General features: G+C 46.8%; 1 protein-coding gene across 1 annotated transcript; it reads left to right on the top strand.

Annotated features, from left to right (window-relative positions):
• Positions 1–13581: 13581 nt before the first annotated feature.
• LOC120038132 (1,4-alpha-glucan-branching enzyme-like) lies at positions 13582–70369 on the top strand. Its single transcript, XM_038984027.1, has 5 exons — positions 13582–13937; positions 18126–18253; positions 26131–26229; positions 65641–65751; positions 70064–70369. Exons 1-5 carry the CDS (start codon positions 13865–13867, stop codon positions 70367–70369), a joined length of 717 nt encoding a protein of 238 aa, XP_038839955.1. The 5' UTR covers positions 13582–13864.
• Positions 70370–72089: the final 1720 nt, after the last annotated feature.

Raw genomic sequence — 72089 nt, 5'->3', positions numbered from 1 at the left:
TATCTGCTTCCTGTATTAGGCCCTATCTGCTTCCTGTATTAGGCCCTATCTGCTTCCTGTATTAGGCCCTATCTGCTTCCTGTATTAGGCCCTCTCTGCTTCCCACTGCTGCTTTAATGGACCTTCTTCAAACAGGACCAAGGACACCTTGGCCGTGTGTCCAAAATGACACTCTATTCCCTATATAGTGCAATACTCTTGGCCAGGAACAATGCATTGTATAGGGAACAGGGTGCCATTTCAGACGCAGCCATTGTGACAAATAGAGAATAAATGAACCAGGACTGTAAGTTACATGGCTCAGGGCGTGGCAAGACTTCCTGTCAGGCAGTTATTGAAGCTACCTATTACCTGGAACAGCTCAGGGCGTGGCAAGACTTCCTGTCAGGCAGTTGCTGTAGCTACCTATTACCTGGAACAGCTCAGGGCGGGGCTGACTTCCTGTCAGGCAGTTATTGAAGCTACCTATTACCTGGAACAGCTCAGGGCGTGGCAAGACTTCCTGTCAGGCAGTTGCTGTAGCTACCTATTACCTGGAACAGCTCAGGGCGTGGCAAGACTTCCTGTCAGGCAGTTGCTGAAGCTACCTATTACCTGGAACAGCTCAGGGTGGGGCTGACTTCCTGTCAGGCAGTTGCTGTAGCTACTTATTACCTGGAACAGCTCAGGGTGGGGCTGACTTCCTGTCAGACAGTTGCTGTAGCTACCTATTACCTGGAACAGCTCAGGGTGGGGCTGACTTCCTGTCAGACAGTTGCTGTAGCTACCTATTACCTGGAACAGCTCAGGGTGGGGCTAACTTCCTGTCAGGCAGTTGCTGTAGCTACTTATTACCTGGAACAGCTCAGGGTGGGGCTGACTTCCTGTCAGGCAGTTGCTGTAGCTACTTATTACCTGGAACAGCTCAGGGTGGGGCTGACTTCCTGTCAGGCAGTTGCTGTAGCTACTTATTACCTGGAAAAGCTCAGGGTGGGGCTGACTTCCTGTCAGGCAGTTGCTGTAGCTACTTATTACCTGGAACAGCTCAGGGCAGGGCTGACTTCCTGTCAGACAGTTGCTGAAGCTACATAATACCTGGAACAGCTCAGGGCAGGGCTGACTTCCTATCAGGCAGTTGCTGTAGCTACCTATTACCTGGAACAGCTCATGGCGTGGCTGACTTCCTGTCAGGCAGTTACTGAAGCTACCTATTACCTGGAACAGCTCAGGGCGGGGCTGACTTCCTGTCAGGCAGTTGCTGTAGCTACCTATTACCTGGAACAGGGGTCTTCAGATGTGATACTTCTATTAGGTTTGATCCAGGCGTCCCTCAGTAATTCTCTCTCTCGCTCTCTCTCTGTCCCCCCTCCCTTTCTCTCCCCCTTGTCTCTCCCTTTCTCTGTTTCTCTCCTCCCTCTCTCTCTCTTACATTCAGCCTATATTGTGGATAATTTGCATCCATCTGTGTATGAAGTCTGTACATGTGAAAAGAGAGAGGCCCGAGGCCAGGGCTTTGTGGTCTGAATTATAATTGGTCTCTTCCATGCTGTTATGGTCTGTCCAAAAGGATCATCAGTCTCTTCCATGCTGTTCTGGTCTGTCCAGAAGGATCATCGGTCTCTTCCATGCTGTTCTGGTCTGTCCAGAAGGATCATCGGTCTCTTCCATGCTGTTCTGGTCTGTCCAGAAGGATCGTCGGTCTCTTCCATGCTGTTCTGGTCTGTCCAGAAGGATCGTCGGTCTCTTCCATGCTGTTCTGGTCTGTCCAGAAGGATCGTCGGTCTCTTCCATGCTGTTCTGGTCTGTCCAGAAGGATCATCGGTCTCTTCCATGCTGTTATGGTCTGTCCAGAAGGATCATCGGTCTCTTCCATGCTGTTATGGTCTGTCCAGAAGGATCATCGGTCTCTTCCATGCTGTTATGGTCTGTCCAGAAGGATCATCGGTCTCTTCCATGCTGTTATGGTCTGTCCAGAAGGATCATCTCTCTTCCATGCTGTTCTGGTCTGTCCAGAAGGATCATCGGTCTCTTCCATGCTGTTCTGGTCTGTCCAGAAGGATCATCTCTCTTCCATACTGTTCTGGTCTGTCCAGAAGGATCGTCGCTCTCTTCCATGCTGTTCTGGTCTGTCCAGAAGGATCGTCAGTCTCTTCCATGCTGTTCTGGTCTGTCCAGAAGGATCGTTAATCTCTTCCATGCTGTTCTGGTCTGTCCAGAAGGATCGTCGGTCTCTTCCATGCTGTTCTGGTCTGTCCAGAAGGATCATCGGTCTCTTCCATGCTGTTCTGGTCTGTCTAGAAGGATCGTCGGTCTCTTCCATGCTGTTCTGGTCTGTCCAGAAGGATCATGATTGCTTCGAACCATTGACACAATGTGGTCCTTGACATGATTACTGTACACACGTGTAGCTGGCTTGTAGCTTCAGCTAGTGTATATAAATGGGTTCATATGACGTGTGTGTGTGTGCGGTGTGTGTGTGTGTGTGTGTGCTGGAGTGACACGGCAGTGCTGTGCATCATGACGTAGCGTTGTGTTCATAGTCCCTATGTTCTAATGAACTGCTTCCTGTCAGACACCTTTACATCCACGTCTCCAAAACGGTTCCAAGAAAAGGCTTGAGATGTAGCTTCTTGGTATAACAAAAATCGCAGTTATTTACTCACGAAATGTCCATGTTTGTCACACAGTTCCTTTGAGGGTGACTGACCCAGTCAGCTGGTTTCCAGGTAAGTGTAGACAGATTCCGATTTTAAAACGAATTCAAAAAGGGGGAAAAAATGATGCGAGGGGAAACGGGGAAATACATAGTAAATCTAAACGGTATAAACAATAGGATACGATTTAACACTACATTTAGACTTGTTTCCCCAAGCAGGCTTCTACCACCTGTCCTTTCTAACCAGGCTTCTACCACCTGTCCTTTCTAACCAGGCTTCTACCACCTGTCCTTTCTAACCAGGCTTCTACCACCTGTCCTTTCTAACCAGGCTTCTACCACCTGTCCTTTCTAACCAGGCTTCTACCACCTGTCCTTTCTAACCAGGCTTCTACCACCTGTCCTTTCTAACCAGGCTTCTACCGCCTGTCCTTTCTAACCAGGCTTCTACCGCCTGTCCTTTCTAACCAGGCTTCTACCGCCTGTCCTTTCTAACCAGGCTTCTACCACCTGTCCTTTCTAACCAGGCTTCTACCACCTGTCCTTTCTAGCCAGGCTCCTATCGCCTGTCCTTTCTAACCAGGCTTTTCTATCACCTGTCCTTTCTAACCAGGCTTCTACCGCCTGTCCTTTCTAACCAGGCTTTTCTATCACCTGTCCTTTCTAACCAGGCTTCTATCACCTGTCCTTTCTAACCAGGCTTCTACCACCTGTCCTTTCTAACCAGGCTTCTATCACCTGTCCTTTCTAACCAGGCTTCTACCACCTGTCCTTTCTAACCAGGCTCCTATAACCTGTCCTTTCTAACCAGGCTCCTATAACCTGTCCTTTCTAACCAGGTCTCTATCACCTGTCCTTTCTAACCAGGCTTCTATCACCTGTCCTTTCTAACCAGGCTTCTACCACCTGTCCTTTCTAACCAGGCTCCTATAACCTGTCCTTTCTAACCAGGCTCCTATAACCTGTCCTTTCTAACCAGGTCTCTATCACCTGTCCTTTCTAACCAGGCTTCTATCACCTGTCCTTTCTAACCAGGCTTCTACCACCTGTCCTTTCTAACCAGGCTCCTATAACCTGTCCTTTCTAACCAGGCTTCTATCGCCTGTCCTTTCTAACCAGGCTTCTACCACCTGTCCTTTCTAACCAGGCTCCTATCACTTGTCCTTTCTAACCAGGCTCCTACAACCTGTCCTTTCTAACCAGGCTCCTATCGCCTGTCCTTTCTAACCAGGCTCCTATTGCCTGTCCTTTCTTACCAGGCTTCTATCGCTTGTCCTTTCTAACCAGGCTCCTACAGCCTGTCCTTTCTAACCAGGTTCCTACAGCCTGTCCTTTCTAACCAGGCTCCTATCACCTGTCCTTTCTAACCAGGCTTCTATCACCTGTCCTTTCTAACCAGGCTTCTACCACCTGTCCTTTCTAACCAGGCTTCTACCACCTGTCCTTTCTAACCAGGCTCCTATAACCTGTCCTTTCTAACCAGGCTCCTATCGCCTGTCCTTTCTAACCAGGCTCCTATCACTTGTCCTTTCTAACCAGGCTCCTACAACCTGTCCTTTCTAACCAGGCTCCTATCGCCTGTCCTTTCTAACCAGGCTCCTATTGCCTGTCCTTTCTTACCAGGCTTCTATCGCTTGTCCTTTCTAACCAGGCTCCTACAGCCTGTCCTTTCTAACCAGGTTCCTACAGCCTGTCCTTTCTAACCAGACTCCTATCGCTTGTCCTTTCTAACCAGGCTCCTATCGCCTGTCCTTTCTAACCAGGCTCCTATCGCCTGTCCTTTCTAACCAGGCTCCTATCGCCTGTCCTTTCTAACCAGGCTCCTATCGCCTGTCCTTTCTAACCAGGCTCCTACAGCCTGTCCTTTCTAACCAGGCTCCTACAGCCTGTCCTTTCTAACCAGGCTCCTACAGCCTGTCCTTTCTAACCAGGTTCCTACAGCCTGTCCTTTCTAACCAGGTTCCTACAGCCTGTCCTTTCTAACCAGGCTCCTACAGCCTGTCCTTTCTAACCAGGTTCCTACAGCCTGTCCTTTCTAACCAGGCTCCTACAGCCTGTCCTTTCTAACCAGGTTCCTACAGCCTGTCCTTTCTAACCAGGCTCCTACAGCCTGTCCTTTCTAACCAGGTTCCTACAGCCTGTCCTTTCTAACCAGGTTCCTACAGCCTGTCCTTTCTAACCAGGTTCCTACCGCCTGTCCTTTCTAACCAGGTTCCTACAGCCTGTCCTTTCTAACCAGGTTCCTACAGCCTGTCCTTTCTAACCAGGTTCCTACCACCTGTCCTTTCTAACCAGGTTCCTACAGCCTGTCCTTTCTAACCAGGTTCCTACAGCCTGTCCTTTCTAACCAGGTTCCTACAGCCTGTCCTTTCTAACCAGGTTCCTACAGCCTGTCCTTTCTAACCAGGCTCCTATTGCCTGTCCTTTCTAACCAGGCTCCTACCACCTGTCCTTTCTAACCAGGCTCCTACCACCTGTCCTCAGAGCATTACGACCAGGAATACGACTTTCCCGAATTGGATCCTTTGTTCGCACCTCCCAGGATTATTGACTTATCCCAGAGGGTGCTCCAAGACGCCGGCGGAGAAGAGGTATTCGGAGTGGACTTCTCTTCGGATTCAGGAGGCAGGCACACTATCCACCGCTTCCAAGTATATTACTCTCTAATGTTCGGTCCCTGGATAATAAAGTAGACAAGCTCAGGTCGAGGATCTCCTTCCAGAGAGACATCAGGGACCGCATCTTACTCTGTTTCACGGAATCATGGCTCTCTGCAGATATACTGTCCCTGTCCATACAGCCAGCTGGGTTCACAATCAAATGCCGACTGTATTACCTCCCAAGAGAATTCTCTTCGGTTATAGTCACAGCCATGTATATTCTCCCTCAAGCCAATACCACGACGTGCCCCCATGGAAGTACACTGGACTTTATGCAAACAGGGAATCACATCCTGAGGATGCATTTATTGTAGCTGGGGATTTTAACAAAAGCTAATTTGAGTTAAAATGCTACCGAAGTTCTACCAACCCATTGACTGTAGTACTAGCGCTTGGAAAACACTCGACCACTGATATTCTCTCTTCCGGGATGCCTACAAGGCCCTCCGTTCGGCAAATCAGATCATGACTCCATCTTGCTCCTCCCTTCCTATAGGAAAAAACTCAGCACGGGTACTTCCTGTTTAAGGTCTATACAATGCTGGTCTTACCAATCGGATATCCATGCGTCAAGATTGTTTTGACCACGCGGACTGGGATATGTTCCGGGTAGCCTTTGAGAATAACATTGATGTTTACACGGACACGGTGACTGAGTTCATCAGGAAGTGTATAGGAGATGTTGTTCCCACTGTAACTATTAAAACCTTCCCTAACCAGAAACCGTGGATAGATGGCAGCATTCGCGCTAAACTGAAAGCGCGAACCACCGCATTTAACGATGGCATGGTGACCGGGAATATGGCAGAATACAAACAGTGTAGTTATTCCCTCCGTAAGGCAATCAAACAGGCAATTATTGGTAGCTTGACTATAGGGGGGGGGGGGGGGGTGCATTAAATGAAGCACCTTATTTGTCCTTTTTGGGCCCAACAACCGTGCCCCATCCATCAGGCCTGTCCCATCCTGCTGTTGGTTGTTTCAGCATCACGCCTCCCGTGGAATGACCTGTCAGCTTTTTACGTTTATATACTGTTATTGGTAGCTTGACTATAGTGTTGTGAATGAGACTGATCCATTCTGCTATCATCAGTCTGACCAAGATGTGAACCCCACTTCCCCAATCAGGGCTGACACATACACATACACTTACACAAATACACACAATGCAGGGAGAAAGCTAATGCAGTTTCTCAGGAAATATGAATAGGAAGTAGAGGAGGGGATGGAGGAGGTGGTGGAGGAGGGGATGGAGGAGGTAGAGGAGGGGATGGTGGAGGAGGGGATGGAGGAGGTAGAGGAGGGGATGGTGGAGGGGATGGAGGGGATGGAGGAGGTAGAGGAAGTAGAGGAGGGGATGGAGGAAGTAGAGGAGGGGATGGAGGAAGTAGAGGAGGGGATGGAGGAGGTGGTGGAGGAGGGGATGGAGGAGGTAGGAGGGGATGGTGGTGTGGATGGAGGAGGTAGGAGGGGATGGTGGAGGGAGGGGATGGAGGAGGTGGAGGGAGGGGATGGAGGAGGTGGAGGGAGGGGATGGAGGGGATGGAGGAGGGGATGGAGGAGGTGGAGGGATGGGATGGAGGAGGTGGAGGAGGGAGGGGATGGAGGAGGAGGGAGGGGATGGAGGAGGTGGCGGAGGGGATGGAGGAGGTGGCGGAGGGGATGGAGGAGGTAGAGGAGGGGATGGAGGAGGTAGAGGAGGGGATGGAGGTAGAGGAGGAAGTAGAGGGGATGGAGGAGGTGGAGGAGGGGATGGAGGTAGAGGAGGAGGGGATGGAGGTAGAGGAGGAAGTAGAGGAGGGGATGGAGGAAGTAGAGGAGGGGATGGAGGAAGTAGAGGAGGGGATGGAGGAAGTAGAGGAGGGGATGGAGGAAGTAGAGGAGGGAATGGAGGAGGTGGTGGAGGAGGGGATGGAGGAGGTAGAGGAGGGGATGGTGGAGGAGGGGATGGAGGAGGTAGAGGAGGGGATGGTGGAGGGGATGGAGGGGATGGAGGAGGTAGAGGAGGGGATGGTGGAGGGGATGGAGGAGGTGGAGGAGGAGGTGGAGGAGGGGATGGAGGAGGTGGAGGGACGGGATGGAGGAGGTGGAGGAGGGAGGGGATGGAGGAGGTGGAGGAGGGGATGGAGGTAGAGGAGGAAGTAGAGGAGGGGATGGAGGAAGTAGAGGAGGGGATGGAGGAAGTAGAGGAGGGGATGGAGGAGGGGATGGAGGAGGTGGTGGAGGAGGGGATGGAGGAGGGGATGGAGGAGGTAGAGGGGATGGAGGAGGTGGGGGGGTAGAGGGGGAGGTAGAGGAGGAGGTGGGGGATGGAGGAGGTAGAGGGGATGGAGGACGTGGAGGAGGGAGGGGATGGAGGAGGTAGAGGAGGGAGGGGAGTGAAGATATGGAGGATGTAGAGGGGATGGAGGTAGAGGGATGAATGAGGTGGAGGATGTAGAGGAGGAGGTAGAGGAGGAGGTAGAGGAGGGGATGGAGGAGGTAGAGGAGGGGATGGAGGAGGTAGAGGAGGGGATGGAGGAGGTAGAGGAGGGCATGGAGGAGGTAGAGGAGGGGATGGAGGAAGTAGAGGAGGGGATGGAGGAGGGAGGGGATGGAGGAGGTGGAGGAGGGGATGGAGGTAGAGGAGGAAGTAGAGGAGGGGATGGAGGAAGTAGAGGAGGGGATGGAGGAAGTAGAGGAGGGGATGGAGGAGGGGATGGAGGAGGGGATGGAGGAGGTGGTGGAGGAGGGGATGGAGGAGGTAGAGGGGATGGAGGAGGTGGGGGGGTAGAGGGGGAGGTAGAGGAGGAGGTGGGGGATGGAGGAGGTAGAGGGGATGGAGGACGTGGAGGAGGGAGGGGATGGAGGAGGTAGAGGAGGGAGGGGAGTGAAGATATGGAGGATGTAGAGGGGATGGAGGTAGAGGGATGAATGAGGTGGAGGATGTAGAGGAGGAGGTAGAGGAGGAGGTAGAGGAGGGGATGGAGGAAGTAGAGGAGGGGATGGAGGAGGTAGAGGAGGGGATGGAGGAGGTAGAGGAGGGGATGGAGGAGGTAGAGGAGGGGATGGAGGAGGTGGAGGAGGGGATGGAGGAGGTAGAGGAGGGGATGGAGGTAGAGGAGGTGGAGGAGGGGATGGAGGTAGAGGAGGAGGGGATGGAGGTAGAGGAGGAAGTAGAGGAGGGGATGGAGGACGTGGAGGAGGGAGGGGATGGAGGAGGTAGAGGAGGGAGGGGAGTGAAGATATGGAGGATGTAGAGGGGATGGAGGTAGAGGGATGAATGAGGTGGAGGATGTAGAGGAGGAGGTAGAGGAGGAGGTAGAGGAGGGGATGGAGGAGGTAGAGGAGGGGATGGAGGAGGTAGAGGAGGAGGTAGAGGGGATGGAGGAGGTGGAGGAGGGGATGGAGGAGGTGGAGGAGGGGATGGAGGAGGTGGAGGAGGGGATGGAGGAGGTAGAGGAGGGGATGGAGGTAGAGGAGGTGGAGGAGGGGATGGAGGTAGAGGAGGAGGGGATGGAGGTAGAGGAGGAAGTAGAGGAGGGGATGGAGGAAGTAGAGGAGGGGATGGAGGAAGTAGAGGAGGGGATGGAGGAGGTGGAGGAGGGGATGGAGGAGGTGGTGGAGGAGGGGATGGAGGAGGTAGAGGAGGGGATGGAGGAGGTAGAGGGGATGGTGGAGGTGGAGGGAGGGGATGGAGGAGGTGGAGGAGGGGATGGAGGAGGTGGAGGAGGGGATGGAGGAGGTGGAGGAGGGGATGGAGGAGGTGGAGGAGGGGATGGAGGGGATGGAGGAGGTGGAGGGACGGGATGGAGGAGGTGGAGGAGGGAGGGGATGGAGGAGGTGGAGGGGATGGAGGAAGTAGAGGAGGGGATGGAGGAAGTAGAGGAGGGGATGGAGGAAGTAGAGGAGGGGATGGAGGAGGGGATGGAGGAGGTGGAGGGGGAGGGGATGGAGGGGATGGTGGGGTGGGTGGAGGAGGTAGAGGGGGTGGTGGGGGTGGAGGGAGGGGAGGGAGGAGGTGGAGGAGGGGATGAAGGAGGTGGAGGGAGGGGATGGAGGAGGGGATGGAGGAGGTGGAGGGATGGGATGGATGAGGTGGAGGAGGGAGGGGGTGGAGGAGGGAGGGGAGTGAAGATATGGAGGATGTAGAGGGGATGGAGGTAGAGGGATGAATGAGGTGGAGGATGTAGAGGAGGAGGTAGAGGAGGAGGTAGAGGAGGGGATGGAGGAGGTAGAGGAGGGGATGGAGGAGGTAGAGGGGATGGAGGAGGTAGAGGAGGGGATGGAGGAGGTGGAGGAGGGGATGGAGGAGGTAGAGGAGGGGATGGAGGTAGAGGAGGTGGAGGAGGGGATGGAGGTAGAGGAGGAGGGGATGGAGGTAGAGGAGGAAGTAGAGGAGGGGATGGAGGAAGTAGAGGAGGGGATGGAGGAAGTAGAGGAGGGGATGGAGGAGGTGGAGGAGGGGATGGAGGAGGTGGTGGAGGAGGGGATGGAGGAGGTAGAGGAGGGGATGGAGGAGGTAGAGGGAGGGGATGGAGGAGGTGGAGGAGGGGATGGAGGAGGTGGAGGAGGGGATGGAGGAGGTGGAGGAGGGGATGGAGGAGGTGGAGGAGGTGGAGGAGGGGATGGAGGAGGTGGAGGAGGGGATGGAGGGGATGGAGGAGGTGGAGGGACGGGATGGAGGAGGTGGAGGAGGGAGGGGATGGAGGAGGTGGAGGGGATGGAGGAAGTAGAGGAGGGGATGGAGGAAGTAGAGGAGGGGATGGAGGAAGTAGAGGAGGGGATGGAGGAGGGGATGGAGGAGGGGATGGAGGAGGTGGAGGGATGGGATGGATGAGGTGGAGGAGGGAGGGGGTGGAGGAGGGAGGGGGTGGAGGGGATGGAGGAGGGATGGGATGGAGGAGGTGGAGGAGGGGATGGAGGAGGTGGAGGGAGGAGGAGGTGGAGGAGGTGGAGGGGATGGAGGAGGTGGAGGGGATGGAGGAGGGAGGGGATGGAGGAGGTGGAGGAGGGGATGGAGGAGGTGGAGGAGGGGATGGAGGAGGAGGAGGGGATATAGGAGGAGGTGGAGGAGGGGATATAGGAGGAGGTGGAGGGAGGGGATATAGGAGGAGGTGGAGGGAGGGGATGGAGGAGGTGGGGTCAGAGCGATGGGGTCGGTGGGGTCAGAGCGTTGGGGTCGGTGGGGTCAGAGCGGTGGGGTCAGAGCGGTGGAGTCAGAGCGGTGGGGTCAGAGCGGTGGGGTCAGAGCAGTGGGGTCAGAGCGATGGGGTTGGTGGGGTCAGAGCGATGGGGTCGGTGGGGTCAGAGCGATGGGGTCGGTGGGGTCAGAGCGATGGGGTCGGTGGGGTCAGAGCATTGGGGTCGGTGGGGTCAGAGCAGTGGGGTCAGAGCAGTGGGGTCAGAGCAGTGGGGTCAGAGCGATGGGGTCGGTGGGGTCAGAGCGGTGGGGTCAGAGCCATTTGGGCCATAACATTACACATCTAAAAATGTCAACACCGAGATGTGGATAATGGTGTCGACGCCACGGTGTGGATAATGGTGTCGACGCCACGGTGTGGATAATGGCGTCGACGCCACTTTGTGGATAATGGCGTCGACGCCACGGTGTGGATGACGGCGCGGATGACGGCGCCACGGCGCGGATATTGGATATTGCATTGGAGGGATTCAATATGTGACCCGTACGAATGTGTTCCATATATCTGTTATACAGTAGTTGTCAATGGTAGCTGTGTCGGGTGCTATTTTTGCCGATGGCACTTCAAGTAATGCAATATTTCAGTGCCATCTAAATAAATATGGCGTAAATATGACAATGTCCATGGTCTCAGTGATGACCTCCACAATGTCCTTGGTCTCAGTGATGACCTCCACAATGTCCATGGTCTCAGTGATGACCTCCACAATATCCATGGTCTCAGTGATGACCTCCACAATGTCCGTGGTCTCAGTGATGACCTCCACAATCTCCTTGGTCTCAGCGATGACCTCCACAATGTCCTTGGTCTCAGCGATGACCTCCACAATATCCGTGGTCTCAGTGATGACCTCCACAATGTCCATGGTCTCAGTGATGACCTCCACAATGTCCATGGTCTCAGTGATGATGTCCATGGCCTGCACAGCTGCACACAGATAGTGTTCATTACACAATGAAGCTACACAGCAGGCCAGCCACCAGCTAGCTCAATGAGACTCTACACAGCAGACCAGCCACCAGCTAGCTCAATGAGGCTCTACACAGCAGTCCAGCCACCAGCTAGCTCAGTGAGGCTCTACACAGCAGTCCAGCCACCAGCTAGCTCAATGAGACTCTACACAGCAGACCAGCCACTAGCTAGCTCAATGAGGCTCTACACAGCAGTCCAGCCACCAGCTAGCTCAGTGAGGCTCTACACAGCAGACCAGCCACCAGCTAGCTCAATGAGACTCTACACAGCAGGCCAGCCACCAGCTAGCTCAATGAGGCTCTACACAGCAGGCCAGCCACCAGCTAGCTCAATGAGGCTCTACACAGCAGACCAGCCGCCAGCTAGCTCAATGAGGCTCTACACAGCAGACCAGCCGCCAGCTAGCTCAATGAGGCTCTACACAGCAGACCAGCCACCAGCTAGCTCAATGAGGCTCTACACAGCAGGCCAGCCACCAGCTAGCTCAATGAGGCTCTACACAGCAGGCCAGCCACCAGCTAGCTCAATGAGGCTCTACACAGCAGGCCAGCCACCAGCTAGCTCAGTGAGGCTCTACACAGCAGACCAGCCACCAGCTAGCTCAATGAGGCTCTACACAGCAGTCCAGCCACCAGCTAGCTCAGTGAGGCTCTACACAGCAGACCAGCCACCAGCTAGCTCAATGAGGCTCTACACAGCAGTCCAGCCACCAGCTAGCTCAGTGAGGCTCTACACAGCAGACCAGCCACCAGCTAGCTCTGCCATGTTAAGTTTCTATGGCAACGTGCCCTTGCTGAGGAAGAATTGAGGCAGCACAGAGAGAGACTTAGAGCTTTAAGAGCCTGCTTACTTCAGGACCACTCTCAGATCCTTGAGCCTCCCTGGGATACAGGACTATTTTAAGGATAGAAACAGCACGTTCTAATCCCTCCTCGCCACGGTAACCGAGGGAGGAAGAGTTACAGGATGTGTATCTCCTTTCTCCTGAAGTGTACACTCGTTCACTACTTCCCACAAATCTGAAAGCATTTGATTGATTGGTGGAGGCATGGGCTAGCTGGGCTAGCATATTTCTCATACCAGTCCGTTCTCTTTCAAATGCACACTTTGGGAGGTCGGAGAGGTAATTGGGGCATAGCCAGAGTCTCTCTATATAATCATGATGTCCTATATTTTGTTTCATCTAACACTTAGATCAGTAGCGTGCGTATGTGACTTGGGTTCAAAACCTGGGTCTCTTGCGTGCCGCTAAACTAGATTATACTAGCCTGCTGAGCTAAAGCCCAGGTATTAACTTGGGGGGGGGGGGGGGGGCTTAAACAATTCTTCAGGCCTCGGTCGAGGCGACTTGTCATGTGAGCGTGGTTCACCTTGACCGACTCACCTCAATTACACTTTCACTGTCCAGTCCTCCCAAGTTGTTGAGGTAGTTTTGATATTGCAGTGCTTTAAAAGAACCTTGGTTCTTTCTTTCTCTTCCTGTGTTTATTCTGAGTATTGGTTTGCTATGTTGGACGGAGTCACGTTGTGCGTGTCTCTCAAATGGCACCCTATTCCCTATATAGTGCACTACTTTTGACCAGGACCCTATGAGCCGTGATCAAAAGTAGTGCACTAAATGGGAAACAGTGTGCCGTTTGGGACGTGAGACGTTAGAAGGAGAGAGGCCACAAAGCACGTTAGAGAGTATCGCTGATCTCATTCTCAGGAGTAGGAACTCAATTCCCTCGCTTGGTGTTTGTTTACCCAAGTGTTACATGAAATCCTATCAGACTGAGACACAGTGAGACGGTGGCCATACTAAACACTTAGCCAGTGGCCATGCGCTCTGATAGAGATCAGGCCTCCATCCCAAATAGCAGCCTATTCCCTATTCGGCACACTAGTTTTGACCAGATCTCTATAGTCCCTGGTCAAAAGTAGTGCACTACATAGGGAATAGGGTGCCATTTGGGATGTAGACCAGGAGGAGTGCTCAGTTACCTACTGTAAGTCATTGATTTACTCAGCCAGAAAGAGAGCCAGAGATAACTGGACACTGTGGCCCCGTGTGTGTGTGTGTGTGTGTGTGTGTGTGTGTGTGTGTGTGTGTGTGTGTGTGTGTGTGTGTGTGTGTGTGTGTGTGTGTGTGTGTGTGTGTGTGTGTGTGTGTGTGTGTGTGTGTGTGTGTGTGTGTGTGTGTGCACCTCCGTCTATCACATACACACCTGTGCCTAAGCATCAACCTCCGATGGGAATGAACTGTAGTGCAAACCTCCTAGGTCTCACCAGACCAACCAGCAACATCACATGTTTCAATTATTAAATGCATCTTGTTTTCCTGACCTTGTGTGTGTGTGTGTGTGTGTGTGTGTGTGTGTGTGTGCGTCAGCTGGGAGGTCCTGAGGTTCCTGCTGTCTAACCTGCGTTGGTGGATGGAGGAGTATCGTTTTGATGGCTTCAGGTTCGATGGGGTGACGTCCATGATGTACCATCATCATGGTATTGGTAAGGGCTAGGGATTCATATATTCCAGAAAATGTCAATGTTTCCCTCCCAAGGAACATTTAAAAATTCCTTCCTGGGCATCCTAAGATTCCTGTTCAAACTGGAAATGAATTATAGTGCTTTTCATAATCACTTCATATGCTTTACACTAGCAGCAGTGTAGGTTCTGTTATTGTTAAGCAAAAATCCACACACTGATATTGCTCATATCACTTATTCCAGTTTATGCGTCTACCTCTTGGCCTTCGTCAGAGCTTTTTATAAAGAGGCTGACACAACTTGTATAAACATGCCAGAGCAGTGTTTCCAAGCACCTGCGACATTCATCATAGCTGATGTGCTAGTGCTTTTTAAAAAATGTGTTTATTGTTATTTTCACTATGTACAGAGCGTACTTAAAGTCTTTCATACGAAGTGCACTAACAACAGTAGAGTTTTTGGTTTTACATGGTCTATGTATTCAGTGTGGGTTATGGTTATATATTGGTGATGTATTCTGTGTGGGTTATGGTTTACATTGTCTATGTATTCAGTGTGGGTTATGGTTATATATTGGTTATGTATTCAGTGTGGGTTATGGTTATATATTGGTTATGTATTCAGTGTGGGTTATGGTTGTATATTGGTTATGTATTAGTGTGGGTTATGGTTTACATGATCTATGTATTCAGTGTGGGTTATGGTTATATATTGGTTATGTATTCAGTGTGGGTTATGGTTATATATTGGTTATGTATTCAGTGTGGGTTATGGTTTACATTGTCTATGTATTCAGTGTGGGTTATGGTTATATATTGGTTATGTATTCAGTGTGGGTTATGGTTATATATTGGTTATGTATTCAGTGTGGGTTATGGTTTACATTGTCTATGTATTCAGTGTGGGTTATGGTTATATATTGGTTATGTATTCAGTGTGGGTTATGGTTATATATTGGTTATGTATTCAGTGTGGGTTATGGTTGACATTATCTATGTATTCAGTGTGGGTTATGGTTATATATTGGTTATGTATTCAGTGTGGGTTATGGTTATATATTGGTTATATATTCAGTGTGGGTTATGGTTATATATTGGTTATGTATTCAGTGTGGGTTATGGTTATGTATTCAGTGTGGGTTATGGTTATATATTGGTTATGTATTCAGTGTGGGTTATGGTTATATATTGGTTATGTATTCAGTGTGGGTTATGGTTGACATTATCTATTTATTCAGTGTGGGTTATGGTTATATATTGGTTATGTATTCAGTGTGGGTTATGGTTATATATTGGTTATATATTCAGTGTGGGTTATGGTTATATATTGGTTATGTATTCGTGTGGGTTATGGTTGACATTATCTATGTATTCAGTGTGGGTTATGGTTATATATTGGTTATGTATTCATTGTGGGTTATGGTTATATATTGGTTATGTATTCAGTGTGGGTTATGGTTATATATTGGTTATGTATTCAGTGTGGGTTGTGGTTATATATTGGTTATGTATTTAGTGTGGGTTATGGTTATATATTGGTTATGTATTCAGTGTGGGTTGTGGTTATATATTGGTTATGTATTCAGTGTGGGTTATGGTTGACATTATCTATGTATTCAGTGTGGGTTATGGTTATATATTGGTTATGTATTCATTGTGGGTTATGGTTATATATTGGTTATGTATTCAGTGTGGGTTATGGTTGACATTATCTATGTATTCAGTGTGGGTTATGGTTATATATTGGTTATGTATTCATTGTGGGTTATGGTTATATATTGGTTACGTGTCTGTGGGTTATGGTTATGTATTGGTTATGTTTTCAGTGTGGGTTAGGGTTATATATTGGTTATGTATTAGTGTGGGTTATGGTTATGTATTCAGTGTGGGTTATGGTTATATATTGGTTATGTATTCAGTGTGGGTTATGGTTATATATTGGTTATGTATTCAGTGTGGGTTATGGTTATATATTGTCTATGTATTCAGTGTCGGTTATGGTTATATATTGTCTATGTATTCAGTGTGGGTTATGGTTTACATTGTCTATGTATTCAGTGTGGGTTATGGTTATATATTGGTTATGTATTCAGTGTGGGTTATGGTTATTTATTGGTTATGTATTCAGTGTGGGTTATGGTTGACATTATCTATTTATTCAGTGTGGGTTATGGTTATATATTGGTTATGTATTCAGTGTGGGTTATGGTTATATATTTGTTATGTAGTCAGTGTGGGTTATGGTTATATATTGGTTATGTATTCAGTTATATATTGGTTATGTATCAGTTTGGATTATGGTTATATATTGGTTATGTATCCGTGTGGGTTATGGTAATGTAGTCAGTGTGGGTTATGGTTATATATTGGTTATGTATTCAGTTATATATTGGTTATGTATCAGTTTGGATTATGGTTATATATTGGTTATGTATTCAGTGTGGGTTATGGTTATATATTGGTTATGTAATCAGTGTGGGTTATGGTTATATATTGGTTATTTATCAGTGTGGGTTATGGTTATGTATTCAGTGTGGGTTATGGTTATATATTGGTTATGTATTCAGTGTGGGTTATGTTTATATATTGGTTATGTGTCAGTGTGGGTTATAGCTATGTATTTAGTGTGGGTTATGGTTATATATTGGTTATGTATTCAGTGTGTGTTATGGTTATATATTGTATGTATTCAGTGTGGGTAATAGGTACATATTGGCTATGTATCAGTGTGGGTTATGGTTATATATTGGTTATGTATCAGTGTGGGTTATGGTTATATATTGGTTATGTATCAGTGTGGGTTATGGTTATATATTGGTTATGTATTCAGTGTGGGTTATGGTTATATATTGGTTATGTATTCAGTGTGGGTAATAGGTAAATATTGGCTATGTATTCAGTGTGGGTTATGGTTATATGTTGGTTATGTATCAGTGTGGGTTATGGTTATATATTGGTTATGTATCAGTGTGGGTTATGGTTATATATTGGTTATGTATTCAGTGTGGGTTATGGTTATATATTGGTTATGTATTCAGTGTGGGTTATGGTTATATATTGGTTATGTATTCATTGTGGGTTATGGTTATATATTTGTTATGTAGTCAGTGTGGGTTATGGTTATATATTGGTTATGTATTCAGTTATATATTGGTTATGTATCAGTTTGGATTATGGTTATATATTGGTTATGTATCAGTGTGGGTTATGGTAATGTATTCAGTGTGGGTTATGGTTATATATTGGTTACGTGTCAGTGTCGGTTATGGCTATGTATTCAGTGTGGGTTATGGTTATATATTGGTTATGTATTCAGTGTGGGTTATGGTTATATATAGGTTATGTATCAGTGTGGGTTATGGTTATGTATTCAGTGTGGGTTATGGTTATATATTGGTTATGTATTCAGTGTGGGTTATGGTTATGCATTCAGTGTGGGTTATGGTTATATATTGGTTATGTATTCAGTGTGGGTAATGGTTATATATTGATTATGTATTCAGTGTGGGTTATGGTTATATTTTGGTTATGTATCAGTGTGGGTTATGGTTATCTATTGGTTATGTATTCAGTGTGGGTTATGGTTATATATTGGTTATGTATCAGTGTGGGTTATGGTTATATTTTGGTTATGTATTCAGTGTGGGTTAATTTTATATGTTGGTTATGTATTCAGTGTGGGTTATGGTTATATTTTGGTTATGTATTCAGTGGGGGGTAATTTTATATATTGGTTATGTATCAGTGTGGGTTAATTTTATATATTGGTTATGTATCCAGTGTGGGTTATGGTTATGTATCGGTGTGGGTTATGGTTATATATTGGTTATGTATTCAGTGTGGGTTATGGTTATATATTGTTTATGTATCAGTATGGGTTATGGTTATGTATTCAGTGTGGGTTATGGTTATATTTTGGTTATGTATTCAGTGTGGGTTAATTTTATATATTTGTTATGTATTCAGTGTGGGTTAATTTTATATTTTGGTTATGTATCAGTGTGGGTGTTAGTATCAGGTAGTATAATTTCAGGAGACGTATCTAAGTAGAAGCACTTACTGTACCCCTTAACCCCTACACCCTAGCTCTTAGTTTCCTCAGTCCTACACCCTAGCTCCCTAACCCTTACCCCCTACCTGTTAATCCTCACCCCCTAACTCCTACACCCTAGCTCCCTAGGTGATAGCCTTGCTCTTTCTCTGTCCTCAGGCAGTATGTTTTCAGGAGACTACTCAGAGTACTTTGGTCTTCAGGTGGATGAAGATTCCCTGGTCTATCTGATGACAGCTAATCATGTCCTCCACACCCTGTATCCTGACTGCATCACCATCGCAGAGGTAACACTGGTCCTTAGGCCCTAGCCACCCTGTATCCTGACTGCATCACCATCGCAGAGGTAACACTAGTCCTTAGGCCCTAGCCCCCCTGTATCCTGACTGCATCACCATCGCAGAGGTAACACTAGTCCTTAGGCCCTAGCCACCCTGTATCCTGACTGCATCACCATCGCAGAGGTAACACTAGTCCTTAGGCCCTAGCCCCCCTGTATCCTGACTGCATCACCATCGCAGAGGTAACACTAGTCCTTAGGCCCTAGCCCCAAGGCACTTCAATATGTACCAAAATATTTGTTATGTAAAATCAGTATGGCGTTCCTGAAGGTCATGGCCATAATAGTGAGAGGAATTGGTAGTACTAAATCACATCCAGATCTGGGCCCAGGCTATAGCTTCAGACCACACCACAGTGAACAACACTGGCTCTGTAGGACTCTACTAAAACAGCCAAACACATACTTGAGGAGACCTGACTCTACATCCAAACACATACTTGAGGAGACCTGACTCTACATCCAAACACACTGGAGGAGTCCTGACTCTACATCCAAACACACTGGAGGAGTCCTGACTCTACATCCAAACACACTGGAGGAGTCCTGACTCTACATCCAAACACACTGGAGGAGTCCTGACTCTACATCCAAACACACTGGAGGAGTCCTGACTCTACATCCAAACACACTGGAGGAGTCCTGACTCTACATCCAAACACACTGGAGGAGTCCTGACTCTACATCCAAACACACTGGAGGAGTCCTGACTCTACATCCAAACACACTGGAGGAGTCCTGACTCTACATCCAAACACACTGGAGGAGTCCTGACTCTACATCCAAACACACTGGAGGAGTCCTGACTCTACATCCAAACACACTGGAGGAGTCCTGACTCTACATCCAAACACACTGGAGGAGTCCTGACTCTACATCCAAACACACTGGAGGAGTCCTGACTCTACATCCAAACACACTGGAGGAGTCCTGACTCTACATCCAAACACACTGGAGGAGTCCTGACTCTACATCCAAACACACTGACACAATACATTAAATGAGTTGTGGATGACACACCCCCTGGTCATGATTAATTAAATCTCTTATTGTTGTCTCACGTCTTTGATCATCTCTGTAATTAAGCAATAATGTCGTCAGTAAACGGAAGCCGCTGCTTTGTTTTGCCTCTAATTCATTCGATTAAACTGGATATTTCTATTAGTTTTTATAGTATATAGTTTATATTTCCTCTCTGTGTTGTTCTTGGAATAGTTTCAGTGTTTTGAAGTTTTATTAGTCGTATGTACCGCATATACGCATAGTGTAAATCATCTAACTACGTGTTGGCAGGTTCCTTCTCCACAATGCAACAACAATTAGAACTAGTAAAACGTTTGAATTTAATACGAATATAAAGTAAATGGCTCAGTAGAATAGAATAAACATTTTAGCATAAGTATAATACAGGAAGGCACAATTTGTAGTCCAATATGTACACATGTATCAGGGAAAGGGGGGGATTGAGGGGCAAGGGTTTTAATTGAGCATTATAAAAAATATATAATATAGTATATATAATATATAAATTATATTATATTATAAGAGTCTGGTAGCAGCAGTAGGCTGAGAGCAGTTGGTATTGTGTGTGTGGTGGGAGGGGGAGGTGTGTGTGTGTGTGTGTGTGTGTGTGTGTGTGTGTGTGTGTGTGTGTGTGTGTGTGTGTGTGTGTGTGTGTGTGTGTGTGTGTGTGTGTGTGTGTGTGTGTGTGCTCTAAGGTGTGGAGAATCAGAACAGGTGGTCAGTCCAGTTCAGGTGTTCAGCAGTCTGATGGTTTTACATTTTAGTCATTTAGCAGACGCTCTTATCCAGTCTTGTTCATAGAAACTGTCTCTGAGCCTGTTGGTATCAGCCGTCATGCTCCGATACCGTCTGCCCGACTGTAAGGGAGGAAACGGCTCGTGGCTGGTCCTTGATGATGCTACAGGGCCTACCTCAGGCACCGTTTTGAATAGATGTCCTGGATGTCTTCACCACCCATACCAGGCCGTGTTGCAACCGGACAGGAAGCTCAGGAAGGTAGTATTTGGAAAATATGTGTTGCTCATGGAGTAGTATCTGTATGTGTTGGAGTAGTATCAGTATGTGTTGGAGTAGTATCAGTATGTGTTGCTCATGGAGTAGTATCAGTATGTGTTGGAATAGTATCAGTATGTGTTGGAGTAGTATCAGTATGTGTTGGAGTAGTATCAGTATGTGTTGCTCCTGGAGTAGTATCAGTATCAGTATGTGTTGGAGTAGTATCAGTATGTGTTGGAGTAGTATCAGTATGTGTTGCTCATGGAGTAGTATCAGTATGTGTTGGAGTAGTTTCAGTATGTGTTGCTCATGGAGTAGTATCAGTATGTGTTGGAGTAGTCTCAGTATGTGTTGGAGTAGTATCAGTATGTGTTGCTCATGGAGTAGTATCAGTATGTGTTGGAGTAGTTTCAGTATGTGTTGCTCATGGAGTAGTATCAGTATGTGTTGGAGTAGTCTCAGTATGTGTTGGAGTAGTATCAGTATGTGTTGCTCATGGAGTAGTATCAGTATGTGTTGGAGTAGTATCAGTATGTGTTGGAGTAGTATCAGTATGTGTTGGAGTAGTATCAGTATGTGTTGGAGTAGTATCAGTTTCTGTTGCTCATGGAGTAGTATCAGTATGTGTTGGAGTAGTATCAGTTTATGTTGCTCATGGAGTAGTATCAGTTTGTGTTGGAGTAGTATCAGTATGTGTTGCTCATGGAGTAGTATCAGTTTGTGTTGGAGTAGTATCAGTTTGTGTTGGAGTGGTATCAGTATGTGTTGCTCATGGAGTAGTATCAGTATGGGTTGGAGAAGTATCAGTATGTGTTGGAGTAGTATCAGTATGTGTTGCTCCTGGAGGAGTATCAGTATGTGTTGGAGTAGTATCAGTATTTGTTGCTCATGGAGTAGTCTCAGTATGTGTTGGAGTAGTATCAGTATGTGTTGCTCATGGAGTAGTCTCAGTATGTGTTGGAGTAGTATCAGTATTTGTTGCTCATGGAGTAGTCTCAGTATGTGTTGGAGTAGTATCAGTATGTGTTGGAGTAGTCTCAGTATGTGTTGCTCATGGAGTAGTATCAGTATGCTTTGTAGTAGTATCAGTATGTGTTGCTCATGGAGTAGTCTCAGTATGTTTTGTTCATGGAGTAGTCTCAGTATGTTTTGCTCATGGAGTAGTATCAGTATGTGTTGCTCATGGAGAAGTATCAGTTTGTGTTGCTCATGGAGTAGTCTCAGTATGTGTTGGAGTAGTATCAGTATGCTTTGGAGTAGTATCAGTATGTTGCTCATGGAGTAGTATCAGTTTGTGTTGCTCATGGAGTAGTATCAGTTTGTGTTGGAGTAGTATCAGTATGTGTTGCTCATGGAGTAGTATCAGTTTGTGTTGGAGTAGTATCAGTATGTGTTGCTCATGGAGTAGTATCAGTTTGTGTTGGAGTAGTATCAGTATGTGTTGCTCATGGAGTAGTATCAGTTTGTGTTGGAGTAGTATCAGTTTGTGTTGGAGTGGTATCAGTATGTGTTGCTCCTGGAGTAGTCTTAGTATGTGTTGGAGTAGTATCAGTATGTGTTGGAGTAGTATCGGTTTCTGTTGCTCATGGAGTAGTCTTAGTATGTGTTGGAGTAGTATCAGTATGTGTTGCTCATGGAGTAGTATCAGTATGGGTTGCTCATGGAGTAGTATCAGTATGTGTTGCTCATGGAGTAGTATCAGTAAGTGTTGCTCATGGAGTAGTATCAGTAGTGATGTAAACTGTGTCATAGTGCAGCTTGTGCTGATTTCAAATACTGGACATTTGTGCTCATCAATGTTTCCCAATGTGGACACACACGCTAGAGTCCTGCATCAGGTCAGATACCTACGGTCCCCGCGGTTGACCAACAAAATAATCAGCTGGTGGACTGAAAACATTCTTTCAACTCGCGGGGCGGCTCGCGGATCAGAATTGAGTTATTGCTGGTCGTAAACATTTTAAATCAAGATAATAAAAAATACAATCCCAGGAATCGTGCTGAATTGTGTTGCAAATTCCTTACTGGCTAAGTGAGTGGTGAGGCGAACATAGCCTAGGCTACCAGCCACGCAACGAGAGAGTGGAGCAGGGAACTGTCCATTAGTAGCCTATTTGTGTGGTGCTGAAACATTCCTTATTTGTCCATGCACGTGCAGAGTCTACGTTCCCTTTCCATCACGCGTACAATACGTTGCCAAGTCCATTTTCCCTGACTCCTAGCTCACGCGAAAATGGCTAACGTAACAGGAGAAATCATCAGAAAGGTTAAGATGGTGAAATACACCATCGTGGGAAACAGGTGCTGAGTAAAAGGGACACACTCGGGTTTGGAAGGATTTTGGATTCATTGTAGACAAGGAGGACAACAACATCCTTGTCCACAATACACAGCCTTCAAAAGTGCAATCAGGTATTTGTTTACGATAATGAACTTAATTAATACATCAATTATTCAGGCTTTCGAATGGTAAACATTTTGAATATCCCAATGGACTATAAATGTAGCCTATTTGTTTTGCAACCTATAGCCCATTCGATTCTGGGCATTTAAACTATTTGATTATCTGAACCGTATTGAATGTATTGTTTTGTTATAGGCTCTCCATTAGGTAAGAATAAGGCTATTTTAGAAAGCTATTTTTCAAAGTGATTTGAGTTGCAAATGTGCCGCATTGCGTTTTGAAAAAAACTAGATTAGTGTATCGTTCTTAAATCATGACATGGTTTCATTTTAATGTTGAATAGACATGAAGACGAGTTAGTTAGTGTAGAGAATGGGAATAGACGAGTTAGTGTAGAGAATGGGAATAGACGAGTTAGTTAATGTAGAGAATGGGAATAGACGAGTTAGTGTAGAGAATGGGAATAGACGAGTTAGTTAATGTAGAGAATGGGAATAGACGAGTTAGTTAATGTAGAGAATGGGAATAGACGAGTTAGTTAATGTAGAGAATGGGAACAGACGAGTTAGTTAATGTAGAGAATGGGAATAGACGAGTTAGTTAATGTAGAGAATGGGAATAGACGAGTTAGTGTAGAGAATGGGAATAGACGAGTTAGTTAATGTAGAGAATGGGAACAGACGAGTTAGTTAATGTAGAGAATGGGAACAGACGAGTTAGTTAATGTAGAGAATGGGAACAGACGAGTTAGTTAATGTAGAGAATGGGAATAGACGAGTTAGTTAATGTAGAGAATGGGAACAGACGAGTTAGTTAATGTAGAGAATGGGAACAGACGAGTTAGTTAATGTAGAGAATGGGAACAGACGAGTTAGTTAATGTAGAGAATGGGAACAGACGAGTTAGTTAATGTAGAGAATGGGAACAGACGAGTTAGTTAATGTAGAGAATGGGAACAGACGAGTTAGTTAATGTAGAGAATGGGAACAGACGAGTTAGTTAATGTAGAGAATGGGAATAGACGAGTTAGTTAATGTAGAGAATGGGAATAGACGAGTTAGTTAATGTAGAGAATGGGAATAGACGAGTTAGTTAATGTAGAGAATGGGAACAGACGAGTTAGTTAATGTAGAGAATGGGAACAGACGAGTTAGTTAATGTAGAGAATGGGAACAGACGAGTTAGTTAATGTAGAGAATGGGAATAGACGAGTTAGTTAATGTAGAGAATGGGAATAGACGAGTTAGTTAATGTAGAGCATGGGAACAGACGAGTTAGTTAATGTAGAGAATGGGAATAGACGAGTTAGTTAATGTAGAGAATGGGAATAGACGAGTTAGTTAATGTAGAGAATGGGAACAGACGAGTTAGTTAATGTAGAGAATGGGAACAGACGAGTTAGTTAATGTAGAGAATGGGAACAGACGAGTTAGTTAATGTAGAGAATGGGAACAGACGAGTTAGTTAATGTAGAGAATGGGAACAGACGAGTTAGTTAATGTAGAGAATGGGAACAGACGAGTTAGTTAATGTAGAGAATGGGAACAGACGAGTTAGTTAATGTAGAGAATGGGAATAGACGAGTTAGTTAATGTAGAGAATGGGAATAGACGAGTTAGTTAATGTAGAGAATGGGAATAGACGAGTTAGTTAATGTAGAGAATGGGAACAGACGAGTTAGTTAATGTAGAGAATGGGAACAGACGAGTTAGTTAATGTAGAGAATGGGAACAGACGAGTTAGTTAATGTAGAGAATGGGAATAGACGAGTTAGTTAATGTAGAGAATGGGAATAGACGAGTTAGTTAATGTAGAGCATGGGAACAGACGAGTTAGTTAATGTAGAGAATGGGAATAGACGAGTTAGTTAATGTAGAGAATGGGAACAGACGAGTTAGTTAATGTAGAGAATGGGAACAGACGAGTTAGTTAATGTAGAGAATGGGAATAGACGAGTTAGTTAATGTAGAGAATGGGAACAGACGAGTTAGTTAATGTAGAGAATGGGAACAGACGAGTTAGTTAATGTAGAGAATGGGAACAGACGAGTTAGTTAATGTAGAGAATGGGAATAGACGAGTTAGTTAATGTAGAGAATGGGAACAGACGAGTTAGTTAATGTAGAGAATGGGAATAGACGAGTTAGTTAATGTAGAGAATGGGAACAGACGAGTTAGTTAATGTAGAGAATGGGAACAGACGAGTTAGTTAATGTAGAGAATGGGAATAGACGAGTTAGTTAATGTAGAGAATGGGAACAGACGAGTTAGTTAATGTAGAGAATGGGAACAGACGAGTTAGTTAATGTAGAGAATGGGAATAGACGAGTTAGTTAATGTAGAGAATGGGAACAGACGAGTTAGTTAATGTAGAGAATGGGAACAGACGAGTTAGTTAATGTAGAGAATGGGAACAGACGAGTTAGTTAATGTAGAGAATGGGAACAGACGAGTTAGTTAATGTAGAGAATGGGAATAGACGAGTTAGTTAATGTAGAGAATGGGAATAGACGAGTTAGTTAATGTAGAGAATGGGAACAGACGAGTTAGTTAATGTACAGAATGGGAATAGACGAGTTAGTTAATGTAGAGAATGGGAACAGACGAGTTAGTTAATGTAGAGAATGGGAATAGACGAGTTAGTTAATGTAGAGAATGGGAACAGACGAGTTAGTTAATGTAGAGAATGGGAATAGACGAGTTAGTTAATGTAGAGAATGGGAAGAGACGAGTTAGTTAATGTACAGAATGGGAATAGACGAGTTAGTTAATGTACAGAATGGGAATAGACGAGTTAGTTAATGTACAGAATGGGAATAGACGAGTTAGTTAATGTAGAGAATGGGAATAGTATTCGATAACCATAGACTTCCAGTCATTCCTCTAACGCTACTTAACATTGGCTCGCAAACCTAACTCTCTAATTTCCTTCATACTGGACACAGAGACATACAAATGTTATCCACTAGTTCATCTGACTCTGGGGAAATAAATAAAGGGCCTCATTGCCAAAAGTCTGAAGTATCCCTTTAAAGACGACTTCTCTGGAGTCATAACAACAATTGATGTTATTTTGTAGGTCACGATTCGGCTCATGGAACAATTCTATGCAGGTGGGTTGAGGAGAAACATCTGTCCTGATATCGGATATCGGGTAGGGCACGGAATTGATGTGGCCGACGCGGGGCAGGTGTGGCTCCGAAACCATACCCGTGCAGGACTCAAGGGCGCACAGATACACACACACACACACACACACACACACACACACACACACTCACTCACTCACTCACTCACTCACTCACTCACTCACTCACTCACTCACTCACTCACTCACTCACTCACTCACTCACTCACTCACTCACTCACTCACTCTTCTGTTTCTCGTTGTGTCTCCTCTAGGACGTATCAGGGATGCCAGCTGTGTGCCGGGCCGTGTCAGAGGGAGGGTTGGGCTTCGACTACCGTCTGGCCATGGCCATTCCAGATAAATGGATCCAGGTGAGATTCTCTCTACTCCCCATCTGATAATGTATTAACACACCCTCCTATTTTCATACGTGACTGACTGGGTTTGAACCTAGTCTCCTGCGATCCACAAAACGGTCTTAAACTGGGTTTAAACAATAGTCCAGCTCTGATACATCAAGAGTTTTTTTCGCCTGCAGTTGATAGCGGTGTGATTCTCGGAAAGAAAGGCATCCGACCAAGCAGTCAGATTCCCCCGAACTCTAATTTGCCTATAAGTGACGGTACTTTAGTCCCGCATATCAGTAATGTAAACCACCTTGACCATGCTATGTTATAGCCTAGGCATTATCCTTGTGAACTCATATCTAATCACTTGAGCATCGTTTACCCTGTGTTACATCTGCTACCTTTCCTGGTTTGTAATGAACTCATTAGGGGTTCAAGCAGTAAAACCATATTATGTTTCTTCTGGTTCATCATCATTGTTATTATACCGGTTCTTCCTGTGAGGAACATTAACATGCAGATTCCCGTGAAATGGTAAGGCAGAGAAGGTTGCAACTTGCCGTGATGCTAGAGGCCCCATTGTCCACACCCTCTAATGCAATGCCATGCCAATTGTTCACAAGGTACCGCTATATCAGGTTATTGGAATTGCAAACTTTGATGACCTAGTGTCCTGAAATTCAGTGCATACTGTCGGTCCCTCTTCTCACAAGGAAAACATTTGCCTCAAGGACCCATAAGGTCCGCCATGATGGATTTTCCACCATTTTGGATTTTGTGAAAAACACTTAAATTACATCTCCTCCGGGAACCACTGGGCCGATCTCGATGAACCTTGACATATGGAATCTGTGGATGAAGGTCTCACCAACGCAATACTTTCCAGACTAGTATGTTAAACAACATGACCAATAGACATTCATGTGGATGTGGTCTGGCACATTTAACGCATATAAATCAGTCACAGATATTAGTAAGACAGCGTTGATGGAAACAGGAAATCCCCGTATAATTTCATAAATGTAGGAAAAACAATTTGTTAGTTTGACATGGTGGGATCTTTTTGTGTCGATGAAATTAATAATTTGCGAGAAATGGCAATAGAAATGCCTTTTATACACAAATATTGATGCAATAGCCGTCATATTGAAGTAAACTTGGAGTCACGCCATGATATGATATGTTGTACTACTACTATTATGACGTGGGAAAGCTTATAGTCACATACACTATATTTACAGAAGTATGTGGACACCTCTTCAAATTAGTAGATTCTGCTATTTCAGTCACACCTGTTGCTGACAGGTGTATACAATTCAGCACACCTCTCCATAGACAAACATTGCCAGTAGAATGGCCTTACTGAAGAGCTCAATGACTTTCAACGTGGCACCGTCACAGGATGCCACCTTTCCAACAAGCCAGTTGGTCAAATGTCTGCCCTGCTAGAGCTGCGCCGGTCAACTGTAAGTGCTGTTCCTGTGAAGTGGAAATGTCTAGGAGCAACAATGGCTCAGCCTCTTAGTGGTAGACCACACAAGCTCACAGAACAGGACCGCCAAGTGCTGAAGAGCGTAAAAATCATCTGTCTTCAGTTGCAACACTCACTTGCGAGTTCCAAACTGCCTCAATGTCACCACAAGAATTGCTCGTCGTGAGTTTCACAAAATGGGTTTCCGTGGCCGAGCAGCTGCACACAAGCCTAAGATCACCATGTGCAATGCCAAGCGTCAGCTGGAGTGGTGTAAAATAAGTTCTGATGAGTTTCACGATGATCGACGGTAATGAGCTTCACTGTGAACGACGGTGATGAGCTTCACGGTGATGGAGGGTGATGAGCTTCACGGTGATGGACGGTGATGAGCTTCACGGTGATGGACGGTGATGAGCTTCACGGTGATGGACGGTGATGAGCTTCACGGTGATGGACGGTGATGAGCTTCACGGTGATGAGCTTCACGGTGATGGACGGTGATGAGCTTCACGGTGATGGACGGTGATGAGCTTCACGGTGATGGAGGGTGATGAGCTTCACAGTGATGGACGGTGATGAGATGGACGGTGATGGACGGTGATGGACGGTGATGAACGGTGATGAGCTTCACGGTGATGGAGGGTGATGGATGGTGATGGACGGTGATGGAGGGTGATGGACGGTGGTGGACGGTGATGGAGGGTGATGAGCTTCATGATGATAAGCTTGGTATTATGGTATTATTTGAATGCTGTTGACATGATGATCGATGCTTGGCTGCCAAATATAACATTTTAATTCAATTGATCTTATCTATATCCCATCTCATAACCCACCCTGCACACTTTATCAGTGAACTGTTGTCTAGAGATCATGAGCCTAAAACAGATTGGGCAAGTGTGTGATTTATCACACCAGTTTTTGTGACAAAACCATCCACAGAGTTGAAAATGTGATGGAAACCCATTTAACTTGTATTTTTTATTTGGTACAGGGGAACTTAACCACAAAAGTGTTTTCTATGTGCGCTATGTCATCACACAAAGCCTTTTATCTGCAACAAGTCTGTTTGATGGAAGCACACCTTTTGTGGGATAGATTTTAGAATATTCACATGAAAATCTATTGCCAATTGGATGGAAACCTAGCTAAAGAGAGAGAAAAAGACATCGAAAGATCAAATCAAAAAGAGCGAGAGAGAGGGAACGGGAGAGAGAGAGAGAGAACGGGAGAGAGAGAGAGAGAACGGGAGAGAGAGAGAGAGAACGGGAGAGAGAGAGAGAGAGAACGGGAGATGTAGAGAGAGAGAGAACGGGAGATGGAGAGAGAGAGAGAACGGGAGATGGAGAGAGAGAGAGAACGGGAGAGGGAGAGAGAGAGAGAACGGGAGAGGGAGAGAGAGAGAGAACGGGAGAGGGAGAGAGAGAGAGAACGGGAGAGGGAGAGAGAGAGAGAACGGGGGAGAGAGAGAGAGAGAGAGAACGGGAGAGGGAGAGAGAGAGAGAACGGGGGAGAGAGAGAGAGAGAACGGGAGAGGGAGAGAGAGAGAGAACGAGAGAGAGAGAGAACGGGAGAGGGAGAGAGAGAGAGAACGGGAGAGGGAGAGAGAACGGGAGAGGGAGAGAGAACGGGAGAGAGAACGGGAGAGGGAGAGAGAGAGAGAACAGGAGAGAGAGAGAGAACGGGAGAGAGAGAGAGAGAGAGAGAGAACGGGAGAGGGAGAGAGAGAGAGAAGGGGAGAGGGAGAGAGAGAGAGAGGGAGAGAGAGAGAGAAGGGGAGAGGGAGAGAGAGAGAGAAGGGGAGAGGGAGAGAGAGAGAGAAGGGGAGAGGGAGAGAGAGAGAGAGAGAAGGGGAGAGGGAGAGAGAGAGAGAGAGAGAAGGGGAGAGGGAGAGAGAGAGAGAGAGAACGGGAGAGGAGAGAGAGAACGGGAGAGGAGAGAGAGAACGGGAGAGGAGAGAGAGAACGGGAGAGGAGAGAGAGAACGGGAGAGGAGAGAGAGAACGGGAGAGGAGAGAGAGAACGGGAGAGGAGAGAGAGAACGGGAGAGGAGAGAGAGAACGGGAGAACGGGAGAGAGAGAGAACGGGAGAACGGAGAGAGAACGGGAGAGAGAGAGAACGGGAGAGAGAGAGAACGGGAGAACAGAGAGAGAACGGGAGAGAGAGAGAACGGGAGAGAGAGAGAACGGGAGAGAGAGAGAACGGGAGAGAGAGAGAACGGGAGAGAGAGAGCGCGGGAGAGAGAGAGAGAGAGAGAGATGTCGGTATAGATGAAACGCACAGTGCTATTTTTAGACGACATACAGTTGCTTTGCTTTTTTGAATTGCCTTGTTGTCAAGAGTTAAAACGTAGTGTTGTTCGATAACAATGAAGATGTTTGATGCTTAAAGCACTCGTTCATTTCCCTCCCAACCGATTCTCAGCCCAGTGTAGGTTACTGGTGTGTGCCTACTTACCAAATGTTACCCTACTGGCAGGTTGACGTTTCTTGTCATGAATCTTGCCCCGTAGATAGATCCGAGCGATATCTCTTTCGTAGGCCAGCTGCAAAGTAAAACATTGTTGGAAAAGATGTATGAAAACAAATGATGAGCTTTTGGATCTTCATTTTAAGGCTAGGATTAGGCGTTAGGCTTAGCAGTGAGATTTAAGGTTAGGTTTAAAATCCGATTTCATGACTTTGTTGCTGTGCCAGATAGTGACCATTCTGCAGAGCTGCCTCCAGCGCAAGGGAAACGCCTGCCCTAGTCCTTATATAGTGCACAACTGTAGTCCACAACAGACGTAGAGGCCCGGGTCAACAGACGTAGTGGATCGGGTCAACAGACGTAGAGGCCCGGGTCAACAGTAGTCCACCTTTAAGAGAATATGGTTTCGTTTGGGACTGTGTCCTATTCACCAGTTAAAAGATGAAGTCAATGTACTCTGTATCTTAAATAATGTAATATATATATATATATATATAATCACATCACTCGCAGTTGGCATCAGTTTTCAAACAAACAAGTTAACAGCTGCTGAAGAGAAAAACATGTCTTTCGAGAAATCAATTTGGCTAATTCCCTCTTGATGTTTCAACAGTAAGTATAAGGTGAGTTGTATACTGAACCAAAATATAAACACAACATGCAAAAATTTCAAAATGTTCATAGAAGGAAACCAGTCAATTGAAATAATAAATTCATTCATTTTCTAGATTTCACATGACTATGCAGGGGTGTAGCCATGGGTGGGCTTGGGAGGATATAGGCCCACCCACTTGGGAGTCAGGCCCACCCACTGGGAAGTCAGGCCCACCCAATCAGAAATAGTTTTTCCCGACAAAGGGCTTTATTACAGACAGAAATAGAAATACTCCTCAGAACCCCCCCCCCCCCCCCCCCCCCCCTCCTTAGACGATCCCGCAGGTTTAGAAGCGTCCAGGGCTGGCGTGGTTACACGTGGTCTGCGGTTGTGAGGCTGGTTGGATGTACTGCCAAATTCTCAAAAATGACGCTGGAGGCGGCTAATGGTAGAGAAATGAACATTACATTTTCTGTCAACAGCTCTGTTGGACATTCCTGCAGTCAGCATGCAAATTGCACGCTCCCTCAACTTGAGACATCTGTGGCATTTAGAGTGGCCTTTTATTGTCCTCAGCACAAGGTGCACCTGTGTAATGATCATGCTGTTTAATCAGCTTATTGATATGCCACACCTGTCAGGTGGATGGATTATCTTGACAAGTGAGAAATGCTTAATAACAGGGACATAAAGAACTATGTGCAAAAATTCATTGTGAAATAATCTTTTGTGTATATGCAACATTTCTGGCATCTTTTATTCCATCTCATGAAAAATGGGACCAACACTTTAAATGTTGCATTTATATTTTTGTCCAGAAATAGTTTTCAGAGCGAAAGCTGAGCATTTGTAAAATAATAAGTTGGCCATGAGGTGTCCAAGGATGAAGGATCAAAGGATTACATGAAGTAAAAGTCGAGGAAATCATTTTTTATTAATTCATACTAATTTCCAAAATGAACTGAGACATTTGTGAGTCACTAAACCATTGTAATTCCGCTTATGTACAGCTTTCATGCTGTGAAAGTTAATGAATTAATCAAGTAGGATATATAAAGTGTATCGGGCTCTGCTCTCGGTGTGTGATAAGTGAAGGTGGCTATTATTGAGATGAGAGCAAGAGGTACTTTTACTGTATGTGCTGCGAGCTGTGAATGTTACATTAATGAAGGTCTTTGTACGTCTCAGTCAGGGCGCTTTATTTTCTACTATTGCTCTTAATTGCACTCCAGTAGGAATGGAAATGTCAAGGTCCCCTGAGAGAGAGAGAGAGAGAGAGAGTGAGGGAGAGAGAGAGTCTCTCCTCCTCCTGTCCTTGGCTCCAGGATGAAAAGCTGAATGAGACAGAAGGCGTGTAATGGTTGTTGGATAAGAGGAACAGCACTGTTCATTTCCTTTTTTAAAGTCTCTGTGTTCCAAATGACACACTCTTCCCTATATAAAGTGCACTACTTTTGACCAGAGCCCATAGAGCGCTGGTAAACAGTAGTGTACTATATATGAAAATGTTTGCAATTAGGAATGCACTACAAGCATTTCGCTACACTCAAATTAACATCTGCTAACCATGTGTATGTGACAAATACGATTTGATTAGATTTTTTTTTAGATGAGTAATTATGAAAACTGTCAAAGCAGTCTGACTGTAAATGAAAGGTGCACGTTCCCTCAGATGAAAGGTGCACGTTCCCTCAGATGAAAGGTGCACGTTCCCACAGATGAAAGGTGCACGTTCCCTCAGATGAAAGGTGCACGTTCCCACAGATGAAAGGTGCACGTTCCCTCAGATGAAAGGTGCACGTTCCCTCAGATGAAATGTGCACGTTCCCTCAGATGAAATGTGCACGTTCCCTCAGATGAAAGGTGCACGTTCCCTCAGATGAAAGGTGCACGTTCCCTCAGATGAAAGGTGCACGTTCCCTCAGATGAAAGGTGCACGTTCCCTCAGATGAAAGGTGCACGTTCCCTCAGATGAAAGGTGCACGTTCCATCAGATGAAAGGTGCACGTTCCCTCAGATGAAAGGTGCACGTTCCATCAGATGAAAGGTGCACGTTCCCTCAGATGAAAGGTGCACGTTCCCTCAGATGAAAGGTGCACGTTCCATCAGATGAAAGGTGCACGTTCCCTCAGATGAAAGGTGCACGTTCCCTCAGATGAAAGGTGCACGTTCCCTCAGATGAAAGGTGCACGTTCCCTCAGATGAAAGGTGCACGTTCCATCAGATGAAAGGTGCACGTTCCCTCAGATGAAAGGTGCACGTTCCATCAGATGAAAGGTGCACGTTCCCTCAGATGAAAGGTGCACGTTCCCTCAGATGAAAGGTGCACGTTCCCTCAGATGAAAGGTGCACGTTCCCTCAGATGAAAGGTGCACGTTCCCTCAGATGAAAGGTGCACGTTCCCTCAGATGAAAGGTGCACGTTCCCTCAGATGAAAGGTGCACGTTCCCTCAGATGAAAGGTGCACGTTCCCTCAGATGAAAGGTGCACGTTCCATCAGATGAAATGTGCACGTTCCATCAGATGAAAGGTGCACGTTCCCTCAGATGAAAGGTGCACGTTCCCTCAGATGAAAGGTGCACGTTCCCTCAGATGAAAGGTGCACGTTCCCTCAGATGAAAGGTGCACGTTCCCTCAGATGAAAGGTGCACGTTCCCTCAGATGAAAGGTGCACGTTCCCTCAGATGAAAGGTGCACGTTCCCTCAGATCAGCGGGGAAGAACGTGAGTCTTACAGGACCTTACAGTCTAGTGCTACGGAGTCATTATTCAGGATCAACACTACCTTTTGTCATGCTTTCTTAATAAAGTGGAGGCCAATTCAACTGAGACACATTGTTTCTGCCTATATAACTTTTAAAGCACATTGTCCTCTTCCTGACAGACTATATAGTGCACTACTAGGGCTCCAGTATAGCACAACACTGGGAAAAACACTAGACCTGGATTCAATGAATTCTGCATGATATCTGGTTCTAGAAGCATGATATCTGGTTCTAGAAGCATGACATCTGGTTCTAGAAGCATGACATCTGGTTCTAGAAGCATGACATCTGGTTCTAGAAGCATGACATCTGGTTCTAGAAGCATGATTTCTGGTTCTAGATGGTTCTAGAAGTTCAGAAAACAAGTGGAGTAGTTAACATACACATTTGATCTCTCATTCTCTTTCTCTTCCCCCACGTTTGAAAAACTAAAACTATAATGAAACTATTGTCTTTGAATCCCAAATAAAATAATAAACATTATGAATTATGTTGATTTTCAGTTTTTTGTTTTCTAAACTTTGGGCAAAAATTAAATGAGGTTTTCAAGCTTTTATTTCTAATGGGGATATCACTATCTACCTAGTCTAGACAGATATCACTATCTACCTAGTCTAGACAGATATCACTATCTACCTAGTCTAGACAGACAGATATCACTATCTACCTAGTCTAGACATACAGATATCACTATCACTCTAGTCTAGACAGATATCACTGTCTACCTAGTCTAGACAGATATCACTATCTACCTAGTCTAGACAGATATCACTATCTACCTAGTCTAGACAGATATCACTATCACTCTAGTCTAGACAGATATCACTATCTACCTAGTCTAGACAGATATCACTATCTACCTAGTCTAGACAGATATCACTATATACCTAGTCTAGACAGATTTCACTATCTACCTAGTCTAGACAGATATCACTGTCTACCTAGTCTAGACAGATATCACTGTCTACCTAGTCTAGACAGATATCACTATCACTCTAGTCTAGACAGATATCACTATCACTCTAGTCTAGACAGATATCACTATCACTCTAGTCTAGACAGATATCACTATCTACCTAGTCTAGACAGATATCACTATATACCTAGTCTAGACAGATATCACTTTCTACCTAGTCTAGACAGACAGATATCACTATCTACCTAGACAGACAGACAGATATCACTATCTACCTAGTCTAGACAGATATCACTATCTACCTAGTCTAGACAGATATCACTGTCTACCTAGTCTAGACAGACAGATATCACTATCTACCTAGTCTAGACAGACATATATCACTATCTACCTAGACAGACATATATCACTATCTACCTAGTCTAGACATACACTGCTCAAAAAAATAAAGGGAACACTTAAACAACACAATGTAACTCCAAGTCAATCACACTTCTGTGAAATCAAACTGTCCACTTAGGAAGCAACACTGATTGACAATAAATTTCACATGCTGTTGTGCAAATGGAATAGACAAAAGGTGGAAATTATAGGCAATTAGCAAGACACCCCCAATAAAGGAGTGATTCTGCAGGTGGTGACCACAGACCACTTCTCAGTTCCTATGCTTCCTGGCTGATGTTTTGGTCACTTTTGAATGCTGGCGGTGCTCTCACTCTAGTGGTAGCATGAGACGGAGTCTACAACCCACACAAGTGGCTCAGGTAGTGCAGCTCATCCAGGATGGCACATCAATGCGAGCTGTGGCAAGAAGGTTTGCTGTGTCTGTCAGCGTAGTGTCCAGAGCATGGAGGCGCTACCAGGAGACAGGCCAGTACATCAGGAGACGTGGAGGAGGCCGTAGGAGGGCAACAACCCAGCAGCAGGACCGCTACCTCCGCCTTTGTGCAAGGAGGAGCACTGCCAGAGCCCTGCAAAATGACCTCCAGCAGGCCACAAATGTGCATGTGTCAGCATATGGTCTCACAAGGGCTCTGAGGATCTCATCTCGGTACCTAATGGCAGTCAGGCTACCTCTGGCGAGCACATGGAGGGCTGTGCGGCCCCACAAAGAAATGCCACCCCACACCATGACTGACCCACCGCCAAACCGGTCATGCTGGAGGATGTTGCAGGCAGCAGAACGTTCTCCACGGCGTCTCCAGACTCTGTCACGTCTGTCACATGTGCTCATGTGCTCAGTGTGAACCTGCTTTCATCTGTGAAGAGCACAGGACGCCAGTGGCGAATTTGCCAATCTTGGTGTTCTCTGGCAAATGCCAAACGTCCTGCACGGTGTTGGGCTGTAAGCACAACCCCCACCTGTGGACGTCGGGCCCTCATACCACCCTCATGGAGTCTGTTTCTGACCGTTTGAGCAGACACATGCACATTTGTGGCCTGCTGGAGGTCATTTTGCAGGGCTCTGGCAGTGCTCCACCTGCTCCTCCTTACACAAAGGCGGAGGTAGCGGTCCTGCTGCTGGGTTGTTGCCCTCCTACGGCCTCCTCCACGTCTCCTGATGTACTGGCCTGTCTCCTGGTAGCGCCTCCATGCTCTGGACACTACGCTAACAGACACAGCAAACCTTCTTGCCACAGCTCGCATTGATGTGCCATCCTGGATGAGCTGCACTACCTGAGCCACTTGTGTGGGTTGTAGACTCCGTCTCAAGCTACCACTAGAGTGAGAGCACCGCCAGCATTCAAAAGTGACCAAAACATCAGCCAGGAAGCATAGGAACTGATAAGTGGTCTGTGGTCACCACCTGCAGAATCACTCCTTTATTGGGGGTGTTTTGCTAATTGCCTATAATTTCCACCTTTTGTCTATTCCATTTGCACAACAGCATGTGAAATGTATTGTCAATCAGTGTTGCTTCCTAAGTGGACAGTTTGATTTCACAGAAGTGTGATTGACTTGGAGTTACATTGTGTTGTTTAAGTGTTCCCTTTATTTTTTGAGCAGTGTATATCACTATCTACCTAGTCTAGACAGATATCACTATCTACCTAGTCTAGACAGACAGATATCACTATCTACCTAGTCTAGACAGACAGATATCACTATCTACCTAGTCTAGACATACAGATATCACTATCTACCTAGTCTAGACAGATATCACTTTCTACCTAGTCTAGACAGACAGATATCACTATCTACCTAGTCTAGACAGATATCACTGTCTACCTAGTCTAGACATATATCACTATCTACCTAGTCTAGACAGATATCACTATCTACCTAGTCTAGACAGACAGATATCACTATCTACCTAGTCTAGACAGACAGATATCACTATCACTCTAGTCTAGACAGATATCACTATCACTCTAGTCTAGACAGATATCACTATCTACCTAGTCTAGACAGATATCACTATCACTCTAGTCTAGACAGATATCACTATCACTCTAGTCTAGACAGATATCACTATCACTCTAGTCTAGACATATATCACTATCACTCTAGTCTAGACATATATCACTATCACTCTAGTCTAGACATATATCACTATCACTCTAGTCTAGACATATATCACTATCACTCTAGTCTAGACAGATATCACTATCACTCTAGTCTAGACAGATATCACTATCTACCTAGTCTAGACAGATATCACTATCTACCTAGTCTAGACAGATATCACTATCTACCTAGTCTAGACATACAGATATCACTATCACTCTAGTCTAGACAGATATCACTATCTACCTAGTCTAGACAGATATCACTATCACTCTAGTCTAGACAGATATCACTATCTACCTAGTCTAGACAGATATCACTATCTACCTAGTCTAGACAGATATCACTATCTACCTAGTCTAGACAGATATCACTATCTACCTAGTCTAGACATACAGATATCACTATCACTCTAGTCTAGACAGATATCACTATCTACCTAGTCTAGACAGATATCACTATCTACCTAGTCTAGACAGATATCACTATATACCTCGTCTAGACAGACATCACTATCTACCTAGTCTAGACAGATATCACTATCTACCTAGTCTAGACAGACAGATATCACTTTCTACCTAGTCTAGACAGACAGATATCACTATCTACCTAGTCTAGACAGATATCACTATCTACCTAGTCTAGACAGATATCACTATCTACCTAGTCTAGACAGACAGATATCACTATCTACCTAGTCTAGACAGATATCACTATCTACCTAGTCTAGACAGACAGATATCACTATCTACCTAGTCTAGACAGATATCACTATCTACCTAGTCTAGACAGACAGATACCACTATCACTCTAGTCTAGACAGATATCACTATCTACCTAGTCTAGACAGATATCACTATCTACCTAGTCTAGACAGACAGATATCACTGTCTACCTAGTCTAGACAGACATCACTATCACTCTAGTCTAGACAGACATCACTATCACTCTAGTCTAGACAGATATCACTGTCTACCTAGTCTAGACAGATATCACTATCTACCTAGTCTAGACAGATATCACTATCTACCTAGTCTAGACATATATCACTATCTACCTAGTCTAGACAGATATCACTATCTACCTAGTCTAGACAGATATCACTATCTACCTAGTCTAGACAGACAGATATCACTATCTACCTAGTCTAGACATATATCACTATCTACCTAGTCTAGACATATATCACTATCTACCTAGTCTAGACAGATATCACTATCTACCTAGTCTAGACATATATCACTATCTACCTAGTCTAGACAGACATATATCACTATCTACCTAGTCTAGACAGACAGATATCACTATCTACCTAGTCTAGACAGATATCACTATCTACCTAGTCTAGACAGATATCACTATCTACCTAGTCTAGACAGACAGATATCACTATCTACCTAGTCTAGACATATATCACTATCTACCTAGTCTAGACAGACAGATATCACTATCTACCTAGTCTAGACAGATATCACTATCTACCTAGTCTAGACAGATATCACTATCTACCTAGTCTAGACAGATATCACTATCTACCTAGTCTAGACAGACAGATATCACTGTCTACCTAGTCTAGACAGATATCACTATCTACCTAGTCTAGACAGACAGATATCACTATCTACCTAGTCTAGACAGATATCACTATCTACCTAGTCTAGACAGACAGATATCACTATCTACCTAGTCTAGACAGATATCACTATCTACCTAGTCTAGACATATATCACTATCTACCTAGTCTAGACATATATCACTATCTACCTAGTCTAGACAGACAGATATCACTATCTACCTAGTCTAGACAGACAGATATCACTATCTACCTAGTCTAGACAGATATCACTATCTACCTAGTCTAGACAGACAGATATCACTATCTACCTAGTCTAGACAGACAGATATCACTATCTACCTAGTCTAGACAGACAGATATCGCTATCTACCTAGTCTAGACAGATATCGCTATCTACCTAGTCTAGACAGACAGATATCACTATCTACCTAGTCTAGACAGACAGATATCACTATCTACCTAGTCTAGACAGACAGATATCACTATCTACCTAGTCTAGACAGATATCACTATCTACCTAGTCTAGACAGACAGATATCACTATCTACCTAGGCTAGACAGACAGATATCACTATCTACCTAGTCTAGACAGATATCACTATCTACCTAGTCTAGACAGACAGATATCACTATCTACCTAGTCTAGACAGACAGATATCACTATCTACCTAGTCTAGACAGACAGATATCACTATCTACCTAGTCTAGACAGATATCACTATCTACCTAGTCTAGACAGACAGATATCACTATCTACCTAGTCTAGACAGATATCACTATCTACCTAGTGTAGACAGACAGATATCACTATCTATCTAGTCTAGACAGACATATATCACTATCTACCTAGTCTAGACAGACAGATATCACTATCTACCTAGTCTAGACAGATATCACTGTCTACCTAGTCTAGACAGATATCACTGTCTACCTAGTCTAGACAGACAGACATCCCACAATGCCTTCTAATGGTTCACCACAGAAATAATTCCCCGGAACACAAGGTAGTAGAACCATATCGCCACAGAGTTTCTAAACTACTAAAACATATTTGATATTGCCGTACAGTGGCAAGAAAAAGTATGTGAACCATTTGGAATTATCTGGATTTCTGCATAAGTTGGTCATACAATTTGATCTGCTCTTCATCTAAGTCACAACAACAGACAACCACAGTCTGCTTAAACTAATAACACACCAATTATTGTATTTTTCTTGTCTATATTGAATACATCATTTAAACATTCACAGTGTAAGTTGGAAAAAGTATGTGAACCCCTAGGCTAATGACTAATGACCAAAAGCTAATTGGAGGCAGGAGTCCGCTAACCTGGAGTACAATCATTGAGATCAGATTGGAGATGTTGGTTAGAGCTGCCTTGCCCTATAAAAAACACTCACAAAATGTGAGTTTGTTATTCACAAGATGCATTGCCTGATGTGAACCATGCCTTGAACAAAAGAGATCTCAGAATACCCAAGATATAAGAATTGCTGACTTGCATAAAGCTGGAAAGGGTTACAAAAGTAACTCTAAAAGCCTTGATGTTCATCAGTCCACGGTAAGAAAAATTGTCTATAAATGGAGAAAGTTCAGCACTGTTGCTACTCTCCCTGGGAGTGTCCATCCTGCAAAGATGACTGCAAAGAGCACAGCTCAGAATGCTCAATAAGGTTAAGAAGAATGTTAGACTGTCAGCCAAAGACTTCTCTACCGCTCTAATCTCAGGAACATGCTAACATCTCTGTTGACGAGTCTACAATACTTAAAACACTAAACAAGAATGGTGTTCATGGGAAGACACCACAGAAGAAGCCACTGCTGTCCAAAAAAAAATAATTCTGCACGTCTGAAGTTCGCAAAAGAGCAGCTGGATGTTCCACAGCGCTACTGGCAAAATATTCTGTGGACAGATGAAACTACAGTTGAGTTGTTTGGAAGGAACACACAACACTATGTGTGGAGAAAAAAAGGCACAGCACACCAACATCAAAACCTCATCTCAACTGTAAAGTATGGTGGAGGGAGCATCATGGTTTGGGGCTGCTTTGCTGCCTCAGGGCCTGGAAAAGCTTGCTATCATCGACGGAAAAAATGAATTCCCAAGTTTATCAAGACATTTTGCAGGAGAATGTAAGGCTATCTGTCCGCCAAATTGAAGCTCAACAGAAGTTGGGTAGTGCAGCAGGACAACGACCCAAAACACAGAAGTAAATCAACAACAGAATGGCTTCAACAGAAGAAAATACACCTTCCGGAGTGGCCCAGTCAGAGTACTGACCTCAACCCGATTGAGAAGCTGTGGTATGACCTCGTGAGCAGTTAACACCAGACATCCCAAGAATATTGCTGAACTGATATAGTTTTGTGTAGAGTAATGGTCCAAAATTCCTCCTGACCGTTGTGCAGGTCTGAACCGCAACTACAGAAAACGTTTGTTTGAGGTTATTGCTGCCAAAAGAGGGTCAACCCGTTATTAAATCCAAGGGTTCACATACTTTTCCCCACCCTGCTCTGTGAATGTTTACCCGGTGTGTTCAATAAAGACATAAAAACGTATAATTGTTTGTGTGTTATTAGTTTTTAAGCAGACTGTGTTTGTCTGTTGTTGTGACCTGGATGAAGATCAGATCGACCAATCAATGCAGAAGAACATGAACACGTCCAGGTGATGGAGTTGTAGACAAAACTCCTGGAACACAGACAGGAAAACGCAGCACATTGCCGCCCCGTGTTCCCAGGTGATATTTATTAACAACGTTTCAACCCTGTAGGTCTTCATCAGGGATCCATATACCAGGTGGGGGGGGTGGAAGGTCCGATATATAGGAGCAGTACTCCGTGACATCACTTCCTGAAACAGGAGGTAAAAAATAATAATTTATAACGTAGTTTCACAATATTAACATTCAATGTATCAAAATATATGATCCTACACAGGGAATGTGACAGTAATATACATACAATATTCAATTAGGATTTAAAACATTTTTTTTTTGGACATATTGAAAATATAAAAAAATGGTTTCACGTCCAACTCCTGGTTAAGGCCAAGAGGAGACCATGTGTCGGTACTGTGATTCCCTTTGAAGACGTTTCCTCTCAATGTCCCCCCCCCCCCCCCCCCCCTGCATGACATCTTGACCATTTCTATTCCAATGTATCTCAGAGAACTAATAGGATGTCCAGCTTGTACAAAATGAGCAGCAACCGGATGTTTTTGTCTCACCTGTCCGTATATTGCTGCGGTGCTCACTGATCCGTGTCTTAAGGCTTCTACGGGGTTTTCCCTATGTAAGATTTAATTTATGCAGAAGTCCAGGTAATTCCAAAGGGTTCACATACGTTTTCTTGCCACTTTAGCTAGCCAGCGTAATGACTTAGCCATCATCTAACACAATGTACACTTAATGTCTTCAAATAGAAAAGGTTCAAGACACGCCCTGAGAGGCAGAGTGATGTATGTCGTGGATGTACAGAACGCTATCCCGGTTAAAACTAGACTTTTCCCTACGACTACTGTAAAGCATGGGAGGAGACTGTTATACCCATCTCTGTGGGAGATGACTTGCCACTGGAAGTTTGCGAAAAGTGTTGAACTGTTCTTCAAACTCTTCTTAGCGGTTAAGAGCGTTGGGCCAGTAACCGAAAGGTAGCTGGTTTGAATCCTCGAGCCGACTAAGTGAAAAATCTGCAGATGCGCCCTTGAGCAAGGCACTTAACCCTTATTTCTCCTGTTAGTCGTTCTGGATAAGAGTGTCGGCTAAATGAGACCATCTGCTAATTCCATGAAGATGTATAGAGATCGCAACGTTGTATCTGTGCCATTATGGCACCTGTGAAAGCATGGGCAGCGCCAGTGAGTCTATCTCTAATATATACATTTAAACATTATTTTAAAACGATTTAAATATAATACGTAGAAATGTTGTGGGACTATAGTAGATGAAGAATCAATATTTTTTTTAGATTTGAGTATTTATTTGGTCATTATGTTAGTATATTGTGTATGTTTGTAATAGTGTGTTATATGTGGAAATGTGTTCGTATTATAAATTGTATTTTAATGTTTTAAGGACTCTTGGAAGATTAGTTCAAATGGGGACTAAAAGAGATCCAAATAAAATCTCCATTTTAAAGTAGTTCTTCTATTGGTAATATTGATGGCTGCGATGGAGTCTTAAAACACATTGTTTCTTTCTATGGCTGTCATATAGCTTAAATCCATTTACAACTTGACAAATCAGTTTGAAGCACAAGACAATGCTCCGCTCATTGACTGATCGATCCCAACCCATAGGAATCCCCCACCCCAGTGGACTACTTTAAAATGGTCGAAGCCCTGAATGGCAATGGACTTGCAAAAGCTGGTTATTTCCATGTAATGATCTTCATGGAACAGGGAAGCACGTCACTGCCTTATCCGGTGACGTCACTGCCTTATCCTGTGACGTCACTGCCTTATCCGGTGACGCCACTGCCTTATCCGGTGACGCCACTGCCTTTTCCGGTTGTTGCCCTAGCGCCATCACCCCCCACCGGACACAAAACAGTAGCAATCTAGCGAGAGGTTGTTTTTAATGAGTGCGATTTTCAAGTGGTTTGTTTGCGTTATCTGCCTTCACTAAAGTAGAGCGGTACTAGGAGAACCCTAGAGAGTAAACAGGAGAGTAGAGGTACTAGGAGAACCCTAGAGAGTAAACAGGAGAGTAGAGAGGTACTAGGAGAACCCTAGAGAGTAAACAGGAGAGTAGAGATACTAGGAGAACCCTAGAGAGTAAACAGGAGAGTAGAGAGGTACTAGGAGAACCCTAGAGAGTAAACAGGAGAGTAGAGAGGTACTAGGAGAACCCTAGAGAGTAAACAGGAGAGTAGAGAGGTACTAGGAGAACCCTAGAGAGTAAACAGGAGAGTAGAGAGGAACTAGGAGAACCCTAGAGAGTAAACAGGAGAGTAGAGAGGTATTAGGAGAACCCTAGAGAGTAAACAGGAGAGTAGAGGTACTAGGAGAACCCTAGAGAGTAAACAGGAGAGTAGAGAGGTACTAGGAGAACCCTAGAGAGTAAACAGGAGAGTAGAGGTACTAGGAGAACCCTAGAGAGTAAACAGGAGAGTAGAGGTACTAGGAGAACCCTAGAGAGTAAACAGGAGAGTAGAGAGGTATTAGGAGAACCCTAGAGAGTAAACAGGAGAGTAGAGGTACTAGGAGAACCCTAGAGAGAAGAGGCAGAATGGCACCCTATTCCTATTAAATTGCAATATTTTTGACCAGTGTTTTTTGTTAAAAGTAGGGCACTGTAAAGGGATTAGGGTGTCTTTTAGCAAGCAGACTCAGTGTAAGCAAGCGGAGCCAGGAGTGATTGAGTCTACTGCCACCATCTCACCCTGATGCACCTCCCACCCTACCCATGCTGCCTCCCCAACCTGCTTCCCTCCCATCCTCCCTCCTTCAGCATCCTCCCAGCCTACCTTCCACTTTCCTTCCTCCCTACCTGTCCAGCTTACCCCTCTCCTCTCTCTCTCTCTGTCTCTCTCTGTCTCTCTCTCTCTCTCTCTCTCTCTCTCTCTCTCTCTCTCTCTCTCTCTCTCTCTCTCTCTCTCCACCCTGCCTCTGTGTTCTGACTGGCCACTTAATCAATGGTAATGAGCGGCTCACACATCTTCCTCTACAGGCCGTGTGTCAGGAGACAACCTGGACATGTCCCTCTTTAATTAGGCAGAACCAACATAATGGTACTGTTCAGGAGGAGAGGTCACAGGGCTAGAGGAGAAGGAGGAGGAACCAACATAATAGTACTGTTCAGGAGGAGGGGCAGAACCAACATAATAGTACTGTTCAGGAGGAGGGGCAGAACCAACATAATAGTACTGTTCAGGAGGAGGGGCAGAACCAACATAATAGTACTGTTCAGGAGGAGGGGCAGAACCAACATAATAGTACTGTTCAGGAGGGGCAGAACCAACATAATAGTACTGTTCAGGAGGAGGGGCAGAACCAACATAATGGTACTGTTCAGGAGGAGAGGTCACAGGGCTAGAGGAGAAGGAGGAGGAACCAACATAATAGTACTGTTCAGGAGGAGAGGTCACAGGGCTATAGGAGGAGGAGAGGTCACAGGGCTATAGGGGGAGGAGGAGAGGTCACAGGGCTATAGGAGGAGGAGGAGAGGTCACAGGGCTATAGGAGGAGGAGGAGAGGTCACAGGGCTATAGGAGGAGGAGAGGTCACAGAGCTATAGGAGGAGGAGGAGAGGTCACAGGGCTATAGGAGGAGGAGGAGAGGTCACAGGGCTATAGGAGGAGGAGAGGTCACAGAGCTATAGGAGGAGGAGGAGAGGTCACAGAGCTAGAGGAGGAGAGGTCACAGGGCTATAGGAGGAGGAGGAGAGGTCACAGAGCTATAGGAGGAGGAGGAGAGGTCACAGGGCTATAGGAGGAGGAGGAGAGGTCACAGGGCTATAGGAGGAGGAGGAGAGGTCACAGGGCTATAGGAGGAGGAGGAGGAGAGGTCACAGGGCTATAGGAGGAGGAGGAGAGGTCACAGGGCTATAGGAGGAGGAGGAGAGGTCACAGGGCTATAGGAGGAGGAGAGGTCACAGGGCTATAGGAGGAGGAGGAGAGGTCACAGGGCTATAGGAGGAGAAGGAGGAGAGGTCACAGGGCTATAGGAGGAGGAGGAGAGGTCACAGGGCTATAGGAGGAGGAGGAGAGGTCACAGGGCTATAGGGGGAGGAGGAGAGGTCACAGGGCTATAGGAGGAGGAGGAGAGGTCACAGGGCTATAGGAGGAGGAGGAGAGATCACAGGGCTATAGGAGGAGGAGGAGGAGAGGTCACAGAGCTATAGGAGGAGGAGGAGAGGTCACATGGCTATAGGGGGAGGAGGAGAGGTCACAGGGCTATAGGAGGAGGAGGAGAGGTCACAGGGCTATAGGAGGAAGAGGAGAGGTCACATGGCTATAGGGGGAGGAGGAGAGGTCACAGGGCTATAGGGGGAGGAGGAGAGGTCACAGGGCTATAGGAGGAGGAGGAGAGGTCACAGAGCTATAGGAGGAGGAGGAGAGGTCACATGGCTATAGGGGGAGGAGGAGAGGTCACAGGGCTATAGGGGGAGGAGGAGAGGTCACAGGGCTATAGGAGGAGGAGGAGAGGTCACAGGGCTATAGGAGGAGGAGGAGAGGTCACAGGGCTATAGGAGGAGGAGGAGAGGTCACAGGGCTATAGGAGGAGGAGGAGAGGTCACAGAGCTATAGGAGGAGGAGGAGAGGTCACATGGCTATAGGGGGAGGAGGAGAGGTCACAGGGCTATAGGAGGAGGAGGAGAGGTCACAGAGCTATAGGAGGAGGAGGAGAGGTCACATGGCTATAGGGGGAGGAGGAGAGGTCACAGGGCTATAGGGGGAGGAGGAGAGGTCACAGGGCTATAGGGGGAGGAGGAGAGGTCACAGGGCTATAGGAGGAGGAGGAGAGGTCACAGGGCTATAGGAGGAGGAGAGGTCACAGGGCTATAGGAGGAGGAGAGGTCACAGGGCTATAGGAGGAGGAGAGGTCACAGAGCTATAGGAGGAGGAGAGGTCACATGGCTATAGGAGGAGGAGGAGAGGTCACAGGGCTATAGGAGGAGGAGGAGAGGTCACAGGGCTATAGGAGGAGGAGGAGAGGTCACATGGCTATAGGAGGAGGAGGAACCAGCATAATAGTACTGTTCAGGGGGAGAAGTCACAGGGCTATAGGAGGAGGAGGAGAGGTCACATGGCTATAGGAGGAGGAGGAACCAGCATAATAGTACTGTTCAGGAGGAGAGGTCACAGGGCTATAGGAGGAGGAGAGGTCACAGAGCTATAGGAGGAGGAGGGGGAGGTCACATGGCTATAGGAGGAGGGGGAGGGGGACCAGCATTATAGTACCACTCAGGAGGAGAGGGCACAGAGTGTTTTTAAAATCCTCCCTGACCCATTGGTTCCTCAATTGATCTGTGTGTCAGAATCCCTCCTGTGGAACACTAATTCACAGACAGACTTCAGCTCAGCCAGATAATTACTGTAGACCTCCAACAGGGAGAAGAGGATGGAGAAGAGGAAACGTAAGTATCACACTCCATCCCCCAGATACTGCAAAATACCTACCTCCTTCCTTTTCTGTGTTCTCTCTCACTCTTCTGCAGATTAATGAACTTTCTTCCCACGCAAATTCTCTTGCTCGGTCTCTCACTGCTGCTCTGTCTATCTCTCGCTCTCTCCCTCTTTCTTTCTTTCTCTCTCTCTCTGTCTCTGTCTCTCTCTCTGTCTCTCTCTGTCTCTCTCTGTCTCTCTCTGTCTCTGTCTCTCTCTCCTCTCTCTGTCTCTCTCTCTCTCCTATCTGTCTCTCTCTCTCTGTCTCTCTCTCTCCCACTGCTTCTCTCTCTCTCTCCCATTGCTTCTCTCTGTCGCTCTGTCTTTCTCTTTCACTGCATCTCACTCGCACTGCTTCTCTCTATCGCTCTCTATCTCTCTGCCTCGGGCTTTACTAGCGCCTGTAAAATTGTGCTCTGTTCTCTCACCTCAGTGTAATCATCCTTGCAGAAGGAGCGCGGGGGAGAGAAGAGACAGGGGGAGAGCGTTGTCTAACTCTGCCACCTCCGGTTCCCTCCACACAGGCAGGCAGACCCGGGGAGGGCAATTAGCTGATAGAATCACCCTGGATGAGACTGAACGCTGCAGTTAGTGAGGCCAAGTGCGAGGTGAACAGGGGGTGAGAGGTGAAACAGAGGGAGTGTTTGTGGGCAGATACACACGTATGCACGCATACAAACAAACACACACATGATTCAGTAAGCAAATCATTCTCCACCTTCACAGGCAGATGGTCATTAGCCCACATTACTGTTCGCTACTTTAATAGTTAATCTAAAATAAAATAAAATGTTATTGGTCACATACACATTGGTTAGCAGATGTTAATGTGAGTGTAGCGAAACGCTTGTGCTTCTAGTTCCGACAGTAATATGCAGTAATATCTAACAAGTAATCTAACAATTTCCCAACAACTACCTAATGCACACAAATGTAAAGGGGTGAATGGGAATATGTACATATAAATATATGAATGAGTGATGGTATAGAACGGCATAGGCAAGATGCAGTAGATGGTATAGAGTACAGTATATACATATGAGATGAGTAATGTAGGGTATGTAAACATTATTAAAGTGGCATTATTTAAAGTGACTAGTGATACATTTGTTAAAGTGGCCAGTGATTTGGTCTCAATGTTGGCAGCAACCTCTCTGAGTTAGTGATTGTTTTTTAGCAGTCTGATGGCCTTGAGATTGAAGCTGTTTTTCAGTCTCTTGGTCCCAGTTTTGATGCACCTGTACTGACCTCGCCTTCTGGATGATAGCGGGGTGAACAGGCAGTGGCTCGGGTGGTTGTTGTCCTTGATGATCTTTTTGGCCTTCCTGTGACATCAGGTGTTGTAGGTGTCATGGAGGGCATGTAGTTTGCCCCCGGTAATGCGTTGTGCAGACCTCACTACCCTCTGGAGAGCCTTACGGTTGTGGGCGGAGCAGTTGCCGTACCAGGCGGTGATACAGCCCGACAGGATGCTCTCGATTGTGCATCTGTAAAAGTGTGTGAGTGTTTTTGGTGACAAGCCAAATTTCATCAGCCTCCTGAGGTTGAAGAGGTGCTGCTGTGCCTTCTTCACCACGCTGTCTGTGTGGGTGGACCAATTCAGTTTGTCCCTGATGTGTACGCCGAGGAACTTAAAACTTTCCACCTTCTCCACTACTGTCGATGTGGATAGGGGGGTGCTCCCTCTGCTGTTTCCTGAAGTCCACGATCATCTCCTTTGTTTTGTTGAGTGTGAGGTTATTTTCCTGACACCACACTTCGAGGGCCCTCACCTCCTCCCTGTAGGCTGTCTCGTCGTTGTTGGTAATCAAGCCTACCACTGTAGTGTCGTCTGAAAACTTGATGATTGAGTTGGAGGCGTGCATGGCCACGCAGTCATGGGTGAACAGGGAGTACAGGAGGGGGCTGAGCATGCACCCTTGTGGGGCCCCAGTGTTGAGGATCAGCGGGGTGGAGATGTTGTTTCCTGCATTCACCACCTGGGGGCGGCCCGTCAAAGTCCAGGACCCAATTGCACAGGGCGGGGTTGAGACCCAGGGACTCCAGCTTGATGATGAGTTTGGAGGGCACTATGGTGTTGAATACTGAGCTGTAGTCAATGAACAGCATTCTTACATAGGCATTCCTCTTGTCCAGATGGGATAGTGCAGTGTGCAGTGTGATGTCGATTGCATCGTCTGTGGACCTGTTAGTTAATTTAATGATTAGCTACTATTACCCTTAGCTACTTTAATGATTAGCTACTATTACTGTTAGCTACCTTAATGGTAATATTACTGTTAGCTACCTTAATGGTAATATTACTGTTAGCTACCTTAATGGTAATATTACTGTTAGCTACCTTAATGGTTAATATTACTGTTAGCTACCTTAATGTTTAATATTACTGTTAGCTACCTTAATGGTAATATTACTGTTAGCTACCTTAATGGTAATATTACTGTTAGCTACTTTACTGGTAATATTACTGTTAGCTACCTTAATGGTAATATTACTGTTAGCTACCTTAATGGTAATATTACTGTTAGCTACCTTAATGGTAATATTACTGTTAGCTACCTTAATGGTAATATTACTGTTAGCTACGTTACTGGTAATATTACTGTTAGCTACCTTAATGGTAATATTACCGTTAGCTACCTTAATGGTAATATTACCGTTAGCTACCTTAATGGTAATATTACTGTTAGCTACCTTAATGGTAATATTACTGTTAGCTATCTTAATGGTAATATTACTGTTAGCTACCTTAATGGTAATATTACTGTTAGCTACTTTACTGGTAATATTACTGTTAGCTACCTTAATGGTAATATTACCGTTAGCTACCTTAATGGTAATATTACCGTTAGCTACCTTAATGGTAATATTACTGTTAGCTACCTTAATGGTAATATTACTGTTAGCTACTTTACTGGTAATATTACTGTTAGCTACCTTAATGGTAATATTACTGTTAGCTACCTTAATGGTTAATATTACTGTTAGCTACCTTAATGGTTAATATTACTGTTAGCTACCTTAATGGTAATATTACTGTTAGCTACCTTAATGGTAATATTACTGTTAGCTACTTTACTGGTAATATTACTGTTAGCTACCTTAATGGTAATATTACCGTTAGCTACCTTAATGGTAATATTACCGTTAGCTACCTTAATGGTAATATTACTGTTAGCTACCTTAATGGTAATATTACTGTTAGCTACTTTACTGGTAATATTACTGTTAGCTACCTTAATGGTAATATTACTGTTAGCTACCTTAATGGTAATATTACTGTTAGCTACCTTAATGGTAATAGTACTGTTAGCTACCTTAATGGTAATATTACTGTTAGCTACCTTAATGGTAATATTACTGTTAGCTACCTTAATGGTAATATTACTGTTAGCTACCTTAATGGTAATATTACTGTTAGCTACCTTAATGGTAATATTACTGTTAGCTACCTTAATGGTAATATTACTGTTAGCTACCTTAATGGTTAATATTACTGTTAGCTACCTTAATGGTTAATATTACTGTTAGCTACCTTAATGGTTAATATTACTGTTAGCTACCTTAATGGTTAATATTACTGTTAGCTACCTTAATGGTAATATTACTGTTAGCTACCTTAATGGTAATATTACTGTTAGCTACCTTAATGGTTAATATTACTGGTCTATTTGCCATGGAGGGAAAGGTACCAGGACCACTGAGAGACGGATTGTGTCCCAAGTAGCCCCTATGGACCCTCGTCAAAAGGGCTTCACTATATCAGGAATAGGTTGCAATTTGGGACACATGCGGAGAGAACAACACTCACCTCCTTTACATAAACCAGCTAATAATGAAGGAATGAAGTTACTATGTTACATAAACCAGCTAATAATGAAGGAATGAAGGAGAGATTAAGTATATTCTTTCTGTGAATGGAATAATAGATGCACCAATCAGGATAGTCAAAGCAGATTGACCAATCAGGACAGTCATAATAGATACACCAATCAGGACAGTCAAAGCAGATAGACCAATCAGGACAGTCGTAGTAGATACACCAATCAGGACAGTCGTAGTAGATACACCACTCAGGACATTTTATTGGGTAACGGCAGGCTGGAGAGCAGGGCTACTCCATCTCAGCTCCTCTTCTCGTCTCTCTCGCTCTCCTCCTCTCTTCCCTCCTCCGCTCTCTCTAATTTGAGAGCTCTCTCTCCCTCTCTCTTTCTTCCTTGTCCTTAGTGTCCTTGCTCGCCCCTCTGTTTTCTTCCCCCATCCTTCTCTCCTCTCTCCCTCTCCTCCTCTTTTCTCCTCATCCCCTCTCCTCCTCTCTTCCTTTAATTTCCTCTCGTCTACCCCTTTCATCCCTTCTTCTCCTCTCCTCCTCCTCTCTCCTCCCCTTTCCTCTCCTCCTCCCCTATCCTCCTCCCCTCTCTTCCTCTCCTCCTCTCCTTCTCCCCTATCCTCCTCTCCTCCTCCCCTCTCTTCCTCTCCTCCTCCCCTATCCTCCTCTCCTTCTCCCCTATCCTCCTCTCCTCCTGCACTCTCTTCCTCCCCTCTTCCTCCCCTATCCTCCTCCCCTCTCTTCCTCTCCTCTCCTCCTCCCCTCTCTTCCTCTCCTCCTCCCCTATCCTCCTCTCCTTTCCTCCTCTCCTTTCCTCCTCTCCTCCTCCCCTCTTCCTCTTCTCCTCCCCTCTCCTCCTCTCTTCCTCCCCTCTCCTCCTCCCCTCTCCAATCCTCCTCCCCTCTCCAATCCTCCTTCAGCTCTTAATTGTTTCCATTACATATCAATCTGTTGTAGCTGCAGGGAAGGTTGTCTGTTAAATGTGAGGGCTTTTGTAAAATGATCCATTAGGAGTGACGGGTTTCTAATCAGATCCAATCACCAACTTAGACTGCTACCTTATCTGCTGCATTAGGAAAGCTTCATTTTTCACAGCCTGTTGGATGGTGCTAACACACAGATACACACAGCCTGTTGGTTGGTGCTAACACACAGATACACACAGCCTGTTGGTTGGTGCTAACACACAGATACACACAGCTTGTTGGTGCTAACACACAGATACACACAGCCTGTTGGTTGGTGCTAACACACAGATACACACAGCCTGTTGGTGCTAACACACAGATACACACAGCCTGTTGGTTGGTGCTAACACACAGATACACACAGCCTGTTGGTTGGTGCTAACACACAGCTACACACAGCCTGTTGGTGCTAACACACAGATACACACAGCCTGTTGTTGCTAACACACAGATACACACAGCTTGTTGGTGCTAACACACAGATACACACAGCTTGTTGGTGCTAACACACAGATACACACAGCTTGTTGGTGCTAACACACAGATACACACAGCCTGTTGGTGCTAACACACAGATACACACAGCTTGTTGGTGCTAACACACAGATACACACAGCTTGTTGGTGCTAACACACAGATACACACAGCCTGTTGGTTGGTGCTAACACACAGATACACACAGCCTGTTGGTTGGTGCTAACACACAGATACACACAGCCTGTTGGTTGGTGCTAACACACAGATACACACAGCCTGTTGGTTGGTGCTAACACACAGATACACACAGCCTGTTGGTTGGTGCTAACACACAGATACACACAGCCTGTTGGTGCTAACACACATATACACACAGCCTGTTGGTTGGTGCTAACACACAGATACACACAGCCTGTTGGTGCTAACACACAGATACACACAGCCTGTTGGTGCTAACACACAGATACACACAGCCTGTTGGTTGGTGCTAACACACAGATACACACAGCCTGTTGGTTGGTGCTAACACACAGATACACACAGCCTGTTGGTGCTAACAGCTTTCTGCAGCCACCCACATTAGTCATATCAATCAGTCAGACTGGCGATGGAGCGTGCACACACAGACTGTGTACACAGCAGTGCAGGAGGCCCAGCTGGAGGAGCCAGGGGACTGGAGAGATGTTCTCCAGCAATGCAGGAGGCCTAGCCTGAGGAGCCAGGGAACTGGAGAGATGTTCTCCAGAAATGCAGGAGGCCCAGCCTGAGGAGCCAGGGGACTGGAGAGATGTTCTCCAGCAATGCAGGAGGCCCAGCCTGAGGAGCCAGGGGACTGGAGAGATGTTCTCCAGAAATGCAGGAGGCCCATCCTGAGGAACCAGGGGACTGGAGAGATGTTCTCCAGCAATGCAGGAGGCCCAGCTGGAAGATCCAGGGGACTGGAGAGATGTTCTCCAGAAATACAGGTGGCCCAGCTGGAGGAGCCAGGGGACTGGAGAGATGTTCTCCAGCAGTGCAGGAGGGCCAGCCCGAGGAGCCAGGGGACTGGAGAGATGTTCTCCAACAATGCAGGAGGCCCAGCCTGAGGAACCAGGGGACTGGAGAGATGTTCTCCAGCAATGCAGGAGGCCCAGCCTGAGGAGCCAGGGGACTGGAGAGATGTTCTCCAGCAGTGCAGGAGGCCCAGCCTGAGGAGCCAGGGGACTGGAGAGATGTTCTCCAACAATGCAGGAGGCCCAGCCTGAGGAACCAGGGGACTGGAGAGATGTTCTCCAGCAATGCAGGAGGCCCAGCCTGAGGAACCAGGGGACTGGAGAGATGTTCTCCAGCAGTGCAGGAGGCCCAGCCTGAGGAGCCAGGGGACTGGAGAGATGTTCTCCAACAATGCAGGAGGCCCAGCCTGAGGAACCAGGGGACTGGAGAGATGTTCTCCAGCAGTGCAGGAGGCCCAGCCTGAGGAACCAGGGGACTGGAGAGATGTTCTCCAGCAATGCAGGAGGCCCAGCCTGAGGAACCAGGGGACTGGAGAGAAGTTCTCCAGCAGTGCAGGAGGCCCAGCCTGAGGAGCCAGGGGACTGGAGAGATGTTCTCCAACAATGCAGGAGGCCCAGCCTGAGGAACCAGGGGACTGGAGAGATGTTCTCCAGCAGTGCAGGAGGCCCAGCCTGAGGAGCCAGGGGACTGGAGAGATGTTCTCCAACAATGCAGGAGGCCCAGCCTGAGGAGCCAGGGGACTGGAGAGATGTTTTGGAAGAACACACATAGCACTCTACAACAGAACACACACAGACAGATGTACACACGTATCACTGAGGGGCCTCTGCCCATTCATATCACTGAGGGGCCTCTGCCCATTCATATCACTGAGGGGCCTCTGCCCATTCATATCACTGAGGGGCCTCTACCTCTACCCATTCATATCACTGAGGGGCTTCTACCCCTGCCCATTCATATCACTGAGGGGCCTCTACCCATTCATATCACTGAGGGGCCTCTACCCATTCATATCACTGAGGGGCCTCTGCCCATTCATATCACTGAGGGGCCTCTGCCCATTCATATCACTGAGGGGCCTCTGCCCATTCATATCACTGAGGGGCCTCTGCCCATTCATATCACTGAGGGGCCTCTGCCCATTCATATCACTGAGGGGCCTCTTCCCCTGCCCATTCATATCACTGAGGGGCCTCTGCCCATTCATATCACTGAGGGGCCTCTACCCCTGCCCATTCATATCACTGAGGGGCTTCTACCCCTGCCCATTCGTATCACTGAGGGGCCTCTACCCCTGCCCATTCATATCACTGAGGGGCCTCTACCCCTGCCCATTCATATCACTGAGGGGCCTCTACCTCTGCCCATTCATATCACTGAGGGGCCTCTACCCCTGCCCATTCATATCACTGAGGGGCCTCTACCCCTGCCCATTCATATCACTAAGGGGCCTCTACCCCTGCCCATTCGTATCACTGAGGGGCCTCTACCCCTGCCCATTCATATCACTGAGGGGCCTCTACCCCTGCCCATTCATATCACTGAGGGGCCTCTACCCCTGCCCATTCATATCACTAAGGGGCCTCTACCCCTGCCCATTCGTATCACTGAGGGGCCTCTACCCCTGCCCATTCGTATCACTGAGGGGCTTCTACCCCTGCCCATTCATATCACTAAGGGGCCTCTACCCCTGCCCATTCATATCACTGAGGGGCCTCTACCCATTCGTATCACTGAGGGGCCTCTATCCCTGCCCATTCGTATCACTGAGGGGCCTCTATCCCTGCCCATTCGTATCAGAGGGGCCTCTACCCCTGCCCATTCGTATCACTGAGTGGCCTCTACCCCTGCCCATTCGTATCACTGAGGGGCTTCTACCCCTGCCCATTCATATCACTGAGGGGCCTCTACCCCTGCCCATTCATATCACTAAGGGGCCTCTACCCCTGCCCATTCGTATCACTGAGGGGCCTCTATCCCTGCCCATTCGTATCACTGAGTGGCCTCTACCCCTGCCCATTCGTATCACTGAGGGGCTTCTACCCCTGCCCATTCATATCACTGAGGGGCCTCTACCCCTGCCCATTCATATCACTAAGGGGCCTCTACCCCTGCCCATTCGTATCACTGAGGGGCCTCTACCCATTCATATCACTGAGGGGCCTCTACCCCTGCCCATTCGTATCACTGAGTGGCCTCTACCCCTGCCCATTCGTATCACTGAGGGGCTTCTACCCCTGCCCATTCATATCACTGAGGGGCCTCTACCCCTGCCCATTCATATCACTGAGGGGCCTCTACCCCTGCCCATTCATATCACTGAGGGGCCTCTTCCCCTGCCCATTCATATCACTGAGGGGCCTCTACCCCTGCCCATTCATATCACTGAGGGGCCTCTACCCATTCGTATCACTGAGGGGCCTCTACCCCTGCCCATTCATATCACTGAGGGGCCTCTACCCATTCGTATCACTGAGGGGCCTCTGCCCATTCATATCACTGAGGGGCCTCTGCCCATTCATATCACTGAGGGGCCTCTGCCCATTCATATCACTGAGGGGCCTCTTCCCCTGCCCATTCATATCACTGAGGGGCCTCTGCCCATTCATATCACTGAGGGGCCTCTACCCCTGCCCATTCATATCACTGAGGGGCTTCTACCCCTGCCCATTCGTATCACTGAGGGGCCTCTACCCCTGCCCATTCATATCACTGAGGGGCCTCTTCCCCTGCCCATTCATATCACTGAGGGGCCTCTACCCATTCGTATCACTGAGGGGCTTCTACCCCTGCCCATTCATATCACTGAGGGGCCTCTACCCCTGCCCATTCATATCACTAAGGGGCCTCTACCCCTGCCCATTCGTATCACTGAGGGGCCTCTACCCATTCGTATCACTGAGTGGCCTCTACCCCTGCCCATTCGTATCACTGAGTGGCCTCTACCCATTCGTATCACTGAGTGGCCTCTACCCCTGCCCATTCGTATCACTGAGTGGCCTCTACCCCTGCCCATTCGTATCACTGAGGGGCTTCTACCCCTGCCCATTCATATCACTGAGGGGCCTCTACCCCTGCCCATTCATATCACTAAGGGGCCTCTACCCCTGCCCATTCGTATCACTGAGGGGCCTCTATCCCTGCCCATTCGTATCACTGAGTGGCCTCTACCCCTGCCCATTCGTATCATTGAGGGGCTTCTACCCCTGCCCATTCATATCACTGAGGGGCCTCTACCCCTGCCCATTCATATCACTAAGGGGCCTCTACCCCTGCCCATTCGTATCACTGAGGGGCCTCTACCCATTCATATCACTGAGGGGCCTCTGCCCATTCATATCACTGAGGGGCCTCTGCCCATTCATATCACTGAGGGGCCTCTGCCCATTCATATCACTGAGGGGCCTCTGCCCATTCATATCACTGAGGGGCCTCTGCCCATTCATATCACTGAGGGGCCTCTTCCCCTGCCCATTCATATCACTGAGGGGCCTCTGCCCATTCATATCACTGAGGGGCCTCTTCCCCTGCCCATTCGTATCACTGAGGGGCCTCTACCCCTGCCCATTCATATCACTGAGGGGCCTCTACCCATTCGTATCACTGAGGGGCCTCTACCCCTGCCCATTCATATCACTGAGGGGCCTCTACCCATTCGTATCACTGAGGGGCCTCTACCCATTCATATCACTGAGGGGCCTCTTCCCCTGCCCATTCATATCACTAAGGGGCCTCTACCCCTGCCCATTCATATCACTGAGGGGCCTCTACCCCTGACCATTCGTATCACTGAGGGGCCTCTACCCCTGCCCATTCGTATCACTGAGGGGCCTCTACCCCTGCCCATTCGTATCACTGAGGGGCCTCTATCCCTGCCCATTCGTATCGCTGAGGGGCCTCTACCCCTGCCCATTCGTATCACTGAGGGGCCTCTACCCCTGCCCATTCATATCACTGAGGGGCTTCTACCTCAAAGGACCTCTATCTACATTCAGCTGGCCTCAAAGGACCTCTATCTACATTCAGCTGGCCTCAAAGGACCTCTCTATATACATTCAGCTGGCCTCATAGGACCTCTATCTACATTCAGCTGGCATCAAAGGACCTCTCTATCTACATTCAGCTGGCATCAAAGGACCTCTATCTACATTCAGCTGGCCTCAAAGGACCTCTATCTACGTTCAGAAATAGAACACACACATCCTGTATCTGCGTTCAGAAATAGAACACACACATCCTGTATCTGTGTTCAGAAACACATGAACACTTCCCAGCGCTGATAAAATGCATGAATTAACACGGTGCACTTCGCTCGCTTTCCTCTAGCCAGACCATCCACAGCCCCTCCTCGGGGGACCAAACAAAAATTATTCTGAAAAAATTGCAACCAGAAAGAAATCCCTCTCCAGATGAATATTGAACTAGCGCGTCCATGTTTGAAGCAGTGGCGTCTCCAGCGGCAGGCAGGGCCTGACAAATCCAGCAGAACGTTAAGGTTAGCAGACCGATGGACACGCAGGGCTGGGTCTCAGTGGTAGCTAGCGAAGTGGTATACAGCATGCTGACTAACTGACACGCACACACACAACTGACTGACTGGCCAGCTAGCCAAGCATTACTAAGGAAGGTCAGACTAGGCTGAGAACAGTTGGTATTGTGTGTGTGTGTGGTGGGAGGGGGAGGTGTGTGTGTGTGTGTGTGTGTGTGTGTGTGTGTGTGTGTGTGTGTGTGTGTGTGTGTGTGTGTGTGTGTGTGTGTGTGTGTGTGTGAGAGAGAGAGAGAGAGAGAGGGGTAAACCCACTGTGCTGAGAGAGGCAGAGTACATTAACAATGTGTGAGAGGATACAGACACACACACTCACAGCATGTAAGAGGCTACACACAGTTTCCCTGTCACGCTCTTCAACTCTCTACACATCTCCTTTTACGAAATAAAGTAAAGTTTGACTCCAAGATAAAAGGCTGGGTAGATGTATAGTACAGCTTCACAGCATGGCCAAAATCCCCCAACCACCCACACACACACACACACAGAGCAGGACGACACAGCATACCCCCCCCCCCCCCCCAAGCACACACAGACACACACAAAGCAGATTGACACAGCCTCAGTCAGACTGTGGACTGTAGGCCGTAGCCTGTGGGCCGTAGCCTGTGGGCTGTAGGCCGTAGCCTGTAGACTGTGGGCTGTAGACTGTAGGCCGTAGCCTGTGGGCCGTAGCCTGTAGACTGTGGGCTGTAGACTGTAGGCCGTAGCCTGTAGACTGTGGGCTGTAGACTGTAGGCCGTAGCCTGTGGGCCGTAGCCTGTGGGCCGTAGACTGTAGACTGTGGGCTGTAGACTGTAGGCCGTAGCCTGTGGGCCGTAGCCTGTAGACTGTGGGCTGTAGACTGTAGGCCGTAGCCTGTAGACTGTGGGCTGTAGACTGTAGGCCGTAGCCTGTGGGCCGTAGCCTGGAGACTGTGGGCTGTAGACTGTAGGCCGTAGCCTCTGGGCCGTAGCCTGTGGGCCGTAGACTGTAGCCTGTGGGCCGTAGACTGTAGGCCGTAGCCTGTAGACTGTGGGCTGTAGACTGTAGGCCGTAGCCTGGAGACTGTGGGCTGTAGACTGTAGGCCGTAGCCTCTGGGCCGTAGCCTGTAGACTGTGGGCCGTAGACTGTAGGCTGTGGGCCGTAGCCTGTGGGCCGTAGACTGTAGACTGTGGGCCGTAGACTGTGGGCCGTAGACTGTGGGCCGTAGACTGTAGACTGTAGCCTGTAGACTGTGGGCCGTAGCCTGTGGGCCGTAGACTGTAGGCCGTAGACTGTGGGCCGTAGACTGTAGCCTGTAGACTGTGGGCCGTAGCCTGTGGACTGTGGGCCGTAGCCTGTAGACTGTGGGTCGTAGAATGTGGGCCGTAGACTCTAGGCCGTAGACTGTGGGCCGTAGCCTGTAGACTGTAGCCTGTAGACTGTGGGCCGTAGCCTGTGGACTGTGGGCCGTAGCCTGTAGACTGTGGGTCGTAGACTGTGGGCCGTAGCATGTAGACTGTAGCCTGTGGGCCGTAGCCTGTAGACTGTAGGCCGTAGCCTGTGGGCCGTAGCCTGTAGCCTGTGGGCCGTAGCCTGTAGACTGTAGGCCGTAGCCTCTGGGCCGTAGCCTGTGGGCCGTAGACTGTAGGCCGTAGCCTGTAGACTGTGGGCCGTAGACTGTAGGCCGTAGACTGTAGGCCGTAGCCTGTAGACTGTAGGCCGTACCCTCTGGGCCGTAGCCTGTAGACTGTAGGCCGTAGCCTGTAGACTGTGGGCCGTAGACTGTGGGCCGTAGACTGTGGGCCGTAGACTGTGGGCCGTAGACTGTAGGCCGTAGACTGTAGACTGTAGCCTGTAGACTGTAGGCCGTAGCATGTGGGCCGTAGCCTGTAGCCTGTGGGCCGTAGCCTGTAGCCTGTGGGCCGTAGCCTGTAGGCCGTAGACTGTGGGCCGTAGACTGTGGGCCGTAGACTGTGGGCCGTAGACTGTGGGCCGTAGACTGTGGGCCGTAGCCTCTGGGCCGTAGCCTGTAGACTGTAGACTGTGGGCCGTAGACTGTGGGCCGTAGACTGTCACAAAAGGAGAAATCACAGCACCATGCAGATATATACTGTATTAATTTTACACACAGACAAGTGGAGAATCCATGCTGTTAATCCAGCCTTCCAGCTCCTACTGTAGTTGAGTTTACTTACTTTACTGTAGTTGAGTTTACTTACTTTACTGTAGTTGAGTTTACTTACTTTACTGTAGTTGAGTTTACTTACTTTACTGTAGTTGAGTTTACTTACTTTACTGTAGTTGAGTTTACTTTCTTTACTGTAGTTGAGTTTACTTACTTTACTGTAGTTGAGTTTACTTACTTTACTGTAGTTGAGTTTACTTACTTTACTGTAGTTGAGTTTACTTACTTTACTGTAGTTGAGTTTACTTACTTTACTGTAGTTGAGTTTACTTACTTTACTTTAGTGGAATCTACATACTTCACTGTAGTTGAGTTTAATTTAGTGTAGTTGTGTACTTTACTGCTGTTTAATCTACTTACTTATTTCTCTCAAATGTTGGGTACAAATATGTTTACATCCATGTTAGTGAGCATATCTCCTTTGCCAAGATAATCCATCCACCTGACAGGTGTGGCATATCCAGAAGCTGATTAAACAGCATGATCATTACACAGGTGCACCTTGTGCTGGGGACAATAAGAGGCCACTCTAAAATGTGCAGTTTTGTCACACAACACAATGCCACAGATGTCTCACGTTTTGACGGAGCGTGCAATTGGCATGGTGACTGCAGGAATGTCCAGCAGAACTGTTGCCAGAGAATTTAATGTTAATTTCTCTACCATAAACCGCCTCCGTCCTTTTTAAAGAATTTGGCAGTACGTCCAACCAGCCTCACAACCACAGACCACGTGTAGCCACGCCAGCTCAGGACCTCCACATCTGGCTTATTCACCTGCTGGATCATCTGAGACCAGCCACCTGGACAGCTGATGAAACAGAGGAGTACTTCTGTCTGTAATAAAACCCTTTTGTTGGGGAAAAATGAATTCTGATTGGCTGGGCCTGGCTCCCCAGCGCCCCTGCCCAATCATGTGTAATCCATAGATAAGGACCTAATGAATTCATTTCAATTGACTGATTCCCTTATATGAACTCAAACTCAGTAAAATCTTTGAAATTGTTGCATGTTGTGTTTATATTTTTTGTTCAGAATAAATCTAGAGAGGGGGACATGGAAAAATAGACTATTATAAAACGGGTTGTTTGGATCCTGGATGCTGATTGGACGAGCAGCATTCTAAATCGTGCTGTATTTACCGACACAGGTACACCTATGCCGGCTAATAATTCCATCGGAATTATCACTGAGATCATCATGATGATGTTGCTGTCTGAATCATCTCCTGTATTTATCTCAACTCTCACATTATTTCCCCTGGCTTCCAGCCTAGCATTTAGTTTGGTACAGCGGGGGTTAATATAAGCATTTAGTTTGGTACAGCAGGGTTAATATAAGCCTAGCATTTAGTTTGGTACAGCAGGGGTTAATATAAGCCTAGCATTTAGTTTGGTACAGCGGGGGTTAATATAAGCATTTAGTTTGGTACAGCGGGGGTTAATATAAGCATTTAGTTTGGTACAGCAGGGTTAATATCACCCTAGCATTTAGTTTGGTACAGCAGGGGTTAATATATGCCTAGCATTTAGTTTGGTACAGCAGGGGTTAATATCACCCTAGCATTTAGTTTGGTACAGCGGGGGTTAATATAAGCATTTAGTTTGGTACAGCAGGGTTAATATAAGCATTTAGTTTGGTACAGCAGGGGTTAATATATGCCTAGCATTTAGTTTGGTACAGCAGGGGTTAATATATGCCTAGCATTTAGTTTGGTACAGCGGGGGTTAATATAAGTCTAGCATTTAGTTTGGTACAGCAGGGGTTAATATCACCCTAGCATTTAGTTTGGTACAGCGGGGGTTAATATCACCCTAGCATTTAGTTTGGTACAGCAGGGGTTAATATAAGCATTTAGTTTGGTACAGCAGGGGTTAATATAAGCATTTAGTTTGGTATAGCGGGGGTTAATATAAGCCTAGCATTTAGTTTGGTATAGCGGGGGTTAATATATGCCTAGCATTTAGTTTGGTACAGCAGGGGTTAATATATGCCTAGCATTTAGTTTGGTACAGCAGGGTTAATATAAGCATTTAGTTTGGTACAGCGGGGGTTAATATAAGTCTAGCATTTAGTTTGGTACAGCAGGGGTTAATATCACCCTAGCATTTAGTTTGGTACGGCGGGGGTTAATATCACCCTAGCATTTAGTTTGGTACAGCAGGGGTTAATATCACCCTAGCATTTAGTTTGGTACGGCAGGGGTTAATATAAGCATTTAGTTTGGTACGGCGGGGGTTAATATCACCCTAGCATTTAGTTTGGTACAGCGGGGGTTAATATCACCCTAGCATTTAGTTTGGTACAGCAGGGGTTAATATATGCCTAGCATTTAGTTTGGTACAGCAGGGGTTAATATAAGCCTAGCATTTAGTTTGGTACAGCGGGGGTTAATATATGCCTAGCATTTAGTTTGGTACAGCGGGGGTTAATATCAGCCTAGCATTTAGTTTGGTATAGCGGGGGTTAATATCACCCTAGCATTTAGTTTGGTACGGCGGGGGTTAATATAAGCCTAGCATTTAGTTTGGTATAGCGGGGGTTATTATCACCCTAGCATTTAGTTTGGTACAGCGGGGGTTAATATCACCCTAGCATTTAGTTTGGTACGGCGGGGGTTAATATCACCCTAGCATTTAGTTTGGTACGGCGGGGGTTAATATCACCCTAGCATTTAGTTTGGTACGGCGGGGGTTAATATCACCCTAGCATTTAGTTTGGTACGGCGGGGGTTAATATATGCCTAGCATTTAGTTTGGTACAGCAGGGGTTAATATATGCCTAGCATTTAGTTTGGTACAGCAGGGTTAATATAAGCATTTAGTTTGGTACAGCGGGGGTTAATATAAGTCTAGCATTTAGTTTGGTACAGCAGGGGTTAATATCACCCTAGCATTTAGTTTGGTACGGCGGGGGTTAATATCACCCTAGCATTTAGTTTGGTACAGCAGGGGTTAATATCACCCTAGCATTTAGTTTGGTACGGCAGGGGTTAATATAAGCATTTAGTTTGGTACGGCGGGGGTTAATATCACCCTAGCATTTAGTTTGGTACAGCGGGGGTTAATATCACCCTAGCATTTAGTTTGGTACAGCAGGGGTTAATATATGCCTAGCATTTAGTTTGGTACAGCAGGGGTTAATATAAGCCTAGCATTTAGTTTGGTACAGCGGGGGTTAATATATGCCTAGCATTTAGTTTGGTACAGCGGGGGTTAATATCAGCCTAGCATTTAGTTTGGTATAGCGGGGGTTAATATCACCCTAGCATTTAGTTTGGTACGGCGGGGGTTAATATAAGCCTAGCATTTAGTTTGGTATAGCGGGGGTTAATATCACCCTAGCATTTAGTTTGGTACAGCGGGGGTTAATATCACCCTAGCATTTAGTTTGGTACGGCGGGGGTTAATATCACCCTAGCATTTAGTTTGGTACGGCGGGGGTTAATATCACCCTAGCATTTAGTTTGGTACGGCGGGGGTTAATATCACCCTAGCATTTAGTTTGGTACGGCGGGGGTTAATATCACCCTAGCATTTAGTTTGGTACGGCGGGGGTTAATATCACCCTAGCATTTAGTTTGGTACAGCAGGGGTTAATATCACCCTAGCATTTAGTTTGGTACAGCGGGTGTTAATATAAGCATTTAGTTTGGTACAGCGGGGGTTAATATAAGCATTTAGTTTGGTACAGCAGGGGTTAATATAAGCATTTAGTTTGGTTCGGCGGGGGTTAATATAAGCATTTAGTTTGGTACAGCGGGGGTTAATATAAGCATTTAGTTTGGTACAGCAGGGGTTAATATCACCCTAGCATTTAGTTTGGTACAGCAGGGGTTAATATAAGCATTTAGTTTGGTACGGCGGGGTTAATATCACCCTAGCATTTAGTTTGGTATAGCGGGGGTTAATATCACCCTAGCATTTAGTTTGGTACGGCGGGGGTTAATATAAGCCTAGCATTTAGTTTGGTACAGCGGGGGTTAATATAAGCCTAGCATTTAGTTTGGTACGGCGGGGGTTAATATCACCCTAGCATTTAGTTTGGTACAGCGGGGGTTAATATCACCCTAGCATTTAGTTTGGTACAGCGGGGGTTAATATAAGCCTAGCATTTAGTTTGGTATAGCGGGGGTTAATATCACCCTAGCATTTAGTTTGGTACGGCGGGGTTAATATAAGCCTAGCATTTAGTTTGGTATAGCGGGGGTTAATATAAGCCTAGCATTTAGTTTGGTACAGCGGGGGTTAATATCACCCTAGCATTTAGTTTGGTACAGCAGGGGTTAATATCACCCTAGCATTTAGTTTGGTACAGCAGGGGTTAATATAAGCCTAGCATTTAGTTTGGTACAGCGGGGGTTAATATCACCCTAGCATTTAGTTTGGTACAGCGGGGGTTAATATCACCCTAGCATTTAGTTTGCTCCACCACCATCTCCCCTGGAGGCTCTACCACCATCTCCCCTGGAGGCTCTACCACCATCTCCCCTGGAGACTCTACCACCATCTCCCCTGGATTCTCTACCACCATCTCCCCTGGAGACTCTACTACCATCTCCCCTGGAGACTCTACCACCATCTCCCCTGGAGACTCTACCACCATCTCCCCTGGATGCTCTACCACCATCTCCCCTGGATTCTCTACCACCATCTCCCATGGAGACTCTACCACCATCTCCCATGGAGACTCTACCACCATCTCCCCTGGATGCTCTACCACCATCTCCCCTGGAGACTCTACCACCATCTCCCCTGGATGCTCTACCACCATCTCCCATGGAGACTCTACCACCATCTCCCCTGGATTCTCTACCACCATCTCCCCTGGAGACTCTACCACCATCTCCCCTGGAGACTCTACCACCATCTCCCCTGGAGACTCTACCACCATCTCCCCTGGATGCTCTACCACCATCTCCCCTGGAGACTCTACCACCATCTCCCCTGGAGACTCTACCACCATCTCCCCTGGAGACTCTACTACCATCTCCCCTGGAGGCTCTACTACCATCTCCCCTGGATGCTCTACCACCATCTCCCCTGGAGACTCTACCACCATCTCCCCTGGATGCTCTACCACCATCTCCCATGGAGACTCTACCACCATCTCCCCTGGAGACTCTACCACCATCTCCCCTGGAGACTCTACCACCATCTCCCCTGGATGCTCTACCACCATCTCCCCTGGAGACTCTACCACCATCTCCCCTGGATGCTCTACCACCATCTCCCCTGGAGACTCTACCACCATCTCCCCTGGAGACTCTACCACCATCTCCCCTGGAGACTCTACCACCATCTCCCCTGGAGACTCTACCACCATCTCCCCTGGATACTCTACCACCATCTCCCCTGGAGACTCTACCACCATCTCCCATGGATGCTCTACCACCATCTCCCCTGGAGACTCTACCACCATCTCCCCTGGATTCTCTACCACCATCTCCCCTGGAGACTCTACCACCATCTCCCCTGGAGACTCTACCACCATCTCCCCTGGAGACTCTACCACCATCTCCCCTGGAGACTCTACCACCATCTCCCCTGGAGACTCTACCACCATCTCCCCTGGAGACTCTCTGAAATAAATTCATGTGAGAATGTGCTGAAGCTAGCTGGTGTTGTGTGGACAGACAGATGAGCTCTCTGATGAACAGTAACCCTCCAAAGTCAATGGGGGATTAGAGATGAAGCTACTCCACTCTCCTCAGGTGGCACTTCGACAGAGAGAGACACAGAGAGACACAGAGAAAGAGAGACACAGAGAGAGAGAGACACAGAGAGAGAGAGACACAGAGAGAGAGAGACACAGAGAGAGAGAGACAGAGAGAGAGAGACAGAGAGAGAGAGACAGAGAGAGTGAGACAGAGAGAGTGAGACAGAGAGAGAGAGAGAGAGATATCCTGTGGTAACACCCCCAGCTTCAGTCATATTCTAGTCTCCCACTGGAGATCGGGGTTCAATCCCAGTCTCCACCCTTCCTACTGTAGTCCTATTGTACTCCTTGTGTATTATGAAGCTGTATTCAGTAATTCCTCTTGTCTTATGTTGACGTCTAGATTCTGAAGGAGTTAGCAGACGAGGCCTGGGACATGGGTAACATTGTCTACACTCTGACAAACAGACGATACGGAGAGAACTGCATCGCCTACGCAGAGAGCCACGACCAGGTAACGCAACCAACCCATCAACACAACTCTTTATTCCTTCATTTAACACAGTTCTAGATCTCTGGTGAACTGGACCGCCCCTGGAAACAGTGGTTCAAATCCTCCGTTTCTCCACTTCCTTTCTGTACTGTCCCTCTAATCCAGGGGTGGACAACCCCCCCCCCCCCCCCCCCCCATTTGGCATGATTGGTGTCACACTTATTCTCCATCCCTAGCAAACACAGTTGATTTAATCAAATTGCATTCTAAACTGAAGATCATGATTAGGTGATTGTTGGAGTCAGGTGTGTTAGCTGGGGCCTGGTGCAAAGCTGAGGCCTGGTGCAAAACTGTGACCCCAATCAGGCCCTGGAGGACTGGAGTTGCCCTATCTCCCACATCTACATTAAGGCTTGGGGACTAGTACAGTTCTATCTGCATTTTTGTCCAAATTGAGTTACTTATGTAACAGTATAACTTTAGACCGTCCCCTCGCCCCGACACGGGCGCGAACCAGGGACCCTCTGCACACATCAACGACAGTCACCCACGAAGCATCGTTACCCATCGCTCCACAAAGGCCGCGGCCCTTGCAGAGCAAGGGGAACCACTTCAAGGTCTCAAAGCGAGTGACGTAACCGATTGAAACGCTATTAGCGCGCACCACCGCTAACTAGCTAGCCATTTCACATCCGTTACACTTACATGGCCTTGTTCTGTTCAATGTTCTCCACCTATAAAATACTGTACATAAAATACTGTAAATGACACCATTCAAACCATTGGGGTTTCGGCACTTTAAAGCCAATTTCTATCAGAATAATTTTTTTTGTAGGTAGAACCTTATAGTCCCAAGCTCTCGATTTGTTACTGTGTCCGTCAATAAAATGTGGATGTATCCCCTAAATAGGCATATGTGTATAATCCGTGGTAGGTGATAAGTCCCTGTCCTTCTGGCTAATGGATAAAGAGATGGACACCAACATGAGTTCTCTGATCTGTTTTTCTAGCTCTCTCTCTCTCTCTACACTACATGACCAAAAGTATGTGGACACACCTTCAAATGAGTGGATTCTGCTATTTCAGCCACACTCGTTGTCGACAGGTGTATAAAATCGAGCACACCTCCATGCAATCTCCATAGACAAACATCGTCAGTAGAATGGGCTTACTGATGAGCTCAGTGACTTTCAACGTGACACCCGCCATAGGATGCCACCTTTTCAACAAGTCAGTTCGCCTAATTTCAGCCTTGATAGAGCTGCCCCGGCCAACTGTAAGTGCTGTTATTGTGAAGTGGAAATATCTTGAGGCAACAGCGGCTCAGCCCCGAAGTGGTAGGCCACACAATCTCACGGAACGGGACCGTCGAGTGCTGAAGCATTTAGCGCTAAAAAATAACCTGTCCTCGGTTGCAACACTCACTACCGAGTTCCAAACTGCCTCTGGAAGCAACGTCAGCACAATAACTGTTAGTCGGGCGCTTCATGAAATGGGTTTCCATGGCCGAGCAGTCGCACACAAGCGTAAGATCACCATACGCAATGCCAAGCGTCTGCTGGAGGGGTGTAAAGTTCGCCAACATTGGACTCTGGAGCAGTGGAAACGCATTCTCTGGAGTGATGAATCACGCTTCACCATCTGGCAGTCCGACGGACTAATCTGGGTTTGGTGGATGCCAGGAGAACGCTACCTGCCCCAATGCATAGTGCCAACTGTAAAGTTTGGTGGAGGAGGAGGAATAATGGTCTGGGGCTGTTTTGCATGGTTCGGGCTAGGCCCCTTAGTTCAAGTGAAGGGAAATCTTAACGCTACAGCATACATTGACATTCTAGACAATTCTGTGCTTCCAAATTTGTGGCAACAGTTCGGGGAAGGCTCTTTCCTGTTTCAGCATGACAATGCCCCCTGTGCACAAAGCGATGTCCGTACAGAAATGGTTTGTTGAGATCGGTGTGGCAGAACTTGACTGGCTTGCTCAGAGCCCTGACCTCAACCGGCCGGATGTGATACAGCCTGGATTCGAACCAGGGACTGTAGTGACGCCTCTTGCACTCAGATGCAGTGCCTTAGACCTCTGCACCACTCGGGAGCACTGTTACCAACCCTTAGTAAAGTTTTGGGGAAAATGGTGTTTGACCAGATACAATGCTATTTTACAGTAAACAAATTTACAACAAAGTTTCAGCATGCTTATAGAAGGACACTCAACAAGCACAGCACTTACACAAGTGACTGATGATTGGCTGAGAGAAATTGATGATGAAAAGATTGTAGGGGCTGTTTTGTTAGACTTCAGTGCAGCTTTTGACATTATCGATTATAGTCTGCTGCTGGGAAAACATTTGTGTAATGGCTTTACACCCTCTGCTATATTGTGGATAAAGAGTTACCTGTCTAACAGAACACAGAAGGTGTTTTTTAATGGAAGCCTCTTCAACATAATCCATGTAGAATCAGGAATTCCCCAGGGCAGCTGTCTAGGCCTCTTACCTTTTTCAATCTTTACTAACGACATGCCACTGGCTTTTAGTAAAGCCAGTCTGTCTATGTATGCGGATGACTCAACACTATACACATCAACTACCACAGCGACTGAAATGACTGCAACACTTAATTAACAAAAGAGCTGCAGTTAGTTTCAGAACGGGTGGCAAGGAATAAATTAGTCCTAAATATTTCAAAAACTAAAAGCTTTGTATTTGGTACAAATCATTCACTAAACCTGAACTAAATATTGTAATAAATAATGTTGAGATGACTAAACTGTGTGGAGTAACACTAGATTGTAAACTGTCATGGTCAAAACATATTGATACAACAGTAGCTAAGATGGGGAGAAGTCTGTCCATAATAAAGTGATGCTCTGCCTTCTTAACAGCACCATCAACAAGGAAGGTCCTACAGGCCCTGGTTTTGTCACACCTGGACTACTGTTCAGTAGTGTGGTCAGGTGCCACAAAGAGGGACCTCGGAAAATTACAATTGGCTCAGAACAGGGCAGCACAGCTGGCCCTTGGATGTACACAGAGAGCTAACATTAATAATATGCACGTCAATCTCTCATGGCTCAAAGTGGAGGAGAGATTGACTTCATCACTACTTGTATTTGTGAGAGCTATTGACATGTTGAATGCACCAAGCTGTCTGTCTAAACTACTGGCACACAGCTCGGACACCCAAGCATACCCCATAAGACATGCCACCAGAGGTCTCTTCACAGTGCCCAAGTCCAGAACAGACTATGGGGGGTGCACAGTACTACATAGAGCCATGACTACATGGTACTCTATTCCACATCAGGAATAGAGTCAAGATGCACCAGTAGAATTATATTTAAAAAAACATAAAAATACACCTTATGGAACAACGGGGACTGTGAAACACACAGGCGCACACACATACTAACATACGCACTATACACACACGTTCACGTGTATTTTGTGTTGTAGATATGTGGTAGTGGAGTATGGGCCTGAGGGAACACACCTACTAGTGTGTTGTAGATATGTGGTAGTGGAGTATGGGCCTGAGGGAACACACCTACTAGTGTGTTGTAGATATGTGGTAGTGGAGTATGGGCCTGAGGGAACACACCTACTAGTGTGTTGTAGATATGTGGTAGTGGAGTATGGGCCTGAGGGAACACACCTACTAGTGTGTTGTGAATTCTGTAATGAATGTTTTGTGATTGTATAACTGCCTTAATTCTGCCGGACCCCAGGAAGATTAGCTGAGGATCCATCATAAATACAAAATACATAATTTTGGCCATGTGTATATCTCTCTCTCTCTCTACATTTCTCTCTGCATCTCTTTCAATTAAATTCAAAGGGCTTTATTAGCAAGGGAGACATATGTTTACATTAACAAAGCAAGTGAAATAGATCATAAACGAAAGTGAAATAAACATTACACTTACAAAAGGGGGTTCTCTCTCTTGCTTCATCTCTCTCTCTCTCTACATCTCTCTCTCTCTCTACATCTCTCTCTTCATCTCTCTCTCGCTACATCTCTCTCTCTCTCTCTTCATCTCTCTCTTCGTCTGTCGCTCTTCATCTCTCTCTCTCTCGCTACATCTCTCGCTCTCTCTCTCTTCATCTCTCTCTCTTCATCTCTCTCTCTCTTCATCTCTCTCTCTCTTCATCTCTCTCTCTCTCTCTCTCTCTTCATCTCTCTCTCTCTCTCCATCTCTCTCTCTCTCTTCATCTCTCTCTCTCTTCATCCATCTGTCTCTCTTCATCTCTCTCTCTCTCCATCTCTCTCTCGCTCTTCATCTCTCTCTCTCTCTCTCTCTCTCTTCATCTCTCTCTCTCTTCATCTCTGTCTCTAGTCTCTGGTAGGTGATAAGTCCCTAGCATTCTGGCTGATGGATAAAGAGATGTACACCAACATGAGTTCCCTGATCCCCATGACTCCCGTCATCGACCGAGGCATCCAGCTACATAAGATGATCCGCCTCCTCACACACGCTCTGGGGGGAGAGGGCTACCTCAACTTCATGGGTGAGTTGGGGGGAGAGGGTTACCTGAACTTCATGGGTGTGTTGGGGGGAAAGGGCTACCTCAACTTCATGGGTGAGTTGGGGGGAGAGGGCTACCTCAACTTCATGGGTGAGTTGGGGGGGGGGGGGGGGTAGGTAGAGGGCTACCTCAACTTCATGGGTGAGTTGGGGGGAGAGGGCTACCTGAACTTCATGGGTGAGTTGGGGGGAGAGGGCTACCTGAACTTCATGGGTGAGTTGGGGGTAGAGGGCTACCTGAACTTCATGGGTGAGTTGGGGGGAGAGGGCTACCTGAACTTCATGGGTGAGTTGGGGGTAGAGGGCTACCTCAACTTCATGGGTGAGTTGGGGGGAGAGAGCTACCTCAACTTCCTGGGTGAGTCAGGGGGGAGAGGGCTACCTCAACTTCATGGGTGAGTCGGGGGGAGAGGGCTACCTCAACTTCATGGGTGAGTCGGGGGGAGAGGGCTACCTCAACTTCATGGGTGAGTTGGGGGGAGAGAGCTACCTCAACTTCATGGGTGAGTCAGGGGAAGGGTGTAAAAAATGGCTACCTCTCTAACTTCGTGTCGCCATGGAAAAGAATGCAGATCCAGAGACATCCAACAACTCATGAGAAAAGCGTTCATGTTAGGCCAATCAGAAGAGCGTTCAGTTGGACCAATCAGAAGAGCGTTCAGAAGAGCGCTGTTATACCAATCAGAAGAGAGTTCAGAAGTGTTTAGTTGGACCAATCAGAAGAGTGCGCATTTGGACCAATCACAAGAGCGCGTAGTTGGACCAATCAGAAGCGTGCGCCGTTGGACCAATCAGAAGAGTGCGCAGTTGGACCAATCAGAAGAGTGCGCCGTTGGACCAATCAGAAGAGTGCGCCGTTGGACCAATCAGAAGAATGCGCCGTTGGACCAATCAGAAGAGTGCGCCGTTGGACCAATCAGAAGAGTGCGCCGTTGGAACAATCAGAAGAGTGCGCCGTTGGACCAATCAGAAGAGTGCGCCGTTGGACCAATCAGAAGAGTGCGCCGTTGGACCAATCAGAAGAGTGCGCAGTTGGACCAATCAGAAGAGTGCGCAGTTGGACCAATCAGAAGAGTGCGCAGTTGGACCAATCAGAAGAGTGCGCAGTTGGACCAATCAGAAGAGTGCGCAGTTGGACCAATCAGAAGAGTGCGCAGTTGGACCAATCAGAAGAGTGCGCAGTTGGACCAATCAGAAGAGTGCGCAGTTGGACCAATCAGAAGAGTGTGTAACCATGTAGACTGCTCCCCAGTATGTAACCCTGCAGACTGCTCTCCAGTATGTAACCCTGTAGACTGCTCCTCAGTATGTAACCCTGCAGACTGCTCCCCAGTATGTAACCCTGTAGACTGCTCCTCAGTATGTAACCCTGCAGACTGCTCCTCAGTATGTAACCCTGTAGACTGCTCTCCAGTATGTAACCCTGTAGACTGCTCCCCAGTATGTAACCCTGTAGACTGCTCCCCAGTATGTAACCCTGCAGACTGCTCTCCAGTATGTAACCCTGTAGACTGCTCCTCAGTATGTAACCCTGTAGACTGCTCCCCAGTATGTAACCCTGTAGACTGCTCTCCAGTATGTAACCCTGTAGACTGCTCCCCAGTATGTAACCCTGCAGACTGCTCTCCAGTATGTAACCCTGTAGACTGCTCCTCAGTATGTAACCCTGTAGACTGCTCCTCAGTATGTAACCCTGCAGACTGCTCCTCAGTATGTAACCCTGTAGACTGCTCCTCAGTATGTAACCCTGTAGACTGCTCCCCAGTATGTAACCCTGCAGACTGCTCCCCAGTATGTAACCCTGTAGACTGCTCCCCAGTATGTAACCCTGTAGACT

This window comes from Salvelinus namaycush, unplaced genomic scaffold, assembly GCF_016432855.1.
Source record: "Salvelinus namaycush isolate Seneca unplaced genomic scaffold, SaNama_1.0 Scaffold209, whole genome shotgun sequence".
NCBI lineage: Eukaryota > Metazoa > Chordata > Actinopteri > Salmoniformes > Salmonidae > Salvelinus > Salvelinus namaycush.
The sequence above is the reverse complement of the archived record's forward strand: the minus strand, read 5'-3'. Positions and strand labels throughout refer to the sequence as shown.

Excerpts from the sequence above, each read along its gene's own strand:
- LOC120038132 (XM_038984027.1), top strand. The coding sequence starts at position 13,865 with ATGGAGGAGTATCGTTTTGATGGCTTCAGGTTCGATGGGGTGACGTCC. Across the intron at positions 18,254-26,130 it reads ACTGCATCACCATCGCAGAG|GACGTATCAGGGATGCCAGC; the intron begins GTAACACTGGTC and ends TGTCTCCTCTAG. Across the intron at positions 26,230-65,640 it reads TTCCAGATAAATGGATCCAG|ATTCTGAAGGAGTTAGCAGA; the intron begins GTGAGATTCTCT and ends GTTGACGTCTAG.